Source organism: Chroicocephalus ridibundus, chromosome 2 (assembly GCF_963924245.1).
Source record: "Chroicocephalus ridibundus chromosome 2, bChrRid1.1, whole genome shotgun sequence".
Lineage (NCBI taxonomy): Eukaryota > Metazoa > Chordata > Aves > Charadriiformes > Laridae > Chroicocephalus > Chroicocephalus ridibundus.
The window spans coordinates 106,329,558-106,401,646 of record NC_086285.1 but is presented as its reverse complement, the minus strand read 5'-3'; the positions used below and the strand labels follow the sequence as shown (position 1 = coordinate 106,401,646).

Below are 72,089 nucleotides of genomic sequence, written 5' to 3'. Positions count from 1 at the left end.
AAGTTGGACCAGAGGACCTTCAGAAGGGCTTTCTAACCTCTACCATTCTGTGATTCTGTACTTACATGTTGTTATCATTTAAAATCCTAACCCAGTAGGCACATGAAGGGGGAAGGAGACACACACACACACAAAAAAAATAAGTAAAGAGACTACCCTCTTTGCACTGTATAGAGAGGAAGAGCATGCTCAGTGTTTGCAAGCTGTTTTTTGCCATTTTGTTTACACCACTGCCTTACTTAAAACAGCGGAATTAATACTGAGCTTTTCTCTCTCATGGTCTGCATGAGCTCTACCTACCCTACGTCTCCCTTTAAAGAGAGGGGAAAAAAAAAGTATTGACTTTTACCTCTCCAACAAGATGTCATAACTGATCTCTCCTGTGCTGTGCGGTAATATTAGTTACTGATGGCCACAGAAAACCTTTACAAAGTCTCAGGGAGAAGTCTCAACTATTTGTTATGACAATGACATTTTGAAAAGTGTAAAAAGGTAGTCAGAATGTAACAAGTCTCCCATAAATTAAAATTATTATTTAATTCTGTTCTTAAATCCTCAGTTCTGGCTGCTCTCCAAGAGCAGAAAACAAGCTAGCAGTTTCTCAGAGTAGGAACCAATCCGAATAATCATGGATGAATGTCACATACAGTCCCAACAAATCCATTTACCACTCAATAAATGAGAGACTAATAACTGATTCTTCCTAGAAAGGGAAAATTTGGTATTTCAGAAATCACATTAGATTTTTACTTAGTCATAGATTCATACCTACACCTGATTCCACTGACAAACAATTATGTAATCAAAGGAAAATATCAATCCATTTTATTAGGCATGAAAAGCATTTAATTTTATGCTGGATGCAAAGGCAAATGTTAACATTATGAAACAGTGGGTTCTTAAATATTTACTCTGAATAAAGAATAGTAGCAAGCCGTGAATACATAATTAAATCAAAGTAACAGTGTGCTATCCTACTAATCTGGAAATAAATTTCACTCCCATCAAACATCCATCACTCATTTAAAACACTTCCATTACATAGCATTTTTCTTGCACCTTTTTTCCTTCGTGATCTCACTGTTTTCTGTTTTAACTCAAATTGGTTTTTCATGTGACCTTAAGAAACAAAAGAATAGAAGACCAAGAACAAAGAAAATCAAGAACGTGAAAACGTATGAACTGTTTAGTGAGGTACCTGAAGGATTTTAATTGAAGGATCAACAAAGATGAGTGTCATTTTCCTAACTACTAAAAATTTTTAGAAGATTATTATGATTAATCACACAGGATTTAAGACGGCTGACACTTAGTTAAAAAAAAAAAAAAAAGACTGCAAGAGTTAATGTATTTTAAAAAAAGATGCCAGACAAAGAAAAACAATAAACTATTTTGATTTTTAAATTCATACACTCAAGTTTGGATCTGTAGTTGCAGGGAGCAGTGTGCCAATATAAATCAACTTTACCTGTTTCACCTGTGTACTTGTGGAAAGTCACTCCAAATAAAAAAATCACACACGTATCTGAAGATACGGACTACAGATAAGAGTTCGGAAAACTTGATCTTACAGAAACCTGAATTCTTAAAGCATTTTCCCATATTTACTAGAAAAGAAAGGTTTTGCAACCCCTTCAATATGGGGAAAAAAACGAAAACCAAAAGAAAAACGTGGGTTTGTGTCTAACTTTGAGAACAAGGAAAGATAAGGATGCTAATTTGATCTTGGCATGCTACAGTCAAGAAAACAAGCTCAATCTGAAGGCAAAAAAAGAGTCAGACTTATGAGATAGATTTTCAGCTCATTTGTGCCAAATGAGAATCTCAGGCACATACTTGTGCAACCCCTGTGTATAGGTGTTGCTTTACTGCCATGGTGCTACGTAAGAGTAATAAATACCTCTACTTGGAACTCTTAATTATAGGTGACAAACTATAAATCACCAGCTTGTTGCAGCATCAGAAGCTTCAAGATGTGATTCATCATGTCTACATCCCAAGAAATAAATTAATCCCTCTGTTTTGTTTAGCAGAGGGCATAGATTTATTGCATTTATTTATGAGCATGACACTATTGCAAGAAACAATTAGGGGCGTGCTTGTCTTGAATATTGCTTTCATCCATTCTTCTGCCATTGCCCATACTGTTTTGCACTGATACCATTCGATACCCATCCTACGCAAGCATAAACCAGCAATGAATGGTGCAAGGTAGTGGAGAAGCGAGTACTGTATCTTAATACAGAGTGAATCCCACGGGCTATTTGCTCACGTGAAGAGTCCTATTCATGAATTTCCATGAACTTAAAATATTTCACACTATATTCCAGTCAGATAAGATTAAATGTTCACTGAAAAGCATCAACTACTATACATTTACATGTGCGCGTGTGTGTGTGTATGCACAAATGTATTTTGCCCAAATCACTAGCCATTGTAATCTAGGCAGAAGCAGTTCTTCAGATGCTCGCTCTTAGACGTTACAAACAAGCCTGAAGAACATCTGCAAATTTAACAGCCTCAAATGAACAGGGACAATGAGAATTTGACAGGGGAAAAAAAAACAAACCAAAACTGACAGTTGAAATCAGCTTAAATCCCGAGGTACTGAATAAGGGTTTCCCACAGTTATTGTATTTCACTATTCTCTAGGCTCACCCATGTTGTTTTACCATATAACGGTAAAGGTCAGGCATGCAAGCTGGAACTTTTTAATGGAAGGAAAAATTGGCTGGGCTGTGGGGACACTCTGACAGGAAGAGCAGCAGGTGAACATATCAGTCATTTGTGTATCATAAGGTACAATATCCACAGCAGGACTAAATTAGTCTTCAGAAACAATCTTCCCTGACCATCGTTACTGCGATCACCCACACGAAGCTATATGCTGTTACTGAGGATACAAACATAGACCTTTATAGTCCAACCGAGCAGAAAAAGCCCAAATTCTAGACTGAGTCTACGCATATTAAAAAGGCAATGAAAAATGCTTTGTTTCATATAAGAAAGGCTTTTAATACAAAGAGTATTTGGGGGATGTTTTATCTCTCCTTTTTCAAAGTGTTTTAATTGCCAATTATGTGCACTGTCATTTTCAACAGCACAGAGTTGTGGGTTTATGATAGGCCATAAAACCTGCAAACAGAAGTATGGATGTATTCTGGCATGTTACCATTTTGATCAAAAAAAATCCTGCTACTTGACATAAAAAACCCCACAAGTATTACATATTCAAACAAAGTTCTCATAGCACAAGACTACTAGGAAAAGCAACCGACAATAACACAACAGCTGCTTAAAAATCAACCAACCAAAACCCCTTCAGTCTGTACCATGATGCATATTCTCACAAGAAACCCAGTATCATTATTGGTATTAGAGGACCTTCACTGAAAAGGATCAGTAATATTATGCAATTTAGGAAATTAATCCTCCATAAGGTTCCAGGAAGGGGTTGTTGTTTCTCATAGATTTTGTGAAGAAATAAGCTCCCGATTTAAGTCAGTTTATAATCATGTGCAAATTAAATTATAAACTGTAAATTAAGCCCTACTGCAACAGATTAGGTATTTCTAATACATTGCTGTCTTAAATCCAAGGCTGATGAAAAAACCAAAACCAGTTACAACAGTAATACTGCTTACCTTCCTTACCCATCTCTCAGAGAACCAGAGTCTACTGGGTAGCTCAAAGGACAAATATTGTCAGTGCTGCTTTAGCTACATCCAGTTGCGACAGATTTGCATTACCAGTTAAGGCTTGCCCCGTCCGGCGTGAGGGCAGCAGCAGACCCGCTCCCTTCATTACACACACACTCTGCCCCTTTTAAGATTAGTGCTACAGAAGACGGAAACACCTTTGTGTTGATCCTTGCAGTAAGGCAACGAAGACTTGGATGGCTACAAGGCCCAACACAATCTGCAAAAGTTGTCAATAGCTTATCCACTGCATTAAACTCTGTGTAAACAGCCAGCGTCCTAAAAGCTGCTTTAAGTTTCCTCAAACTCTCTGCACAATTGATCCATAATCATCTGAGTGCTCACTGAAGCTTAGTATCCTACTTTTTCTCCATTGATTGCAAATTGCCTGTTCAGTTCCCTAACCTGTTCCCTAAACAGTGTTTCAGCCAACATTGTGCTCAGTGGAAAAAGCTGTTTGCAGTGCCTGGCTGTTGTAGAAACAGTAATGCAATCACGCACGGTATGCTGGTTCTGCGTTTGATTCCTTTGAGAGGTATCCTTGTTGTTTTCTTTCAAGCCTTGGGGGATATATAAATGGAGAGTTTAAATTGAGCCCAAGTGATAGGTTTCCAAACATCTGTATGAGGTAGCAGGAGAGCTCAGAAACCTGTTTGAAACAAGATTGCTGAAGTCACTACAATTAAATCCTTATGTACAAGTGCTAACATCACAAAAATCATCATCAAACTTGGAAATAACTGGCAAATCAGCTGGCAAACTTGCTAAAGAAGCCATGAATGGGAAGGCCAAAGAGACAACTACCTTCTCCAAACATCGGTAAGGCCAAGGTAGAGGTGGGTCATTGTGAAGAAATATACGACTGCCACCGCCACCAATGTCTGTTTCATTAATTAGTTTCTAGGACTAATTAGTTAATTCAGTTTTTAGGACTACCAAATATTTTTCTTGAGAAGGCAAGGAAAAAAGTAGGTGCAAGCTAGCAATTCAAGTTCCAATGAAGAGCATAGCCAGGTAGAAAAAAAAAAAATGTAAGTCCTTTTAATTCATATTTAATCACAGTAAAATTGCAAGGAAAAAGCAGGGCTGTGTGATCCTGTTAGTGGTGATCTGAGAAAGAAACAATTGAGGTAAATATCACATCTTTCTGAACTAAAACACTTACTTGAAACATTTAAACCAACTGTGCTCTAAAGAGAAAAAAATAGCTCAAAGAAATATTTCTGTGAACAACAGCAAGTTTCAAGAAGTATTTTAATACCCCTTCAATTGCCATTTCTTCCCCCAAATCAGTAAGCAAGAAAGCAGCTGTGTAGCCTTTGGGGTAGGGGTTTTTATATTTGTTTTAAACAAAAAAAGGTCTAGTAACCATTAATTCCTCTCAAATTAGAGGTTTCAGGACACAGGGGCATGTGCTGTTTTCTTTATAGAGGGACCTAAACAAAGACTGGCCAGAACGCACTACGATGAATGTTGTTCTTGGAACTATCTGAACTCAAACTAGTTTAAGTAAAATTTGCATGTTAATTCAAACAAATAAACACAGCGCCCTAGCATGCCACTGATAATGAGAAAAATCAACAAAGCTTAGTCTAAAAATTTAATTCATTTAGAGGTTTTTCTTGTCAGTTGGAAAGCGCATTGGTGCCTTTTATCTGCCCTACCAATTGGCAGCGATCTGCAGTACAATGAACCCAAGTGAAAGAGGCTTCATTTATTTCTTGACTAACAAATGCACTGTTGTCTTGAACTCACACAAAATAGTTTTCAAAGGAAACCCCATTAAACTGGAACATATGTTAGTTGTTCTTATATTGTTTCTAGCGGAACGGCAACATGAAATTCTGAGTTTAATTAAGCTTAAAAACACAACACTGTCTTTAAAACAATGTACCTATACTTCTCATGCTTCCTTCCTCCATCTCTCACAGCTTGTTTTTTAAGGCTCGGAAAATCCTATGCTCAGAGAAGATAGGAAACTTGTAAATTACTGCTAACTTTTAAGTGAGGTTATCTACAACTGCTTTCAAAAGATGCTAAGTACTTTTTGGAAGGAAGATTTCCATTTCGTTGTTTAACCCTAACGATACACAGGGCCCGCATTTGGCGCTGCACAGATGCCAGATTGCGGATGTCCCTCTTTACGCCGTAACACTTCCCTGGTTCCACTCAGCAGAAAGATTTAAGCTACCATCCAACCATCCGGGAAAGAGCACGCGTGTAACTTCAGAAAATGAGTAGCACCATTAACAGACAGCCTGTGTGCTTAGACATGGGTGTGCATATGTTGTAAAATCAGATGGCTAGTTTACTACTATCATTTAAAAGTTTATAAGCATCCTCACAGGACAAAGAGAAAAACAAACACACCAACCCACTGTAGTAGTGAACATATTAATGGGACGTATTACTTAGAAAAAAAGGTGGACTTTAGTACCAAAAAAATTCATGTACCTGTTCACCCTCTTAAAGTAAAGCATTCTTGCAATTCTTTTTTTTCCAGAAACAGAATTAAGTTCAGTATCTCAACACAGGGTTCATTCTCCCTGAAAATGCACGCATAAGGTACACCTAGTATTTCAACCGTGCTCTACTTGCACATGCACAGAATTATCTCCTACAATAAAGGACGACAGAGCAGGAGCAGGATAATCTGCTGTGCTGCACGCACGACAATTTATTGCTTCGCTGTTCATTCACTGGAAAGATGCTTTTGAGCATGTTTATTGTTATCTCTTTCTTTTCATCCATTCATGTATGCACTGCTATCAGAGGAGTTACAAGAGAGGCTTTAAGTATCAGAGGAAATCAGTTTGGTGTCTTTGTCCTCAGAGAACCCTGAAAGCAGAGGTGGTGGGAACTGCTGCTTGAGCAATTACTCCCAGGTTGCACTGCAGCAACAGACTCAGAGAAATCTGCAGCGGAAAGCGCAATGACAGTAGATCCTCCACAGATACTTCTCTGACAATAGGATGCTCAATCAAATTAATAAAAACCAAATTCAGCTTTAGAAGTCCTAGAGTGAAGATGGTTAGCAGGTGGGGGAATATTCTGTCAATTAATCGTTACAGGCTTGCTCTAGCCTTCTGCTCTGCCCAAAGTTTTCTTTTAGCCACTGTCGAGGAAGAATAAAAAAGAAAAAAAACTTCTCAAAGACAGCCTGCTGAACAAGACTTGGACCGTAGTCAAACAATTTCTCCCTTGACTACCACCCTAATGTCCTTAAATTCACATCTAATTATTTTCATTTTCTTATTACCAAAAATCATGCTATTTTCTGGAATAAATACTGTGCAGGAATAGAAATTCTGCCTTTTGCTGCCACCTTCTAAGACATTTGACTTGTGCCTTAAATATCATGGCACAAGTTTACTAAGAGAGAGACCAGTAAGCTAGCTCGAAGAGTTTGCTACCACAATTTAATAGGTATTATAGCAAAATCTGAATAAACAAGTTACATTAGCACAGGGTACACAGGTACTGCATAATACAGCATTTTGATGCATGAACAAGACATTAATTATAACATCAGAAATTCTAGATCCTGGATAAAGGATTTTTTCCGTAAACTATTTAAAAAATACAAAATTCACGCTAGACTCTTTAGTTCAAGTTTACGCAAGCTGATAGAAAAAAAAGAAACAAAAAACCAAACTGATCAGGAAAGGAATAAAATCCAGAAGCAGTAATTCCATTTATGCAGGTCTGACAGAAACCAGCAGAAAATAAGTATTTATGGGTTTTAAGTGTTACAGGCTCTAAGATAAGTATTTATGGGCTGCACAATAAGTATTTACGGGCTCTAAGAGCAGGTCAGACTCAGACTAAAATTCAACGCAAAGTTTTGCAGCCAAGTTCTGCACTTCCAAAGCCAGGTTTTATTGCTGAGAGCAGCTGACAGAGCCTCACCTACAGCTTTATAACTGGCATTGCTGCAATCCTCTTCTACCTCTGAAGAAGTCCTACCACACTGTCAAACTTCAGAGCTATCTGTCTGTCTCCTTCCACATGCCTTTCACTCGCATGGTTCTCTTGCACTTGAACAGTGGTAAAGTACTCTAAACCCAGCAGAAATGCTGCCATCGCAGTGAGTACCTCACGAGGGCTGCAGGAGGTAACGATTCAGGATACGCAAGTCCATTAACTGATTATTTTATATTTAGCTCCAGTAGGCAACCTTGGCTACATGCTGAGCCACGGCAGTTACTTTCCAAGCAAACACTTTCTCAAGTGAATGCCTTGCCTTTTGTTTTAATAATCTTTTAAAAGAAAAAACCACATGTATCCTGCAGAAAATTGTTTCTTCTTTCAAAAATTACTTCCAACTGTGCAGATTTGTCAGGAATTGTAATTTCATATATATATCTCTCATATATATTCTTTCCATTCATGTTTTAAACTCTCTATTACCAGCTTCACTGTAGGTGCCTTCCACCTTACTGCTGGCTTTCCTGCTTTCTAATATTAATAACAGATTCACAAAACAAATACTTTGTGCTATGAAAAAACTTGGTCTTGCTCATAAGTCTAAGTTCACCCTTCTCTCTGCAGTTCAGTAAGGGGACATTGCAGCAGGCCAGGATTTTTGTAAGTTATTATTAGTATTATAAAAAGCATAATACTACATTCCTACACAAAAAACCTTACTAGATCAATACGGACAGCGTTCATTAAAAAAACCCACATCCTGTAGGCTATTATTTTGGCTTTCATTTTTTAAATCCAGCTTTGACAATTTTGAAAATATCTCCCCAAGAAATTGCATGACTGACCTCTCATAAGAGCTTGTGACAAATCTGCATTTTGAGACTTTGAAATTAACAAAGGATATGAATAGTACATCACCTCTACATCTCCAGCACCAAATTAGTTGTCACTCAGAATGCCTTTACTTTTAATTCACTTTACTCTGAAAAAAGCAAGACAAGCCAACAGAAACTCAACTGGTCGAGTTCACATAAGAAAAAACATATGCATGTCTAAGCAGCCAGCATATTGCTGGACATGTAGAATATTTCTAAGTTTTAGAAGTTTCAAATAAACTCTTGTAACACAGGCCTTCACCCGATACAGAAAATAACAGAATACAGACATTTCACAGAATTACTGTACTGATCAAGTTTTTCAAACAGATCTGGAAAGTTTTGCCATTTCTTAATCTTTAAAACCATGGATCTTCCAATCACTGCAGAGAAAAAAAAAATAACCAAAGTTTGCTTTTATCTCTCGTACTTTTTAATGAGAGCATGGCAAAGTAATAAATATTTAAATGGCAACTGCAGTATATTGTTTTGAACAAAACTTCATATAAAACAGAAAATCTGTAAGAAAACCTAGGCCTGATATTTTTCCCATTTAAAAAAATCAAAGTTCTTTCCATTTTTTTCTGAGTAAAGCTTAGTATTTTCTTGAGGGATCACAGTGTTTGTTTCCCAGCCCCACTTTGTTCATTAACCTTACCTCGTAATGCCGAAGGGAGCAACTGTAGCTTATATGGTATCAGCCATGACTGAACCGTGTTGTTTACAGAACCTAATTCAGCAGGAAAGTTGCAAGTATCATGGCATGGCAGAGCCTGGTTTCAGTACAATTTTTTTTTTAAATCCCACATAAGCATTATTTGTGAGATTTCACATCAGCTTTTCCATAAACTACAAAATATCCTTCACACAAGATCAAATACGTTATATTAACAACCAAGATTAAAAGCAAGCACGTGAACAAGCAGCTCTCCACATAGGAGACACTTTGAAATGTGCTATAACCACAGATTAGAAGAAGTAATGAAGACCAAATTAGGAAGGGTGAAAATCTTCTTTTCTATTCTAGTGTTTTAATTAGGGAAGGAGCTGAGGGAAGGAGGGGATATTGGGAAAGAGGAATCATTTTAACATTCAAAGTTTTAATTGAGTCTGTAGCTGAGAAACACCAGAAGTTTGCATAGTCCAGAAGTGGGTGAACACCCAAAAAGTTTACCTGAAATTTCAGGAGGTGTTTTTGTGTTGCTTCACTGAGTCACTGAGTCAATACCATGAATTAATCAGATTAAAACCCCAAATTTTCTACTTGTTCGCGAGAACAGGAAGTTTTCTTATCTTTCCCTAGGCAAGCAGGGGAATACAAGCACTAAGTCCCTTGTTTCACTGACAGTGTGCCACCCACCCTTTGCTACCCAACAACATAAATGACACCTGAGAGGTAATAATTGTACTGTATAGTCCTCAAACTCTCAATCCTTGTCAAACTGCCTCTGTACCAGAAGAAAAGAAGATTGAAATTATGCTCCAAATTTTAAAGAGTCTTCCAAGAGAGTTTCAGGAACTACAGACAAATAAACATGACATACGCCGTTCTTCAGAACAGCACTAGGGGACATATGAATCAGCATGACCCACCAAAGAAGAACTGGCATAGCTTTTGTCAAGAGGAGTTACACACCTCAGATATCTACATTTGAGGAAAGAATTGGGAAGCAGGTTGACAAAGAAGATCCAGCTGATACAGTCTACTCAGATTACCGAAGGCCCTTCAGAAGACTTTTTAAAGAAAATAAACAGCCACAGTAAGAACTTCCCATGGTTTAAAAAGCTAATAATAAATAATCAAGAAATGTTAAAAGACAGAAAAGTAGCCATTTGTCTGCCTACTCTAATACCCCAGAAAACACATTGCAGTTGCATATATTTACAAGAATCTAAGAAAAAAAGAAAAGGTACAAGAAGTGGTGCAGCAAAGTTTGCAAGCAATATTAGCTTAAATTGAGCGAGAAAAGGGAAGTGCCAATAGGAGGCAGTTCCAAAAGAACTCATGTTATTATGCAAACAAGTAGTAAAACAGCTAATACAAACTAACACAATGATGCAATCACTTCAGTCGGAAAGAATCTCTGGAGATCATCCAAGCCAACTCCATGCTCGCTAGATCAGGATGGTCAGGCACTTGCTCGGTTTAGTTTGGAGTATCTTGAAGAACTGCAATTTCACAACCACTCTGGGCAACCTGTTCCACTGTTTGACAATCCTCATTGGGGGGCGGGGGGCAGGGGGGGAACCTTATATTAAGTTTAGAATTCCTATATCTCAATTTGTGGCTGTTGTTTCCCCTCACAAGCACTGCGCACCAAGAAATGGTTCTGGCGCTGTCTTCTCTCCACCCTCCTGTTACATAGCTGAAGACAGCAAATAAGGTATCCCCCCATGAGCCTTCTCTTTTTCCAGCTGAAAAAGTCCCATTGTCTTAGCACCCTTCCTTGTAGTATCATGTGCTCCAGCCTACAGCCATCTTCATGGTCTTTGCTGGGCTTGTTTTAATAGGTCAACATCTATTTCAAAATAAAGGAACAAAAATACAATAAATCTTTCCTTTAGCTTTCACATTTCTTAAATGAAATTGCAGCGGTCCTGATGCAAATCCCTATTTGCATTCAAGAAAGCAACCAAAAAAGATAGGACAAGCTGTTATAACTCAGAGATACAAGGCTGCGGGAAACTACTATCAGGAGAGAGATGCACAGAAGGCTGAGGAAAGAGAGGGAAATCAAGCAGGGAGAAGAGCAGCAAAATTCTTCTCATTTTTCACAGGCTGGGTCTCCAGCGAACTTCCAGTCCAGCTTAAGCCTTCAAATACTTCCAGAAGTGACTGCAAAGAGGAGAATACAACACAGACAAGCAGGTGTTTGAAGTGCTCATTCTATGAACGGTGCAGATCATAGCCGTTATTTAAATCTGAAGGATAACTTAGCAGACGCAACATCAGTACCTTTGTGCAGTATATGAACTCAATAATACAGTGATCTAGCACTTCATTTTTCCGATGCACTGAGACATAAAACTTTTTTGCACTCTTCATCAGTATAATCTACATTGCCCTAAGTAATGATATATCAGCGCCACCTTATATCTTTTATATGCAAATTGTTATACTGTTAATTAGCATAATCTAAGAATTATTGATAGGAAAAGTCATGTTGCATAAATAATGAACCTGCTCAGAAATCGTAACTTCTAGAAATAGAACAGCCATTTTTGAGACTAAAATTCTGCTTTGCAGTGGAAGAATTTGAGTCCTAAACTATAACAATTCTATTTTAATTTGTTTGCCTTGTTAAGCAGGTACCTTCAAGTGGACCTTCACTTCTTGCTGATATTTAGCAAGAAGTTTTGTTTGTTGAACATCAAAGCTTCTCTCTTGGTGGTATACGTGGGCAGGGTATTATTATCAGAAATTGAAAGAACTGCAAAAAAACCCCACAACCCAGTCCCTACTAAAAATACTGAAGGAAACTCCATTTGCATATAATAGGATAACGCTGGGATGCATTTCAATATTGAGAACAAAACTCTAATTCTGCAGGAAGATTCTGCTGAAACAATTTCTGACAGAAAAGGTCAGAGAGTTAATGAAATAATAAGGCCTTAAGATAGAAATAATAAATAATACACAGATTCATGCCTTATTATGCAGTTTTGTACAACAAGGTACTTTGTAGTGTCATAATCAATCCTCCCACAAGAGAAAGTCATAAGCCATCAATCTGGCATCAAAATGACAGATTGTGATTTATTTTGAGAATATTCAGATGTCAGCTACGTAAGTGTTCTGGGAAATGTAGTACAAAACATCCCTCAGCTAAAGCATTAATGCTGAGGTGAAAGTAATGGAAGTAATTCTGAAAAGGTGAGTAATTGCCATAAAGAGGAAGAGGGTTTTCACAACAATCTTTAATCATTCCAGTTGCTTCTAATATATTTGCATTTGAAAAGGCTTCACATGAAAAACTGGACTAAAACATATAACTCTTATCAATGAGCATTTCCACAAGTTCACTCTTTCTCCTCAACTATTACGACATGAGAATGCCAAATAGGAGAATGCATCTGCTGCCTGCCTCTGTCAATGTACCACTCCTGCAATTAGTTTCTAACCCCACAAGGTATTCATCACTAAGAGAATCTACCTCAATACAAAGACTTCACTCCCCGCCTCTGCTAAAATAGTCATTTTAATTGGAAAGAAATATTGACAATGCAAATAGAGGGTAACAAATACAAGCAGTAAGAAAAGATTACATGCATTGGTGTCATGGACGTTGTACTAGATTTTTTTTTTTTTCCCCCTCCAAGTCAGACGTCTTAGAATCAGTTCATCTTACTGGGGCAGTTTTTAACAGCTGAACTTTTTGAAAGCCTTAATTAAGTTGATCTACTTATTTCATACTATTTTTCTATTCTGGCCACCCACACTTTATGGCTCTATATGCTACAGATTTTCAAAATGTCAAAAAGTACCTGCTTGCCAATGGTTTTCTTTTTTTGGATGGGTGAAGAAGCAATTATTTTAGTCATTTTATTGTAAAGCACATTGCACACAAAAAAAAAGTAGGGTTGAAAAATGTTAAATGAAACTCTAATATAAACTTGTCTTGACATTTCAGAAAAAGGTAAATTTAAGAGTTGCAACCACCAAACCACTTTACAAAGCTACCCATTTGAAAGATTTATGGTAACTCAGTGTTTTATGTGAGGTCATCAGAACATCTTGAAGGCGTCAGCATCAAAAGCACTGTAGCACAGGAAAAGTTAGCCTACAACAGAGCCTGGCCACTTGATACAGTGATCGGCTCTAAGCACTGCCATTATCAGAGCCTTGAACCAGCTTATTTCCATAACCATGCATTACTACCTTCTTAGGAGTTTACTTCAGATCAGCTTTTATGAAATGATTTCCAGTCATCTCCAGTTTCATCATTCCTCTCAAAGGGATCTTTTCCTCCCATGGGTCCCAGAACAGAGGTGGATCACAGCCAAGGGGCAAAACAGGAGATTACCTGTACTCAATGTATGAGGTGACAGCACATGTACTGCTCTCTTGGAGGTAAACATTACTAAACACAGCTATTTACAGAAATAAAGTCTTCCAAAAAGCGGATATGGGATATTATCAGTCTGAAATAAGAAGGAAGTTCCTTTTCCCCTCTCCAGTTTTTGCCAGGTGGGGAGAAGACTACAAAGGACACTGAGGATAAAGAAACACAAAGACTGCATAAGGGACTTACGTTATTAGATTATCCCCTTTATAGCAGTCATTTTGATTGACATATGATTATATTTTCATTGAGTCATCCCCCTACCTCTGATGCAACTTTTTGTTCTCCCCGAACTGCAAATGCACCTTTTCCCTGTTGGCCAAAGACAGTCTGCTTTGTGCTACAATTTTATCTTTATTCTCATGTGCTACAATGCCTGACAATGGGATTCTGAGACAATAATGTTAAAAACGTTCCACATAGTGCAGATAATTGTGAGTTTGCATGAGTCTGCATTGTCCGTACCTATCTATTTATTCAAATACATACTAAAACCTGTAGAGCGCACTAAAGAGATCCAACTGAGTCTACAATGAGAATGTTGTTCTGCCTCCCCTAGAAGGAGCATCTACTGCTGTGAACAATTCAAAGTCTTTAAATGCCATCAGCATGTAAGAAAATGGAAAATTACATGTTAGTGTACACCACAGGCTAAAGTGCATTTTCCAGCTGCTAAAATAAATTACTCTCACACGCACGACAGAACATTTGAAACAACTCACATCATGCAAACGACCAATTAAACCATCTCCATTGAGTGTAGTGTACAGCATGCAACAAGTCCCTAACACTACAATATCAAATGTGTCATTTTGGTGGGAAGGATTGTGGCCAAAGCATTACCAAAATTTCCTAATAACAATACTAGAAGTTTATAAGCTGTTCAGCAACCACAGCATTTTCTGCAGCACCATAACGAATTATCCCATTTCCATCTTATTAGAAGTTTGCTATTACAATGCACATCTTGTTTCTTCTCCCAGAAAAGTATGTATTTCTTGCTTATCTGCTAGAATCATCTTTCAGCCATCACTCTGGCATTGCATACTACTTAAGGTCAATTTACTTACTGCAAACAACATCCACCTGCCATATTATTGGGCTTCAACACAAGCCGAACTATCCTTGTCCATCAGGTATTAGAAATATTGTACAGTTGTGTAACATTACAGTTGTGTCCCATTTAACCTCATCACATACATAATAGACTGGTTCTTGGCTACCTTCAGATGCTGCACATCAATTTCAGAAGCAGTGTAGCCTGTAGATTTTTTTTTTTTTTTTTTTTTTAATCAGGAGGATGACTGTCTTAACTGAAAACGCTTGCAGTTTTTCAGCCTTGGGGCTGCTTTTATTTTTTTTTTATTTTTTTTTTTAAATCAAATCATTCAACGTTTTCTCGCATGTGGTGCAGAAGAATTCAGAAAGATACCCAAGCTAACACTATGCTTCCAGTTCCAGAACTGTATCAACGCAGTTGTGTTGCCATAGCTATACTATTCTTTAAACCCGCACAAGGACCTACAAACGTCCTTGAGCGGAGGAGTTTCATTATCTATCTCAGAGCCATCTTTTGCATCCTGGCAGCAGTAGTGCATTGCACAGTGCTAACACATCTTAAGTCAGATGTCTTTCTCCACCACACTGTTACAACACAAAAACAGTCAATAAAGAGTACACCTATGGTGAAAGACACAGAACAGTTATTCATATTAAACATCTAAATATAGTTTCCTAAGATTTTTACATTTTTGCACAAGCAGGAAACAGAACAACTGCATAAACAGAAGTACTTACCTTGGACTCTGGCATTCCTTCGGATACTGTTCCATCTTGCAAAGACCTTTCTGGGGTATTTTGGTTTCTTTTACTAACTGCCGGTTAAATAAATGCAGTCAAGTGAGAACACATTGAATTGTTTTTTCAGTTTCTAAAGCCTGGCACTTCAGAAGCTTCTACTCATTACTTCATCATAAGTAGTAAGAAATGGTGGTAAATTTTTCTAAGATGCTGCCATTTGTACTAGCAGCCTTCTGACTCTCAATAGGTAACAGAAATTCCAGGTCAACATTTAGGTACAAAAGAAAAAATGTCATTGCTTCCATACAAAATGACTCTCCAACAGTGATGGTATAGTATTTCAGTAAGGTACAACAGAGTTTGGAAATTACCTGGGAAAAACGTAAAACAGAACAAAAATGCAACAGCCACTTTCAAATGGGGTCATACATCTGTTTTAACAGCACTGACAGTAGTGAGATTTATGAGTTAGTTATGTTCATCACACTTAACAAAAGATAAGCAGTCCAAAGTCTCCTCAAATATATACTGTCACTTCTCCTTTCCATGTGAGAGCTTAGGATATGGGGGATAGTGTTACTTGTCTGGTGGGTGGTAGTTGGTGACCCATTTCCTACTTAAGTTCCAAATAAATTTTTACCACCCACGAACAGGCAATTCAGCATAAACCACTAGCTCAATATAACAGGTCTCAATAATGTATCTCACTAGCTCAATATAACAGGTCTTCAATAATAGATTTCAGACACTTCTTAATTTTCCTGTGATTTTCAAGTCTTCAAGATTCATACTCCCATGCCTGCTTTCGCCACTGTAGTCAGACACCTGGGCGGGGGGGAAGAGTAAGGAATCGCATTGTCAAAGGTTGCACTGCCAAAAGCATAACACAAATTAGCAGATCTTCCAAACCCTATAATAAAAATAATGCTTAGGATTACTCCCTAAAAATTTTGGGTTTTGAAGTTTTTAGGTAAAACAGAGTATTTTCTTAATCTATCCAACTTCATGCTGTGCAGAAAACTGAGCAGTTCTAAGGAAACACTAGACAAAAGACATTGTTATATCAAAAGCAAATATAGAAGACATTTGCAGAGCTTGGGCAGTGAGAAGTTTTAAAATCTATACAAGCTGTTGATTCTTGGTTCATTGATCAAAGATCTGCTGGTATAAAAAACACTTCAAAGCAATCTCTTGCTTCAGCTTAGACGAACAATTATGTTTCAACCATACTAATTAACTAAGAGGAAGTGAAATATAACCCATTTTTTATGCAAACCTTAGCAGCAAAGTCCAACTTTGACCCCCTTGCACATTTTACAGTGGAACCATCCTGACTCTTCAGCCCAAAGAAAGCAACTTGTTACATATTATAGAAATGACTGTAGCAGAAACACTGGGATTGACCCAGGCATAATGAAAACAGGGAGCCTGGAACAGAATTCATTGAGGAGACAGGAACTGCTGGATGGCAGCTAGAATGCTACTGAGAAGACGCCGTTCAAGACAAAATGTGCAGAAGCCCAAAGGTCACAATGAGCACAACCTAGGACTGCACGCTCAGTAACTAGCTGTTCAATGAGTGACTCTAGGGCAGTGATAAACAGGCACATACAATCAAATGAAGCCTAACCTACAAAGTAAAGATTGCTCATCAGTGTAACCACGTGGGGAGAGAAGTTACTAAGAAAGGATATTTGCGTGACTATCCCTAGATTAACTGCCACGGTTTCAAGATACGCTGGCTGGAAGCGGGAGAAAGGAAAGGACATGAACCTCATTTTTCTCAGCCCAGCAAAACTGGCCCCAACTACTTTTAGAATTCTTTTCAAGCATCCATTTCCGATTGTCAACGTTCACTTCTCAGAAAAAAATAGGGGTTTTTCACAGAGACCTTACAAAATTATCTTTCTCTCAGTAACCTTATTAGAAACATTACAGGAGATGCATTTTACCATTCTGTATTTACCATGACTGCAGGTGCTGCAACACAAGAACAGTGCCTCCTATGTAATGCTGGAAAGACAGAGAAAAGAGATTTTCCAATAAGAACAGAAATAAACCTTCTCAAAGGCAATGAGGGGAATGTGAATACAAAAAGCAAATTATGTATTGACAGAACTTTACACTTTTCAAATGTACACTCACATATTTAAGTACACTTATCGCATAAATCCTGCTGGGATCAAATCCTTTCCCACAGATATGCTTCTGTCGATATTCTCACTGAAAAACATCTGGGACTATAGGAGAAACAGGTGGTGATTTTATTCCCAAAAAGCCAAACTATATGTACGCACAGATACTCAAAGAGAGATTTTGTAGTAGATAGTACCTTTCAAGTCACTGATTAAAATCCAGTCAAAAAATTCAACATAGCCTTCTTTCATTATCAGATAAGATATGCTTCCTTACAGTTACTTCAAGGCAGCAGGATAAGATCAGCCACATAAATGATAAGCAGGTAACAGAGATATAAACTGCTTGCATGTTAAAACCTGTTTCTTCCCACAGTTATCTAAAGATTGTAACCAAACTGCAGGTTTATGCTACTGCAGGGTAGAATTTCTCTATGATGATGATGCTAACTTGCTGCATCACGCTTAGTATCTCCAGAAGTAGTGAAGCTGAAAGGACATGACTGCTGAGCTACTTGTGTATGTCCGGAGGTGACACTCCCAGGGTGAAGTTCTGATGAACTTTAATGCCACCCATGCCGCACCATTCTTGAACTACTTAGAACACCTCTGCCTGAAGGAAGCACTTTACATAGCCTTAAATTCACTTAAAATGCAAACTAGGAAAAGCATCACCAGTAATGTCAACAGGAGTTTTTTTAAACCCAGTGAATAAGATTAACCAACATCAGTGCAAATTACAGAATTCCTTTCAGTTTAACCTAACTCATTAAACTTCCTTACGTGTTAACTTTCTTAAGGCTAAATGATTAGAATGCAATTTCTTCTACAGAATCTGTAAGTTGCAACAGAAGTTAAGCTAAACATTTTCACAAAAGACCCTTTCTTTCCCCCACTCCCTATTTTACAGCCTGAAAATTCTACCAGCTGAGCCAAATCTCACATGTCTGTGTGACTTCTCTTGCTGTCTGTCACAAAGTTGTAGGAGTGTAATGTGAAAATAAGCATTAGTGAAGGTGGCAGGGAAAAGTGCTGTTTATGATTTATGTCCCTACAGAATAGAAGGCTAGAAAGTTCACTAAGTCCCTGTTGCCAGATTGCAGCTACCATACATATTTAATTCATGCTTCAGTTCACATTTTCCTTACTAATGGCTGAAACCCATTCTATAAACTGTCCAACTCTGCCAGTAGTAAGCAGATGCTACCAGTGTGACATGTTCTGTATGAACTTTGCTGTTTTACAAGTTTACATTGTACTGGAATCTTCTGTCTCTCAGTTGCTTTAATCCACTGGGCAGCTACTGTTGTTTTCATCAAGGACATCAGGAATCGCCTTGCAGCTTTATAAGATATTCAGTTCCATACTCGCGGGAAGACATCAAACAAAATTTCTTGTAGTCACGATGTGGCCAGACCATTTTTCTGATACTGATGAATCTAAAAAAGGTCCTGGCAGCTCCCAGCAGTAAACCCACCAAATATTCAGCAGATAAATGAACAAGGGACATCTCCCTGATCCCCTCTATGGATACCACTTGGATTAAGATAAGACAGAAGCAGTATCTAATGTAAAAAAGCGTGGGTGGGAAGAAACAGGTAAAAAAGGAAAAGCAATAGGAAAAAAATAAGAAAAAGAGGTAGAGGTTGAAGTCAGAGTACAGAACTTTCTTCCACCTTCAGCTGCAACCCTTGTATGTGTTGTTACATACAGTGACATTTTTTTTTGCAGTCTCCTGTTGTAGTTTCTAAGGAGGAGCTGTAAATATTACCATTTGTTGGCTACATTTGTTGTACCAGCCTTACATCGCATTTCCTGAACCCTCAAGAGGGGCCCATAGCACAGGAGACTGGTATTGTCAGTAACACAATTAAATCACAGAAGGCCTAGTCCAAAACTCAAGTAAACTACTGCTCAGTAAATCTCCCAGCTCACGGGCAAACTTTGCATTTTGAGACATGTCCTGGAAATAAAAGAAATTCATGTCTCTGTAAGGATTACAACAAACCAATGGGTTCCATGGGCCATACGCATCTTTCTGCTTCCACCCAACCTCCATCTCTTTTTTGGGACTCATCTCATGACAAGCTCTTATCTCTTCCTTGGTGCAAGAAAGTTTGTGGACTCAAAGGCCTTAGATTTAACTGTCTCTATGCACCTTAGTGAGTTACCTAGGGTAGGAACCCTGTTACTACAGTCTTTCACTACCTTCACGGGAAAGAAAGGGGTACACGGGGGAAGCTGAGGGAGGAAGTATTCATTTTCCTCTAAGACAGCAGAACTTGGTGCTGCTCTCCAGCTCAAGTCTTTGTCTGCTACATAGGAAATGCTGGTAGTGACCAGTGCCTGAAAGTTATCGGTTGTTGCCTATCCTATACCCTCTTAGTAGTAAAGAGGTTCTTTGCTTCCTCATATAAACACCTCTACAAGAAATACATACAGCAGGAGAGGGAAGGAGAGAGTGGGTAAGCATATACAAGACAGGATCATTCAATGAAAATAGATTACAAGGACAGCCAGATTACAAGCTATTTTGGTGCCTTGAGAAGAAGCACCCTAACAGTATAAAAGATGAACGCTTAACTGCAGGTGACCTTGCACAGATGCCAGCTGCTACCCATGTGAAAAACAGCGTGAACTGTCATAGGCCATTCTCTATCAACAAGACTTTGTGTGCAAGTTAGTGTGTGTTATTTTATATATCACATTGAAACAAGAAAAGGAAATGAAAGGAATGAGATTGCCCTACATAGAGGCTGCCTGGAATGCCAAATGCACAACAAGGTTAGTCAAAGGCCGTGGGTGCTTCCAGAGGGCTGGGGGCGGGAAGCAGTAAAAGGAGTAAAATGAGAAAGTGCCCTGTCTGAAATTTGCTGCGATGATGTGGCATAGGCCTCTAGAGAGAAAAAAAAAAAGGGGGGGGGGGGGGGGGGGGAAGGGAAGGGGGAGAGGCGCAAGGTGGCAAAAGATCCAGTGTCTTAAGATCGTCTTTGGGTCTTGAAAAACAACTTTCCAAAAACTCAGTCCTTGGAAAAAGATTCAAATTGCAAATTTAAAGGAGGTAGCAAATTATTCACAGCTAGAAAATGTATTATGGTTACCTGGAATTATAAATAAGTTTTCACACACAGATACACACATACTCTCTACCTAGGTAAGTATGTCTACACCATAAGAACCTAAATGTAATGAAAACTCCTCAGCAAAAATTACTAATGCCGGACAAAAGGGGGTAAATCAACTTCCATTATTCTTATATCTAACAGAGATGAAATTACTTTTTCAGAGAAGAATCTTAGAGGAACAAGGAGCTGCTAGAACAGTCAAATGCGTGCATTATTTTCAGTTGGATCAAGCAGTCGTAAATTTGGAGCTTCTATAAAACTTCTGACAAAAAAAGCGAGAATCAAGACTGGGTTTATGCTAATACCCAAGTATTAGTTGGAAACAGGTAATTTGCTTAAATCAGATTTTTAATAGTCAAGGTGAAACTATCAACACAAATCAGAAAATGTAAATCATCTTCCTCTTACTGAATGTAATTCTGCTCAGTTTCACTGCTAGATAATTTATTTCAGCTCTCATAGAGATATGAGATTATAAAGGACATCTACACTGGAAATCCTTACTGCTGAATTAGTAGGAATAAACAGAGAGCTGAACTAAAGCACCAACTGAAATTCCAATTTTAATAAATCCTGGAATAAATGTCCCATGTAACACAAATATGGATGTGCAGATGGGCCTCTCTTCGGACTTTAAAATTTGCAGACATCTTCCTCTTTGCACCGAAGTATTACTGTACACAATTTGCACAGAGTTACTGCAGGTGTCAAATGAGAGACCAAGGCACAGCAGAAGAGTCTAAGAGCATGCCCTGCGACAGTAAATTAAAATTCCACATATAAGCATATCTAGTAACTTAACTGGAAGGCCCCTAGTACATTAGAGATTACACTGTACTTGCAAACACTCATTGCAGGGAGATGCCATGAAAAAAGCCTCATGTCTCTCAGAAGTGATAAACTTTGTGGCACTGGGTTTTTTCCACTCTTGTTTGCTGGTTAATGAGAATAAGGCACTGTATGAATGTACTCATCAGTAACAGATAAATTTTTGAATTCATGTTTTTGAGAGAAGCCACTGTTGCAGCCTGGCTTTTAATGGAATAGAACTGCATAAAACAACGCAAACTTTCTGATATACAGTTCAACAACAGACAGGTTAACTACCACTTCAATTCCAACGAGAATCCTAAACCAACGCACATGTAGAGGTCTCCAGCTGCATAAAACTGGAGTCCAATACTTGAGTTTTGATCCCTCAGGAATACTGAGTAAATTGGGGCAAGAGTTCTTGTGCTCCACAAACTCCTAGACAGATAAAGAAATTAGTGAAAACTGAAGGCCAAAATAACTGCCTTCTGCTCACACTTTGTACATATCAAAGTCTGTTTACATAAATTTATCTGTGGGAAACTAACTACTACTATGTCACTCATCCCCAGTTCCACACCTTTCTAGATTTGTTATAGTATCCTGGCTTCGAGCTTCACTTCTAGCAGTTTCAGAATGGTCACATGCGTCATTTCCAATTAGCTGAACCAATCATTTCACATCAGATGAATTTTTATTCAGTAACGTTGCAAATCTTTGATTGGGTTTGGGACTTTGAAAATATGCATATAATTGACTTCTTCAGGATACCATGGAGGAAGAAGTGAAGCAGAAAATGGACTGTTAACACTAGAATATCACCTGTTTAACACACAACAGAAGGTAGGATTCAGACATAAATCTGCTGGTCCCAGAGCAAAACACAGATCACGTACCGTAACTTAATGGCTTTTCCATGCAAGCACATTTGTACCATCATTTTTTCTAAAGAATGTATAAAAGCTGTAAAATGCTTAGCTGAAATGCTAAGATTTTAAAAAAAAAAAAAAAAAAAAAAAGGAGCAGGACGTCAATTACTTCTACTACTTGCTAAAGACAGTGTATTTCCAACTTAGTCTTCACCATGTGTCCTACAACACGTGAAAGCAGATGCAAAACTTGAAATAAAAACATTCCCAAGTAATTGTATTATTCCATTATTTATTCATTAAATGTCTTTTCAGGATAGCATAACACTAGTGTTCCCAAGTTCATGCTTTCCGCATGCACAAATATTCCACTCTTGCAAATCTACTCTACAACAGAATTAAAACTGAAATTTTAAGATCCTTATAGACGTGTGTAAAAATTAGAACAAAACATGTGGTATAATTACTATGACGGGGGTGTCTTTTCTCAAAAACATTCTTTTACTTACCATATCATACAGGTAGCAAACTTGGAATAGAATGATTTAGTTTCAGAGTATCTTACCTCTCTTTTAAGGATTTTGTTAAACGTTTTCACTACACACACACGGACACCTCTTTGCATATTTCTAATGGAAAAAAATAAGGGAAAGTTGTAAATCAAGGCATTATAAAACCAATGAGATAATCAACAAAGAACCACTGATAATCATTAGTAAGAATAATGACTTTATTTGTTATTCCCAGATTTTTCCAAGTACTGAAAGTTTTCAGTATATTTCTAAACATATATTTTTTTATCTTTACTCATTATTTCCAGATTTTTCTGAACATCAAGAGGGGTTTTTTTCAGCATATTTGTAAAAAAATTGTTTTTAATCTTTGGTAAGGAGGAAATATTGATGATACTGAACTCTGATAAGCTAAGCATTTGCCTTAGTTTGAGGGGTTTGGTGGTGGTGGTTTTTTGTTTAATCGTAAATGCCTTCTAATCCCTGCAGACTAAGCTGATTTCTGGCATTTCAGTGAATAAACAGGACATTACTTAGCCATTACAGAGTCTTCCCTACCTTGCATTTTTTTGGATAAGATTTCATCAAGACAGCTGAATTTAACTTTTTGCATGACGGATTCAGGAGAGAAAAAAATATTAACATGCATTCCAAGGGGTCCATGTGCAGAACAAAAGTAATCCTACCTACTAATATATGATCAGTATGACTCAAACGCATTTTGCTCCAAAAGGTTCATCTCTCTTCAAAATGAGATAAACAACTTAAACCCAGAAAGAATAACTCACATTTCAGTTTTCTTTGGTGTGTTTAAAAGCCTTACAGTTTTCAACTTTTATAATAAACACTTCTACAACTGAAATAGCATTAATACATAGCAATATTAGTCCTTTCCGATGGACATTTCAAAAGAGGCACAGCATGAGAAAGACTCCTAGATGGTTTAAAATTTGAAATAAGAATAGCATAAGCAATGCTTTGATATTCAGTACAATTCATTTTTCCTCACCACACACAACTCACTAGTTATCCTCGTTGCCACCATTTCCCATCCTGATTTAAGGTAGAAGCAGGAGACAGGAAACAATGACAGAATTTAACTTTTTATATTAATGTCCTTCTAACCCACTACACACAAGCAGAAATTAAAACCCATCACTTGTTCTTATTTTAATTTCTCAAAACACTGTTTTATCTGTGCAGTTTCTAATAAGGTTATATTTGAACTCAGATTTGGTTATCACAACTTAGTGAGTCGCTGCATATCTGATGAGCTGTAGTAATATGCCAGACAGGCAGAGCAAATGCTTTTACCTAAATCTCCTCCTAATCATTTCAATGTGTTGGAACACCTGGTAAATACATGGTAGACTACTACATGACTGTTGCTAGACAGTAACTCATTAAGATATACTAAAGATATATAACTTGATCACTTGTCTAGATTCTGAAACAGTATTAACGCATTTCAGCTCATGGTATCCTCATGTCGCGGTTTACGCTGGACTGGCCACTAAACAATCGACAGATGCTCTCTTTAACCTCTCTCTCCCTTCCCAGGAGAGAAGGGAGAGAGACTCGTGGGTTGAAAAGAAAACTAAAACTACTTTAATGAAAGATTAATAATAAAAGAAAAGATAATCACATCAATAATAAAATAATGAAATATATAAGAGATATACATATAAAACCAGTATCAAGCTCCTAGGATGAGAATCATGTCACCATCAGGCACTGGTAAAGTCCTAGATGGACTCAGCAATGAACAGGAACTGGATCCAGGAACACACAGATCGAAGTCAAAAGGCAGAAGAACAGACAGAGTCCTCCTCGGATGCCAGCCACTGAAGACGACAGCTAACCCCTTTAACGCCTCAGCTTTTATGCTGAGCACAATGAAGATGGGATGGAACAGCCTGTTGGTCAGTTTTGGGTCACCTGTCCTGTCTGCTCCTCCCCGCAGGTGCGACCACTTTACACTCTTCTGCCTCCAGCCCTCCAGTGGGGCACACAACAAACAGCTGACCTTGGTTGTTACAGCAAAAAGCACAAGCAAGAGCCTCTCTGCATACCGGTACTTGGCATTAACTACAAACATCAGGCCTTATCACTGCCAGAAGCAGACACTGTCTGAAAAATACGCCACTAATTTCAAAAAGTACAGTTAGTTAGAAGAGACTTAACTGAAAAGTAAAATTACTGAAAAGAAAATTGGTTCTGTTCTATCTCAAACCAGGACACCTTATTATACTGTAAATATATTTTTGCTAAGTACTCAATCACTAACATCAGATAGCCATATAGCTGAGTACATGATGGGGGGGAGGAAAGGGTGGAAAGGACGGTGCTTGTCTCAAAAGCCAAGCATATGACAGTGAGAACAGTTTCAACAATATCAAGACCATACCTAAATATGTAATGGATGAATGCAAATCAAAACATGCCTACTAAATAGGGAGATGGAGACCAGGCAGAGAAAAAAAAAAATATCTGTGATGAGGCTATCCACCATACAACTGCTTTCTGTATTCAATCACACGTATCAAAAGCACATTGGAATAGAAATGCATTATGAAAGCAGAGACTGTTCTCTAATAGCAATTGCAAAAAGATAGGAAGAAAACCCAAAACAACTGAAAGGACAGTCTGATTACTACCTTACGCTAAAAAGACTTCAGAAATACATAGCTGCTATTAGTTCCCCACTAAAGGAAGCCAACTGTAGTAAAGAGCAATGATTGCAGAGTGGCAGCATTAAAATTAAGGACAATTCTTCAGATGATATAAACCAACGCAGTTCTAGCTTGTATCAATGGAAGATCACATTAAGTGCCCAAGAATATTAACGAATGGTTCATGGAAGACATCTTCCATTTACAAGTACCCCTCTCTCAAAAAAAAAATAAAAAAAAAAAATCAAGAACACAGAACATGGAAGCATTTAGGTACACAGCAGACATCTGGCAAAACAATGACAAATGGCAGGATTAACATTTAGATGTAGTTCTATTAAAAAGACAACTCCTCCACTGTTGGAATAATCTCATAAAAGCCCTTTCATTAAATCACTCTTTTATACTAACTGATTCCTTTTCAATGCAATTTAAACTCATTATGTTAAATGAGCACTATTATATTTGCAATAAAATAAACATAAGTACTGTTTTTATGCTTGCCTACCAGGTAAATCACGCTTTTAAAAATATTACAGTTCTATCTGTTGCAGAGTACTTAAACATACACATTTAGAAGCTGGTGGTTGTTACTCTCTTTTTAGTTGGATGAGTTGGTCCCTGAACAGCACACAAATACAAGTAAAATCTTTAGCTTTTTGATGCTTATACTTTCTCTCACAGAAATTGTCCTACTACTTGGATAAATGATGCAATTACAACAAAGACATTGTCCTGTCTTCAGCATGGAACACTAACAAAATCATTAAAAGCTGCTGCAAGAATCCTGAGGCATTAAGGGAAAAAAAGAGATACAAGGTTTAGTGTCATGACCAGCTGTGTGCTTTGAGGATCAGATTTCAACTGGTGCCTCCATTTTTCATGTTTGTTCTAACAATTGTCTTTTATAGAGCAAGAATCTTTTATCGCGACTTATATCTGCGACTCATCCTACCACCTTTTGCACCAGGTATATAAAAAAGGACTTAGCAGAAGATTAGCCAAAGATTTTATAAAAACATGCAGGTTTTTGGAACAGATTATATTTTCCTTCATGAAAAGAGCCAGTGCAGTTACCTAATGTCATCCTATTTCTTTGTGGAGGTTCAGTGTGTGTCCTCACCTATACAAAGAAAGGAAGATGGGAGCCGAAGAAATGGAAGTTTGAGTGAAGCCACATGTAACTTTCCAGGTTTGATCATACAGGTGGTAACTACGGAATTTGCTTCTGCTCTGCAAGTTAAAAGCAACTGTTAGCTGAAATTAAAGTAGTGTGCACATGGCATACTACTACAGCAGGTTTAGTTCCATGTCAGGCCTATCTGAAGAGGTAAAAATGGATTCTTAGTCTTCATATCTTCAGAAAGGACAAGATTATTGTCCTGTAACTTCAGTGAAGATGCACAAGAACAGCTCTGCAACAGTTATGTCCATTTTTGAAGATCTCAGAACCACCATTTGCTTGGGTCTGCTGCATGTACACATTCTTGTTTATGACCAGCAGAAATAAGTTAGCAATAAGTAGGCTGAGGAAACTCTGCTATGCCTTATACGACTTTTTAGGTTGACAGTTAATTCACTTAGTAAACTTTCAGGCTACTAGAGTACTGGGGGAAGGGACAGCATACTCTCTTGGTTCGTTTCCAATAGTGACACCATACTTAAAACATTCGATTGTACAAAACAGTCAAATGCTTTAGAAATTGATTGCTCTTTAAAGAAAATTAAGTACTTTTTAAAAAAAAAAAAACAAAACACAAACACAAATATTGAAAATGCAACAAAAATTCAACTAGAATGAGCAGTGACGGAATTCTTGCCATTTTATGGCTGCTGAGTGCCCACTGACTTTGGTAGCTTCACAGCAGGTCAGAGAACAGACTTGCACATCTCAAAGGATCAACGTAGCCAGAATAATTCTACATCTTCGTTTACAGGCTTAGCAGTGAAGCCAATAACCAGGATGACTTTGGGACTGAGCTATCATTTCCTTACTAAAGATAGTGTCTCAAAGTCTAACTTCAGGCAAAAGAAAATCTTGACTGGACACTTGTCTGTGAAGCATGAATTTCAGTATGTTGTTCTGGCATTCATCACACCCAGTCCACTTGTTAAAATATTTATATTACTTCAAGGGACCACAGTCACCATCAGCAGTCAATAAGAAAAGAGACAGAACTGATCATGCTTGTTACGCTGGCAAACAACCAAACACAGAAATGTTTCTTCCTTAGGCAAGGTTATACAAGTCATACTAGAACTCAATCAGCCTTAACTTTATTATCTTTAAAAGTTACATTAAGAAACAACCCTATTGCTGTAGTGTAGATCTCCTACTGTCTCTGTAATATAGAGCACAAATGCTTATACATAAACATTGCTTGCATGAACCAGTTAATGTACTTAAAAATAATTTCTCTCTTTTCTTTATTTGTTTAAGGAAATCGCTACTATAATAAAGTCACAGATGTAAACAGACATTGTGTTTCTTTCTTAATGGAGTACTGTGAAACTGCACAAATTTGCTGTGGTTTGTAACACGCTATGTAATGGCACTAGAGTCCCAGTACCGTGTCATTTTATTTTTTTTATGCAAGGAGTAGATTTGGTCCTAAAGTTACTTCAAGGAACCTGAAAGATCAGGCACATACATTTAATTTTTATATGAATACTTATTGCTAGATAAACGGTACCAGATATGCATCGTTTCCAAAACAACTGAATGTTACGTGCATTCAGTAAGAGCAGACATCGGCTCAGCTGTGCTGATAATTGGGACACTTATTCATCAGGCAAGATATGACATGAGTATCTAGGCTCAAATCAGAAGGCTAGAACATGGGAAAACAGAACAAAGAGGAATTTAAAAAATTTCATAGTAGATATTGTATGTGATTTTCTTAACAAATGCCTTAACTGGCATACTGTTCATATCTGTGACTTCCTACTATCTGTTACCTACTAGAATACATTTAAGTGAAGTATTTTCTGAAAAAAAGTATTTATGCATTTAACAAAACCTAACAAAACCTGTTATTTACCAACAACACTAATGAATCTGAAGGGAACAGCACACATGCTGTTTTACTACTAGGCATAAAAGTCAATATTCTCAAAAACAGTGTAGCTTACATAAGGTAAGGCATCTTCACAGTATGTCTCTCACAAGAACCAATGTCTTAACCATAGTAACAATTATCTATAAAGAAAAATATTCCTAAAAATAATTTCAATATACCAAGTATCAGAAACAGACTATCAACAGAGAAGAAAAACATTCATTTATATCAACGTGTCTCTTCAATCCCTCCAATACCAATTAAACAAATTATGCAATTGCACTTGTTACTGAAAAATTTACGGGAACAGATGTGCTCATTGGTATGAATTTTAAGCATCAGAAGTTTAATGTGTTTTCTGTTGGGTTTTTTTTGTTGTTGGTTTTGTGGGTTTTTTTTAAAGCAATGAAATTAGTGACCGAATTAAGTCAGTAATTTGTTCCATACCAGTTATTTACCTTTCTGGTGCTTATATAAAGCACCAAGTTGACTATAAAATACTCCTTGGTTTCTTCCAACCATACCAACTCAACACAGACTTTACCCTCTGAATCTGCATAGTCTGTGGTATAGATATGACCCATGTAGTCATAAAAGCTAGATGCCTTGGAAGATAGTTCCATGTAGACTGGGGCACTGAAACACCAGAATGGTTTTCCAGCTTCATCCAAGAGAGTAACATCCATCACACAGCAGTCCTACAAACACAAGCAGAAGACATTATTTCCCTATGCTGTGGCACAGTAAGTAGATCTGTCCATGATTTTAGGAGAAATATCAAGGGTTCAAAGAGCAATTTTTGGTATGAAGGCTAAAAATTTAAAATATAATTGACAGTGCTCCACTGACTGTTGCAAAGCAACAAATACTTATTTAGAGGTTTCCTGCAGAAATCAAGATTGCAATCTACAGACATCAAAAACTGCGCTACAGAAGGTAGCACTGCCAACCTAAATCAGACATTATTTCTTGAACATTTTTTAAGCCTTTAACATCTGTGTTTCATTCAAATAATGATAAGTCCTTTCAATATGAGAAATAAACCTAAGTTTAAATTCAGGTGCTAAACTTGCATGAATGCGGCAATGTTTGCAAAAGGTACTCAAGGAGACCACTCCCAAGTCAGTGTACACATATGACAATTACCTTTACATGCCAGCTATAAATGAAAGGTAAACATCATTTTTTGAATGGCTGCAAGCTTCAGATGCCAAAAAGTTAAGATTAATATATCTTTCCACCTTCCAAATAATTCTTCCTTTTAAAAATTCTTGAAAATATTTCTTCACAACACTACACAACTATACCATTTTATAATGCTAAAGTCAGGATGACAATTCTTCAGCACTTGCAAACTGATGGTTTTACGCGTGCCTTAAAAGCATATGGGTTGTGTGTCATTGTTAATATCAGCTGTTACCTATTCTCATGAGTTCTGAATCACTAAATGAATCAGATTATCTTAATTATGCTGTATATCTGCATTAATTCCAAGAGTATCATATGCTCCAAGAACATAAACAAACCAACATCACATACTCCATGCCAAAAAATTAATTTGGAATGCTTTATTTCACTGTACTACATAGTTGTGCTTCCATTGCTTTAACGTTTTTTTTTCACTATTACTGTACTTCAATCAAACAATACAGAGCAGATGGCACATACATAAGAGTTAATGTGAAACATAGTTTTCTTAAGTTTGTTACTGTAGACTATGCTGAAACTACAAAATTCAAACCAAATCTGATGATCATTTAATAACTTATATGAAGTACAAATTTACTTGAAACAAGAAAGAATTAGTATTTCCTGGTCTGACATCTTGCATATCAAGTACCAGTTATGAAGACTAAAGCAGGGTGGCCTTGAGTGTTGGGGTTTTTTTCTTCCCATGTATTTCCAACTATCTGTACTTCAGCAATTTTTTTTTTTTTTTTTTTTTTTTTTTTTTACAAAAAATACCCAGAAGTGCCTAAAAAAGCTTTTTTTTTTTTCTTAGATTATTGTAAAAAATTCAAATTAAAAGAAAAAAAAAATTCCAATAAAATAAAGGCAGTGGCATGTTCTGCTGCCATGGCTGATTTGATTTGGCCTTCACATGTTTTAAGAGTTTGAGATTTATGTTAAAAGCAAAATTGAATTCTACCTACAGCTATATATTGACATGCACAATCTCTCACCACAAAAAGACGGGTTTAAAAAAAAAAAAGTTTGTTGTTTTTTTTTTTTTCCTAGAAACAAATATTCAGTATGACTTATGCTGTAAGCACAAAGGACAGAGCTAAAGTGAAGACTACAGCCATAGCTCTCTGTTTCCTCTGACAGTTAATTTCCCAGATTTTTATGTGCTACTCATGATTATTTTCATGGAAGAAAAAATTCTGCCAAGCAGCCGTAAATCATATAGAATCATAGAATGATTTGGGTTGGAAGGGACCTTTAAAGATCATCTAGTCCAACCCCCCTGCCATGGACAGGGACATCTTCTTCTAGACCACGTTGCTCAAAGCCCCCTCCCACCTGACCTTGAACATTTCCAGGGATGGGACATCCACAACTTCCTTGGGCAACATAGTCCAGTGCCTCACCACCCTCATCATAAAAAAAAAATTCTTCCTAATGTCCAATTCAAATTTACCCTCTTTCCGTTAGAAACCATTGTCCCTTGACTTGTCACTACAGGACTTGGTAAAAAAAAAAAAATAAATTAAAATAAACTAATTCGAGCCTGCACTATGGTTCTTAATGAACATTTATGGCAATTAAAGAAAGACAGCAAACAATTGCCATAGAAGTGTTTTCTTGTTAGCTTGAATTTCTTGTAATTACCAACATACAATATTTTTATTAACACACATAGGGGAAGGATTTATTGTTCTTTTGAAAACAAACACCCAACTCAAAAAAGTTTAGTACAAACTGAGAAAAAAATGCAAGTGAACACACTTGTTACTATGCAAACAAGGAATATGAGGGGAAAAAAAATTGCTATGAGCAATTAGAGAGGGAGAACTGAATGGAAACTGTAATCTAAGGTCAACTGTAGTTGATGTTCCCAACAGATACTAGCAGATTACTAATTTTGAAGATAAATTTTATAGTCCTTATTCCATAGGAAAGCTGGCTGACAGTATAAACTATAAACAAGTATGTGACTGTCTATGAGCAACATATTAGGTTATCAAACACAGTTATGCAGGATTAACAGAAATGACAGTTTTATTAATTTTTACTTTTTTCAAAGTACATGCCAAAATTGAAGTCAAGTATTGAACCATATCATTTTTCAGTAGTGCTTATGTTACATTTATCAGAATTTTTGTTACTTCTGAAACATTCACGAAGCTGAGATACGTTAAAAATATGTGCCTTCACCACTAATTGAGAATCTCAAGTAATCTCAAGTAATCACTACTTGAGAACTCATCTCAAACTTTATTTAAAATAACTATTTTAGGAATTTTATACAGGAGAATAAGTGAAAATTCCTCTAAAATACAAACAGTTAATCCAGCTGACCCATGTACGTGACTCAAGAGCTAGGTGCTGACTGCATGAATGTGGACTGTCGTTTCTGCCTGTATCCGTCCGAATCGACTCTTCAACAGTTTATAACTTTCATTGCACATACATGCTATAACAGAACTGCAGAGCATTTCCCCGGGAGTTCAAGACTTAATGTCGGGGTGGGGAGGGGGGGAAGGGAAAACAACAAACCAAACAAAAACCCCCACAAAAGGCACATCTGCAGTACACTTTTTTATCCATCAGTTCCAAGCAGTGTTGGTCAGTCACAGCATCTTTGCTGAGCGGAAAGCACCGGAGTCATCACACATGCATACTGAGTCTATCATGCAATCTAGACTATAAAACAGAAAGGATAAAACTTTTCCCCCCCCTCAAAATTCACATCATTTTTGCAATATTTGAATTGAGACTTTTCACTAGTTACAGACACCTCCCACAAATAAAAACTTTTTTTTTTTAAACTGGCATATTTAGGATGTATAAACATAATTCTGTTTTGAGATAAGCATTTACAAAAACAAAAAATATTTCTGACTGACCTTTACATTGCCTTTAAACGCCTCTGTTTCCCAGGATAAGCCAAGTGTCCCAATAAGAGGCAAGTGCTTTGTATTATCCTTTAAGCTTACAACTGTGAGCCTCAAATATCCATTTGCAATGTCACCTGAAAATATTAACAATATATAACATTATACTACTACAAATCAAACTAAGCCCAAGTACACTGTAAATGTTCCTTCTGCTTTTCTCCATGTATTTAATTTCCTCCCACTCACCAATAAGGAACCCTGACATACAACAATATCTAGATATCAAGTACATTATAGGGAATTTAAGTTGCAGTTCAGGGCTTTAGTTCTGTGATACATAGTAGAAGCAGCAGCTAAAAATATTTGGTATATTTGAGTATAAATATCCGAATGCCACCTAAATGATTTATGCAAGATGCAAGCAGCAAATTCCATGTTCTGTATTTTAAATTTCATGCCACCAGTGCCTTCGTCAGTGCCCACTCCCCAAGAGACAAGCTCAACACATAACATATGAAATAAAATACGAGATACCTACCCCCCTTTCTTTTTTTTAAGTCTCTCTGCTCTGTCTGGTAACTCAAATAACCCTATACAACAGGGTATAAGGATAACTATCAGTCCTCCCTGGAAAGGATATTGCATCATTTAAACTGACAAGCAGTATGCCTATATCAAGGTTTTAAATTATGGATTTGTTCATTTTTTAAATAGCTTTCCAAAGGCCCACTTTCATTTTTTGACAGAATTATTAAGATTTTTTTGTGGCTTTTTTTTTTTTATTATTTTATTACTACACATAACCATATTTCTTTGGTATGTCTTCCTCTCCCCCCAGAAGAGATCAACTTTTTTAAATTGTTCTTTTTTCCCTTGCTATTGTAGGAGGAAAGTTAACCAAGGAGTCCAACAGTCTAATTATAATTTGGGGTACATCATAACAAGCAAGATCTCTGACTAGAAAAAAAAAAAAAGGCATCACATTGTGACACAAGCAGACTTCTTAGTAGGATATTCCTTAAACAAATTTCCTTGAACAAGAGATAGTCTCTTAAAAGAGTAAGTGAAAGCCCTAGAGACCTCAAAGAAAAAAAAAATTAAAAAAAAAGAAAGGAATGGAGCTAAGTATCTAGCACTTGCAAGAGACAGAGAGGAAGAGAGAGAAGGAATACCCAGGAAAATACTGCTTGCCAGGATCCAGCAGCAGGCCCTGGATGGTAAGATGATAACTGAAGGGGCTTGTAGAGGTTTTAGACGCAAGTGGCAAAAGTGAAAAAAGAGAGAAGTGTTTTGCTTGTGCTTCTCCTTCAATCAAGCCCAAGTATCAGCATGAGGCTGAAGACAGAAGCAGCAATATCAGAAAGGCTGGCTTTGAGTTAAAAAGCTGAATCCTGTGTGCAGGAGCAGCAAAAGCCTTTGCCTGGTGGCTGCTGAAGGCAGACAGCTGGAGGCGCAGTGACAGAGAAAGAGAGCCTGCAGTTTACCATAGAAGCCAGAAAACTTCTCTGAATTGGTACTGCAGGGCCAAGCAACTCCCAAGAGATGCTTGGCCACAAACCAACGCTGGGAAGACATCACTCACAAGCAGGGAGTTCAAAGAATACTTACTGTGTGGAGGAAGCAGCCCAATGCATGACAGAGGACAGAAGCGGCAGGTTTCAGGACAGACACTGTCTGGAACAGGAGTGTGAATACAGTGAAACCAACACGGCTTTGCTCAGGAATTTTTTTGTATGGTTGAAGGAAAATGTGTCACTCCAGACAGTGATACCCACTGTCCTTGCAGTGAAGTCCCAGAGAACTCAGTGAAGAAAACGTAAGCAGAATTCACTTTCAGGATCCAGCTCAAAGTGCAAAAAAGGCTATTAGGTTGATACCTACCCAAATGGTTCAGTTCCAAACCTCAGTAAATCAAATCCAATGACAAGATTTCATTCAAGATAAAAATATTTCAGATAAATAGTCAAGCTTTACTGAGTTAACATTGAAAGCCCTCATTTAAAGTTGAGCTTTTATACAAGACACTTTAAACAACACCAGTCAACAACCACTTTTTCCAAAGGACTATTCAGTTACCTGCAATTCACGTTTGAATGGAAGCAGCTATTGCTCTCACTCATTCAAAACAAATGGAAGTTTTATTGGAATAAAACCAGATTAAAAAACCCATACTACTAACAAATTAATGAAGCCTAAACTATCACTACTATTGCATGGCATTAATAACACAAACTGCTGCATTGCTAGATAGGTCACCTGGCTCAGGTGCAAGTTATAAATCCCCTGTTGCAGTTACATCTTAACTTTAAGCCAGAATGGAAATAAGAGACACAGGTCAGGAACCTGAAGGCTAATTATTCATGCATTAGTTAATCCAGTCTTTATATTATTTTTTTAAAATATAAAAGATCCATTGCAGTCCTTATATCCAGAAGAAAGAAAAAGTATGCCTAGAAATCAGCAAGAACCTGAAGTGCTAAGTACTGAAATCCCCCCTTCCTCATCCCAGCCAGATGATAGAAGGAAATTAAAAGCAGAGCAAGCTATGTTAAACATACCAAGGGAAACACAGAGGAAACAAATTGGACAGAGCTTTCTTCAGCCTAATCTAGAATTTGTTTCTTTGCCCCCTTGTAATATCTATAGTCCAGAGTTTATGCAAGACATGTATAACAGCAAAGAAGCCCTTTAATCACTGTAGGTTATAGCGAACAAATATTTCCAAATAAAGGGAATACCAATATAGAGAACATACATCATGTAGACAAACCTCAGAGGAAAGAAACAAATAGCCCTGCAATTCAAAGGCACTTATTTTAGCTAAAAGGCAAGCGAGTTTGTTTTGCTAACCAAGCCGTTGTTGCAAGTTGTAATTTGATCATTATTTTCACAGGAAGGCTGTGTTTAACGCTAGTTCTGGTGGCAATAACCCCCCTCATCATGCTGAAATGGTCATTTAAACTACAAATCAACCTTCAAGGTCAAGCAAAAACATTTCAAATACATGATGTGATATTTTACAAACAAATCTTAAGAGCTCTCTAAACACACAAAAATCACCCCATTACGTTTTGCAGGCAGAACACATTTACTTACATCAACACAGACTAACTCTGAAAAGCCAAGCTTAGACTACCATATGGCTACAAAGCTATGCTTAAAAAGTGGAAAACCTAGGTAAATACATTTCAAGAAAGTTTATTAAAAAGCTAGATGGAGTATTCATGGCTTCTATGAGTCATATGAAAAGCCTGTCACAGCTTCTTGAAAACAAGAAAAGTTTTCTAGTACCTTCAATTCAATTTGAAAGTATTTAGCATATTCACCCTAGAGTATCTGTCAACAAGACCATATTACCAATTCTTTTTAAATGGAAGGAGCATAAAATAAAATGCTAAAAGACAGACAAAACACAGTGGCAAAACAGCTAGTTACTGCACTGCAAGTATTAACAACAGAAAAAAAAAAAAAGATCTGAAGCCATATATTCTCCATCCACTTGGTTCAATGAAGTGTGATATAACTTTTTTAATTTAATGTTAAGAATTTTGCAGAAAGAATTGAAAATAGAGCAATAAAATGAAGAACAACATTAATGAACACTAACAAAAAGCAGACAAATACAAAACTAAATGTTAACAAATCAGTTATTCTGCAGAATAAGAAATGGACATTCCCTGGTAACCCAGGAGTGTCTACCACTTCCTAATGGAAACAAATAAATAAGTAAAACCCCAGTATAATAGCTGACAACTGATCTGTGTCTCAGGTTGTGGAAACTGCCATTGGCATGTCACATCAATGATTTAAAATAATTCTGGATTGAGTAGAAAATCTTAAGAAATAGAAAGCCTTCTCATGATGTTGGAGAACTCCATGCTTCAGCGCGCTCCCAGAAAATGGGACAAAGAGTGCCATTAGAATGGAGTCTAAACAAAAAACTGCAAACCATCAAATACAACCAGCCTGGACAAACCTATACTCCTGGCCACATTCAGGAACACCATGTTTACCAGAAAGACCAAAGTGAACAACAAATTACCGTGAAGATATGTAACAGCAGACAGCCATAAACTGCCTCACTATATCATTTTTGAACACACATTATGGAGGAAAGCAAGCATTTTCCAAAAGGAATTACTGTGCAAGTACGTGGAAGGGAGTAATGAGAAATGAGCTTATTGCCTGCAGAACCACAGCTTCAGCTGGCTAGTGTCCTGTGAGGGAAGAATCAGGCGGCTGTCACACAGCTAAAGGACACAAAGCTGAAGCAGTTCAGAAAACAATCGTGATCATAAAACAGATTCTCTAACTAGCAAAGTGAGATGGCATCACAACTGTAGCTCCTGGACATTTGCTAAAATTTGCATAAACATCAGCTTAATCTTTAACAGAAGTAGCTTCTAAGCGTCAAAAAAGTGATACCAACAAAGAAAGCATGCTACATACTGCTTTCTCTTGTACAACTGTATTGCTAGGAGCATAAAATTTTCATTTTAGAAAACAAAACATGACATTCACCTAGAAAAAGAAAAACAAACCCTAAACCAAAAAGCCAACCCTCTGGTCAATTTACAGAAGAATATTTTGTGGGGTTTTTGAGGGTATAAAGAAGACTCCTGTATTGAACAGCACCTCAGGAGAGATTTCTATTGCTACATGGATAGAATTTCACTGAAGTTTTACCCTTTTAAGTATTCCTTTATTTCAAGCTTACAGCTTTTTGGGAATCTGAAAACATGTATGTTTCAAATTCAAAGGATTACAACACTCCACACTGTGCACAAGGCTACAGTCTAAATGACAGTCCTTGGAGTCATCAAATACACATTTAAAAAAAAAAAAAAAAAAAAAAAAAGTCATGAGGAAGTTTGTTCTAACACCGTAAAAGCACTCAAGCCTGATAACAGTGCCCTCTACTGTCTGCATTAAAAACAGTATTTTCTCAAATCGACAGAAGGCTCATTAGTACTGTTATCAGATAAATACTGGGGAGCAAGAATTAATTTACAGTGTTTAATTTTTTAATTTTAAGTTTAATATTTTAATCTGTCTCTACTGACGAAAAGTCAGGTGTGTAGCTGCAGGCAGGGTTGTGTTGAAGTCCACCCAATATATTTTGCAAAACCCTACTGGAATTATTAAGTTGGGCTGTACTGGAACAACAAGAATAGCCAATCATGTATCATTAAAAGAAATTCTAATAATTGAAAAAAAGCACAGTCAAAAACAATCACTGAAATTGTTTATTACACAATGAAAGGATGTCAGAATAGGCAACCTTAAGCTGACCTAAACAAAAGCTATAAATTGTAAAGTTCACACTATCTTCTACAAATATATTTAAATATTCAATCTGTCAATGCACTTTAAGTATACTTGAGAAGAATTCTACGGAAACAGGTCTACAAAGTGTATGGGGATAAACTCACTCTCCCTTATAGTATACAAGTGGAAGGAACATCAGCCTGCACCAAAAGCTGTGCCACTGCATTATTAACTCATCACCGAACCAAATGAAAATATCCTGACAATCTGCAGAACTTGTATCTCGGGCCTGTCACTATGTCAATGTAACAGCAGGCAGACTTCATATAGAGCAAACTTACACCACCACACAATGCAACATGCAAATATAAAGAAATCACACAATAAACAAAAAGATAGCTTACTCTTAAATATCCATTTCAATTTCTCCCCTTAAAACAGAGATATTGGATATAAGAGGGAAAACATAACAGCAGAGATCATTTTAAAATCAGACATTACTGTGCTGTCAACTCTACCTTTTCTGCAGAAGAGGCTCTTGAATGTACCACACAGGTAGGTGCAGCTTCCACCGTGGATATCAAGATGTAGACTGTAATCATGCAGTCCATATTCTGGGTCAACATCATCCAACATGGGTTTATTAGGTGGAAGTGCATATTGACTTTAAAAATAATAATAGAATTAAGCAAAGGGGGAATGACTTAATAGAAAGAGATCTAGTAAATAGCCCTACACTCTCCTATCATCTTAGGAGAGGTTATAAGAGGGGAAAAAAAATTATTAGAAGATACAACTTTTCTTCTTTATTAATGCTTTTGATAACCAAGCATCTCTAGTTCATCATACTTCTTTTAAGCTGTCTAATACTTCTAATTAGCTGTCCAGCCTAGCCAAAGGTACTTTAAAAGGTACATTCATTAAACTCCAAAATACAGACTTGTTTACGCATGCTAAAAAGAAAAAAAAAAAAAGCCAACTAGCTACAGGTTTCTCTGGAAGAGCAGTTATTGAATAATTTTGTGTGTACTAACCTAAAAGAGAAGCTACTGTACATAAATGACAAGAAGAGCCCAAATCCCAGAGGCAACTGAGCAGCTCCTAGATAGGATCCTATTTGGTAGTAAGGGAGACAGTGTTAAATTTTACATTCTGTGTGAAAAGAGCCACGCTACGTTACAGCGGACACATGAGATTACCAGTAGATACAACAGTATCGGAGCAGAGAGCTGAGGGGGTACATTGAGGAGAAAACAAATACCCAAAAATCATCCTCTAAAGCTAAAAACCTCCATCTTTTTAAACGGTTTACAGTGTATAAACAGATACTATATTATACACTGCAATATACACATATACACAAATACTTCATAGGAAATCCAGCTATTTTTTCCAACAGGACTGTATGATAAATGCAGGCACCTTACCAGTTTACTAGAATTTTTTCTTCCCTCTTACACAGATAAAGATTATTTTCCTACTTCCTAAAACATCTCCCTCTTTTCTAGGTCTTTCAGATAGGAAGAGGGAATAAAAAGACTGCTTACGAAAAGGGAGAAAATATGGGCAGTGTATTTCTAACTTTGTCAATACAGCAAGCACCAGTACACTTGTATGACTAAATTATCTCCTTAATAGCATAACAATAGCAACATTTTAATATGAAAATACTTACACAGCTTTGTATATAGTTACCATAACTGTTGTTTATATTAAGCAAGAATAATTACTGCCTACATATAAACCTCTTACCAGCAGCCAATTTTAACTGTAAAACTCAAAGCTTTATTCAAAAGGTTATCTTTATTACCCACAAAGGAGAAACCAAAACTTACACAGTAGCAGAACCCAAAGTGCTTCTCTCAAGAAGTTGATGATAATGAAGACTCGCCATAACAAAAGCAATTTCATTTTTCTCCTGAAAAGTTAATTAAAGTAAATTTATTTTCATATGGAAATACTTTTTTTCACAAGGTCTTCCTGAGCATTAAAATTCATAGATAAATGCTGCTGCTTATTACTCTGCCAGTTACTGTAATAACGTTGATAATGACTTGCTTTAACACGTGGACTCCTCTAACTACTACTGTATTTTCACAATAATACAGAATATATGTAAAAGATCGCAGCATTTCTGTATTATGGGGGAAGGGCAAAAGTTATCAACAGCATTCCATGAATTGTACTTCTCTAGCTTCTACTCACCACTTTAAAAATGGACACCTAAAAAGAGTCCAACAGGCCTTACACCCAGCTACTAAATACCTAAGCATCAAGCTTATTTTCATATGTAAGGAACTATTGGCAAAGAGGGAATCATCACTGAGGAATACAGAGCTATTCAATAGAAATATTGACTTTCAAATAAAACCCCAGATGTCTTCACCAGATGACATACCCTTGAGAAAAGACATACCTTGTACAGGCCCTCTATAGCTCAAAGAAAACTTCAGAGCTCAATGTGACAACTAAACAGAGCCAAAGGTATCTATCTACTTCAAGAACACAGAATACTAGGATTTCAACTCTTTTTTTTTTTTTTTAAAGAAAAATGCATTTCTAAGTCCTACATTCGCAAACACACAAGTCAATAGCAAAATTATTCACAGCCAGCAGCCTATTACTGTCCTGAAAAGTGGGCAGCTATTGTTTTCATCTCTGGGTTACCAAACAGAAAATGACATGCCCTACTTAAACTTTTTTTTTTTTTAGATACTCCTGCAATAGATACAATGCAAAATTACAGCTAAAAAAAGATATGACAGAGATTTATCACGCACATAGAATCTCTCAGTCTTTCTCTGTCCAAATACCAGAAAGCCCACATAACCTGTCCTTAGCTGTCGAAACTACTAGCATCATCAATTTCTGTTACACAGCTAAGCTAAGACATGTGGCATTTAAAATTATTACACCCATCTACAGTTAACTGCCTAATGCTACTCTGCCCACATAGGGAATAATAACAGCTGTTCAGAAAAGTAAGCAGGAAAAATACACTAGAGTGAGGCACTCCATGCTTAACAACTTTGTGGAACTTAGTTATGGTTGAACCATTTCCAGGTGCTGAAAGGGTTCTCTTTCCAAGCACGGGAAGGGGTAACATGCTAGCAAGACCACAGGGACAACACCACAGGGACACCAAACTGCTAAACTTCTGAAGATACAAAAGAAACGTCTGTTCGCTTATTGGAGTTTTTCATAGAGACAACCTGTAATAGGCTCAGGCATGTCAGCCAGCCTCAGGTTTTCTAAGAAATGGACGCCTCTAAGGAAGAGTGAAACAAATATTCCTTCTGCAGTTTTAAACAATTCCTCTGGTGATTGTGCGCATTTGAGGTAGCAAGAGTTTTCAGCTGGAAATGAGACACAACTTAGAGCAACTGTTCACAGGCTCCCTGAGGCAAGTTCTTTGCCAGTGCCAAATACTGTAAGTCTAACTCATTAACATGGCTCGGGGAGGGCTGCCACCTCGGAATTCAGTCCAAGAGCAGAACACCTGAGACAGACTTCCATACCACCCAACCGTACACAGCTTCAGGCAGACACCTGGGTGCCAGCGCATTCAGTGCAAAGATGCAGATTCCTTTAGAGAAGTCCACTTCAGATGTTTTGTACTGCCTTCTAAAGACATCCATCTCCACACACAGCCTACAGAGACTAACCCTTTAACTTAGACACTTAAAACCAAAAACTGAATATTCCCAAAAGGGCACGATTTACAGTGTTCCTCCTGCTAGAGCACGATACAACTACCTGGTGATGTAGATTAAAGGAAACAACTAGCAAAGTTGCCTTGTGGGAATTCATCACTTTGAGTGATGGGGACAGGGCAAGGCATAAGTCAGGGGAAGAAGCACATCTCTCCTCAAAACGTTCTATTTAAAATGTCTTTAGGATATCAAACTTTGGCGTGTGAAGACTGCAAAATAAATACAATAAAACACAGAAATAAGATCAGTACAGTATCTAATACACTACGATACATAACTGTTCTCTTAATTAGAAGTGGATTTTTTTTGAAAATTAGATACTTCTGCAACAGCTCTTTAGAATACAATAAATCATTGACTAGCTGTCCCTACTTTTATTTTCTTGTTGTTTATTTAGACAAGATCTTTCAAAATCCAAAGAAAAAAAAAGGAAGACAAAAAAAAAAGAGAAACCCCCAAAACTCCCAAAATCCCAAACTACAAGGCAAAATAATCTGTTTCTTCAAGTCATAATAAAACATTGAAACAAAATGTTATCTTACCTTCCAAAGTCCTACTAAAAGTCCTGGATTGAGACCGAAGAGCTGGACGAGTTTATCGGCACCAAGTGCTACACTGCTTTCAGTCAGGTTAGCAAGATGGTATTCAGCAATTAAGGAACGTCGACGAGGTCTTTGAAAAGAACACACACAATGTAGCAACAAGACTGTGTCTCCTTATTTGTGTAAAAGTTCAGCCTAATTCCACTTTTAACTCTGAAGTCTGACCAACAGCACAGGATGAAAACGGTTTTAAAAGCATTCAGCACGCATAGCCATAAACTTCTGAACAACTACAGCATACTAGCAGGATCTCAAAACCCAACAAGAAATGAAACAAAAGCCACCATAGGATGGCTATAGGATACTACTTAAAAAAGAAGAACATGTATGTTTACCCAATATTTCAAAACAGCTACAGAATTACTTTATAATTTGTTTTTAATACTATGTTGGTACTAGATGGAACATTTTTCAGTATGAAGCAAGCTACTAAAAAGCTAAATTCTTCTTCCACGGAAACAAAATTCCAAGAAAAAGATCAAACTGTACATATAATAAGTTAAAAGCTTCTGTTAAAGGAAGCTTTCCCTTTTTAGAAAATAATTTCTAGATTTTGCCTGTAATTGAAGCAATTTAGCTCCATGATACCCTTTAACTAAAGTTCATACTTCGTAAGCGTTCTTATTGGCTAACAATGCATAAAAAAGAGCAGAAAGCGGAGTCTGTGTTGCCTATTCAGAATGGAGAAATAACTCTTTCTAAAACCCTTCATAGACTTAGGCTCTTATTATATTCAAAGTTGTTCCTAGATTTGCCAATAGCATCACAGTAGTATCACCTACCACCGCACACTGCTAGGGAGGCAGCAACTGCCAAGAACTTCGTCACATTACCTTCAACTGTAAGATTTGGGGCAGGGATGGGACATCAACCCTCTCCCTCTAAGTCAGTCAGGCTGGTATAAATACAGAGACTTTCCTAAAGTCCCTGGCACTAGGTCCTTATATTCTTAACATTCTGAGTAACATACTGATATTTGTGAAATCATTACCTTCACGTATATTCACAAGCTCTAACAACTTATGATTCTGTGAAATAAATACACTAACTGCCTGCAAATTTTTACTATTTTCTACATATGAGTCATCATCTTGGTGAAACAACTACATTTCCCACACAATTTGACTGCAAGATTGTTTAGCTGACTTTACACAAAAGGCTTCTCTTTATTATTTTTTTTTTAGGTGAGTACTTTGCTTCTGCTTGAGGAACCATGTTTTTTGTAGGTGAACAATTCTCTCTTTTTCAGAGCTCTACTGCTAGGGGTTTTGTGTAAGAGGGATACAGATTATACTGCATATAGTAAAACAACACATAAGAGAGACATGTGGAAAACTCCTTGACAGCAACCAAATACATACATACCTCAAATACACACATTTAATTTAAACATCTTTTCTGAGAATATAATGCCAGAAAAATATTGTACACGCTTAAGTTACAAAATAACAGCTATCCCACATTGTGCTGTAGACTACTTTTTTTATATGAATGTACTTATACTGTACTTGCTGCCAAACCCCAAGTTCCCTAAATTCACATACACATCTAACAAACAGAAAAAAAAAGTAAAATGTTAATAACACAGATTACCTGATTGTAGCTACGTAAACATATATCAACTGTTCCAATCCAAATGTCTCTCATTAAATTTTGCTAGATTTGCATGCTTGTTGCATGGTCATTTCTATCTATGCCTTAGTTCAGCTTTCCAAGGCAGGACCTACCAGTCTGTATCTTGCATGCCAGTAGCTACATTAACCTATGAATTAATGCCATAGCTTGCTGGATTATATCCGTTCCTTGCTAAAAAGCTCTACCAGTGAAAAGAAGGACATAGGCTTTGAAAAAGATACTACAGAGAGGCTTTCTAAGAAAGAATTAACAAGTTAAGTCAAACCAAGGTCAGATTACTCCTACAGACACATTATCAACCAGCTACACCAGAAACCCCTCAAAAATCCTATGTTAAAACTCACCCATTCTTGCTGGGATCTCTGCTTTGGTCAGGAAGCAATGGCGTAACTCCAAATAGTTTTAAGGCTGACAGGATGTCTAAGCATGGCCAATTTGTACTATACCATAGTATAGTAACAGATGTGTCCTTAAATGACAGGTTTGCCTTCTCCATTATATGCTCCTTTCCATTTTTGTCCTTTAGAACAATTATCCAACTCAAGCCAGAGGCTCTGTTATTTAGGAATTGAGAGGGAAGAGGGGTGTTAAAAAAAATAGATTCCCAAAGTGACAAAACCTAAACTATGCTTCCAACAGAATTCTTAAATTTCTACTAACCGCTACTTATGTTTCTCAGGCTAGGTCATTTAGAGGCCATCATTGTATCTTTCCATTATAATATATATTTTGTAGCTCCATTTCCATATCCCCCCAGCATTTCCAAAGCCATTAATATTCCTTACATTGTTCTCAAGTAAACATTTTTTTGTGACAAGGCATTGCTTACTTGATAGCTTCTTTGTTTTTACATGGAAGACCTGTATAAGGATCTACAGGTTTAACAAGTCGCATTACTCTAGTTTTGACAGCAGCTATTTGTTTGAAGATGTATTCTTTCTTCCAGTACCCAGGCTTTCTATCATGTAGAGCAGCACAGTCCAAGGAAACAGTCTCTGTTTGTTCAGACGTCATTTTCCAAATTGTCCTTTTTGGTCGAAAACAACTGGAATAGATTCTCAGCCAGATTCCACTGAAAACAAGAACAGAATAAATAGGAAAACCACATGAATTTCAAGAATAATTACTTAATTATTCTTATACGCATGTCTCAGCTACCACTGAGCATAATGTTAGCAGAAAAACATAAAGTCCTAGATTATCATCAAACTGGGTTTAATCTAAATCTAATTTTACAGAAGACCAGAAACTGTAGCCTCCTACATACTAGTCAAGAAAATTCAAAGGCACAGTTTTACACCTTTCCCCCATTTTGATCTTCCAACAACTCACGTGAGGTCAGTTGCCCTGGTGCAAACACGAAGGCTCAGGAACCAAAAGATGCTAGATGTCAGCATTTGTCACGGGCTTACTAGGTTATCTCAAGGAATATGGAATCTCTGAACACATTTCTTGTTCTGGATTACATATACCAAAAGAGATCTACTTACAACTTTCTGCTCTACTACAGGGGGAAAAAAAAGGCGGGGGGGGGAGTTATTCAGTTAATTCTTACAATATGACAGTAAGGTTGATAAACATCTCAACTACATATACACAAAATGGTTGACTAGTGCTCTAGAAAGTAGGATCATCAGATATTGGGAACCTCATGCTGTTTTACGCCTCTCAAGAGCACACTAGAGTATGTGTTTTTTAAAGGCCTCCCTTCCCTTTATGCTGCTACTTCTTTCACAGATTTTAAAATCTGAAGCAGATTTAAAAAAAAAAAATACAAAACAAAACCCAACAACAAAACAAAACAGTACATATCTCAGAGAAAGCTACCAGGAGGAAACAAAGAGAAGGTAAGTCTTGTCTGTCTGCCTGAAAATATAGGATCCAGGATGAAGCTCAGAGACAGCATAGCCATACTCACCGACTTAAATGAAAACTGATTAAGGTTAAGCAGTTACTTCTGAAGATTCCACCCCAAAAACAATGACGAATCCTCCTCACACAAAATCAGCTAGTGGAAAAAGTGTTTTAATACCTCTTACTCAGCAAAGACAATCTGGACCTCTCAAGTTTCTCACACAGATCCAGCTGAAAGTGGGGTGGAAGAGGACAATTAGAATCACCTACGTTTGGTGGTAGTACCACTGTCATATCAATCCCTTCTGCACTATCTTTTGAAAAGCTCAGAGAAGACATGTCTTTTTGAAGAGATCAAAGAAACATGAAACAGGAGTGATGGGTTCATCTCTTTCCTGTTAGGAAAAATATGAGGTCACATTTCCACCCCCAACACCACAGTATCTCTAGGACAGTTCAGGGAATATTGAGTACAAGAAGTTACAAGAATACAAGCAACAAATTGTGAATAAAGGTTTCCAATAAGTTTTCTAATTTTAAAGTGCTAGCCAGACAGTCTACACAACTGCACTAAAGAAAATTAATAGCAACAGAAACAAATTCTCAAGAGAAAGTCTCTACCATTTATCAGCAAGATTACCGTTACCACTCCTCACTTATCCCCAGGCAAACTTACACTAACGTGCTTTGTAATGCATTTTTTACCTCCTTAAAGCACTAAAGTATTCAAGGACTGAATCCATCCCACGCTGCCTTCTACCCATGAAAACCACTCTCACTTCATCACCTGCTGAGAATAAGTCCCCACACGCCCGGAGCCAGGCTCTTTGTTACTGATGCAAACATACTCAGGAATTTTGCACAAACCATCCAGCCTGCTGCTCTGCAGATATATGTACAATTTCCCACAGCCATTTTTTGACTCAAAGCTGTTAAAAACACACAGACCCATAAGCTTCTATGACTGGTTAAAGGGGGGTTCACAGTCAACATGAGCTTCCAACTTTCCTTTCACAAAAATGGGATGGGGGTAGGGGGAGGCACAACAGGAAGAACAATCCCATAAGTAAAACAAAAATTTAAGATTTAATTTTGAGACCATAAAAGACAAGACAACCCAGTTATCAGATAGTATAAAACATTTCTGATGGTGGGAGGAAATTCTTATTTAACTCCAAAGCAGCTCAGAGTTGTGGGATGATGAAAACAGAGGAGAGATGTCCTTGACACACCATCATTGGGGGAAATTGAGCCATGTATCATCCAACTGATCTTAATCAACCGAAAAAGTCCAGTAAGATATCTTCCTATAACCCTCTCCTGATAGTTAAAAACCCCTTCCCAAGACAGACATCTTTTCTTTTATGGGGAGAGATAGTCAGCATCTGGTTGCACAATGCTGAAAAGACAGGGGTAGTAGTAGGCATTTCCTGCATTCCGAAGGTACAGTCTCAGGCAATGTAAGTTGAATGAAGACAGTCTTGCCACCAACACCTACCGCCCTTTCTCCTCAGTTACTATTGCTTCTTCCTTTCCCAAAGCAGCATTGTGCAAGCAGATAAGAAATCAGTTCAAAAAGGTCAAAAATTCAGTCAGTGCAGGGAGGAGGAGGAGAGAAAAAGGGGGACTTGGAATCACAAGCTTTTACGCAAGTATCACTGTCCCTTCATCTTCAACTTAAGAATTCAGGGTAGACAAATCAAAAAGGCATCCAACAGAGAAGTATGAATTCGTCTCTTTCACAGCAGAATACGTGCCACTTTTGCCTCAAAGTATTAAGTATAATATTCATCTTAAGGCCTCTTATTGGATGTTGTTACAAGCCAACCCAACCTCTTACTGCTAACTCAAATGCCAGAATCAGACACGCGCCATTGTCAGTCATCACTTCACCACAATAGCAAAAAGATCTCAGCAAGGCAAAAAGATCTTCCCCTGTGCTTTTGCTTCTCACTTCCTCTCATAAAAGCACTTTCTGCTGGTGATCAAAACCCTCAGGCTTTCAGCCAGACCATCTATACAAGCTTCTCACACTGCATGACAGGAAGGCTGGAATAATGCCACATGCTGGGGTGGAGGAGGTACAGAAAGGAGGGTCAGAAACATTTTCCTGCCTTCAGCAGTTACATTGAAGACATCAGTGTCAAGGAACTGTTAAAGCGCAGACATTATCTGAAGAGCCCAAAGACAAAGCACAGCATTAGGCAGCACAGATATATCATAATGAAAGACTGATGGTTCTGTTGCACCAAGGACAGCATCCTGTACAACTGGGACAGCAGAAATATCCTCAAAAAAACACTCTGCCTAAAAACCAAGATCAGATTTGTCACAGAGATATGCAGGGACTTCAATTAAAACTTATGTTAATTCACCAAAAGATTCAGGGACTCAAGAAGGTGCATTAAAATCCAGTGGGAAGAAGTGACCTAGTCCCATTGAACCAGTCAGTCTCCTACATAAGGGGAAAGTAACTCCTCCTCGAATCCCATTTGTATGCCCATAGTAATCTCTGTCAAGATTAGAAAATGGAAAGACACATTGTTGAGATGAAGACAGATGAATCAGCTTCCCTTGAAGAGTCACAATGATTCTATCCTACCTTACTATCCTGAAGTGGAAAATGCATATTAAGATATATAACTTGTGCCAACTACGCAATTTTTATCTACACACACCTGCTGACAGCCTCAAAAATAAATCTGGATTATGGCCTTCCCTTTAAATTCATTAGTTCTAAAGGTGTCAATGCCAATGTTAACTAATTCACTGCACAAGTTTTGGCAAATAAGTGAGAAATCTATGAATACCAGATGCAGCAACTTCCAATATAGGAAGAAACTTTCTCATTTAAACAACACTAATGCAGCAGAATCCTAGAAAAAAAATGATACCCAGACATCCTATTTATCATGTACCAACTACAGCTTCTCCCCTTGATCCTTGCACAAAATTATCGTGATACTGGTAGAAGCAATTCGTGAACTCTGTATAAGCAACCACTTACAAAAAATGTGTCAATATTTATCTTTGCCCCTTTTGTTTTTATTCAGAAGGCACCAAAATTTGACAGAAAGAGTAACAGATAAAACCCACTAATGAATCACTTGACTAAATCAAGCCCTCTGCAAAAACCTCATGAAAGAGCTAAATAAGTAGAACTTCAAAACTATGAAAGCTATGACAATTCTACAAAGCTACTGGCTACACATCACTAAGGATTCCCTGAACCAAAAAGCCTGTGCAGGTGCATGTGAATATAAACAAATACATGCAACTTTTACAACAAAATAAATGCTAATAGCAACATTTCAAAACAATGTATTTCACTTTCACCTCATAACTTCCATTAAACTTAACAGGGCTTGCACAGCTAGAATTCCATACAACACGTTGTACTGTGAGCTATGCAGTACATTTTCAGCAGAGTAATTGCCAGTAGGTACATGCATCAGTGCTCTGGCATCAGTGAAACTAAATCAGAAAGACTCATAACTCAGATAAACTCAACTGCTGCACAATTAAGACTAGCACTTATGCTTCCCTCTTCCTTACTTGTCATTGGCCAGATGATAGAAGTGCTTATTCACACAACCAACACACAGTAGGGACACAGCATCCAAATAGGAAAATATCTTCATCAGCATTTCTGATGGCATGCTGGAAAACAAAAGAAAGAGAAATACCGTTAGACTTGCCTGCAAACTCCAGAAATGACAATGCAAAGAATTTTAATCCCAAGCCAGAGCAAAACAAAAGATGGAAACTACAAGCTTGTAAATACACAAATCAAAACTCACCTGAAGAGTTAATGTGCAGTTTGAGTTCTCATTTGTCTCTCTGATTGAAAACATTTGCTTAAAACAATTCACCACAACCTATTCAAGTGGCACTACACAATTACCTGAAAAGTTACAGGTTTATATTTTCAGTAGTTATCTTTAACCCTGTTTGACATAGAAGTACCTCATTCGACTTCAGTTTTTCGCTGCTTATACCATGATTTTAACACTTAGTCCATAACCACCAGCAACTGCCAGAACTGCGAATACTTGCTCTACTCCTGACTGTACGTGCTGTCAGGTCTCAGGATGTACCATGACAGAAATGTCCGAGTGAAACAGTGAGATCATGCTCTACCTCTGCAAATCTTCAAACCATGTGTGCTCAGGGGTCTCATACAGTTTTAATTTATGTCAACAGAAAGATGTGAACTTCAAAATAAGGCTGAGTGGCATCTTGAGAACATTAATGTTCGTGTGCATCTGTAAGGCTGTCTGAAATGCAGGTGTCAGCCTAAGTACAACAAGCACAACATAACGTGGAGATGAGCCACCATGATTTTTGTATTAAAAGACAGAAACCTCATACCCTTCAAGTAGCATCTGGAACTGCGCAGAGGTTTTTTTTTAAAGATGTATTTTATACTCTAATTTTTTGGAGCATGATAGTATGGTAACATCAAAATCACCACTGAAAATACAAGCTGCTCTGAAAGTCAACACCTCAGCTGTGTCTCTTGTCGATATACTACAGTGTCATTTACAACACTTGCTGATTTATAACACTTGATTCCAGAGGCGTACAGCTTTCAAGCACAGAATGATAATAATGCCAATTCTCCAAGTTTTGCATTAAAACTCAGAATCTTAGTTGCACTAACAGAGGCAACCATGACAAAACTTGCAGTTATTATGGGAACTAACTCACAGTTTAAGCCAAAAGCAGTTAGTGTATTTATTCCAGAGAGAATTTAGAAAAGGTCCTTTAAGAAGCTGCAAATCAGCTAAAATAATATGCTTGATCTAGAATTCTCAACAGTAGTTTTTACAGTCATATTATTTTTTCTTTGAAGGAAGCTGATAGAAATTAATTGGTTTTTTTTTTTTTTCTTTTTTCTCTTGTCTTTCACACCAAACTAACAGCATATGGGACTGAACTGGCCATACAATGAAAAACAAAGAAATGACTACACAGGAAGTTACAAAATGTATAAAAATAAACCCTAATTAATCTTTCATGTAACATGTTCTTAGATGTGTTTTGTAGAAACAAAACAGATTTTGCAAAAAGAAAACAACTCACAGTTATATTGAAAGGGCCCTTTCATTGTCAAACATGGAGGGAAACATTCACCTTGCAACAAATACGCAGCAGTGACTTTATTCCTTCCCCGTCATCCCACTCCCACCATCCTAAACCTCTCTGTACAAAGCAATAAGCATCAAGAGAAACATCATAAATTTAATTCCAAACTGGCTTTTTTTGAAGTAACAGAGTAGCAATTTTTATTCTCAAGGAACATCACAGACCGTGATTTGCAAAGGAGTTGCTGAACACTTTATATTATTTGGAAAACCTACACACTTCACATGAACTTCAAAAAGGAGGTGAGGGAAAACCATGCTTGAAAACATTAGAAGGTCAACATAGGACCACAAAGTAGGCCAGGAAAGGAAAATTTTCAACTCAGAACACCTGACATGGAAATCTCCAAGGTATGAACATAATAACTGTAAACAGTAAAAAGATGGCTTACAGTGTGCACTCTTACTCCTAAACTGAAGACATACTCACCTCTCAATACACAATCTAGGCTTTGGTTTCATGGAAGGCGTCAAACACAGACTTTTAATTCCAGCATTTACAGCTTCAGAACATTCCCCAGGCCTGGCAGCAAAGCTCCTTGACCTATTCCTAAAAAGGAAAAGTTGTTAGGAGTCACATCATCACAAAATGAAGAAATATGCATATTGTGCACAACTAGACACCACGTCTCAACTGAGACAGGATTCAGGGAATATATCACATGGTAACTCATTATTATCAGTTCACAAATCTGAACAATTATTGTCAAGTTAAAATACCTGACATCAGGAAGAATACCAGATTTAAACTCACAGCTGTCTCTCCTACGATTAATTTCTCACAATAGTCAGAAGGAATATAGTGCCACACCACCAAATCAGTTTCAATCCAGTAGAGATCTATTAATATTAGACAGCTGCATCATTTTGGCCACCATAATCAAGCACCAGATAGGCTCCTGTAGTAAGTCAAACTCACTGATTAATCTTCTGTTTTGCAACATTACTCCAGAGGCATTTTTGAGCCATCCAACTTTGCTAAGCTATTAAAAAATAGCAAATAAAACAATACCTTGCAGTTTTAAGGTCAAAAACTGACAAGGCTCAAAAAGAATTCCCTTGACTATGCAACAAAATCATATTTGAAACAAACTTGGAGTCTCATTTCAGATTTTCCCCTGATAAAATACTAGCAACTCTGCAGATCAGTGTTAGTTCAACAGGCAAGATGGGTATGAATGTTTTTATTGCTCATTAACATGTAACAATTTGGACACAAATTACTTTCTCTTCCTAAAAAAAGCAATTTTGCATATTTCTAACTCAAATTCTTCCAATCCAACTGGCCACACATTTTTTTTTCGAAGTTTCCTCATAGTAAGAGCTTTGTAAGTTGTAATTACAAATACTATCATAAAACCACATAGAAATATTCAGATGGAATTTCAGTCTTAATCAAAACCTTACACTTCATACCCACTGATGCCACAGAGCAGGCAGAGCTCCCCATACACTCTGTTAGTGATGGTTTGTATTGCCAGCTGACTTCCTAACACCTTTTCAATCCAACTCTGGGTTTCTAAGCAACCAATCGATGTTGGGGAAAAAAAAATAACATCTGATTTCAAAGTACACGGGTAGGCCATACACTTAATGCACGCTGTTCTTGATTAAGATTGGTTTACGCTCAAAGAAAACTAAAAGTCAGAAGAAAAGAACAACTCTGCCCTACATTGTCAACTGTGTTACGTGGAAAAAAAAAAAATCCTGTAAGTAACTGGAAATTGTTAAAACCATAACACAAAAAGACACGCAGGATAGACTAACAAAATTAACAACTACAAAAAAGTAACTGTGTATCGAATACGCCCCGAAGGTCAAGCAAATGTTTTACTCGTGTATTATTATCAAGTAGTACACTTAGATGAGGAGATGAGCCTGTAATAAACTGCATTTTTCAAAAGCCATTAAAGGGACTTAGAGATACAAGTCCCGTTCAACAGCAGCAGAACTACCACTTCTGTACCTTTGTGGGAAGCATGTACCAGGCTATTACGCCCTCTATCTATGCCAAAAGCACACAAAGATACCTAGTTTGGGCATACCTACACGGGCTCCAGGTACAGGAGTAATTCAGATCAGGAGCTGGATCCTGGATTTTGCAACACACTTTACCTGGTACAAGCATAACCTGCATTGCCTGTGTTCAGTCCTTCTTGCTCTCTTTTTAACCACTCCTTGCACCCCCCTCTTCTTCACTCCAGGAAGGAATTTCTGAAGAAAAATGTTGCCTACACATGCCTTGAAAACTTTGACATAGTATCTACCACTTTTGTAAGCTTCACTTCAAAAACAGTATTGGATTTTTGCATCTTCCAAAACAAAAACATTCTCAAGGTATGAAGAAACAACACTAAATCTATTGCAAAAACTATTTTTCAAGTATTGTGTGTGCTAAGATTTGAAATTAGTATTAACAAAGTGCTTTTACACCACATTGACAAAGCTTGCCTGCCCAAGTTAAAAATTGATGACAGCTGTTACTCTTCCTCTTTAGAGACTCCTAGTCTGAGATGCACTGGCTTAGAGGCACAACAACCTCAATTGCTATTTCATTAGCTTTCAATTTGTGAGAGTCATTTTTTTACCGGTATTTTCACTTTCATACCCTGTAGTACTTGCAACGCGACTATTGGTTTTTTGCTGGTCAGGGAACAAATCTATTTCAAAGGACGTATAGAAAGTTGTAAGTAATGACAAAACCTGTCTGCTTCTCCAAATGTTAAAGTGCATCTGGGGATAAACAGAAATGACAGTATTGTTTTCACATCTGTTTTTTTTTTTCCTTAGCTAACAATTCCAAAGTCTTTTAAAAAGGTATTATCCATTCCATTTAGAGGCTAAAAAAAAAGGGGGAAAATGAAAACCTATGAAACCCAGGGTTGTACAAATGGGGTAGCAGAAAAAAACCCTGCTTTCTCAACTTTGCTTCTAAGATTGGTGCTTTACATTTTTGGAAGCTGAACCTGTACTGTAAGAATTAAGCTAATCACACCCTCCACAATGAAATCGTCCCATTTATTACAAAGGCCTAGCTACCCTGATCATGTATACATATATATATACACATTAGCCACTAAGCTAACTAGTACTTTGTAGACAGCCTACTGCTTAATAGACCTTATGACCTCCTCTAAGCTCAAGCACATACCCAAGTTCAAGTCCCACTACTCAGACTGTAACCAGCGCATTAAACCTAGGCCTTCCGTACACCTGGAAGCACCTGTGTTTCCTATCGCAAGGCACATCACCTCTACAAAGCCATTCTCCTCCACAAGGCCAGGGGAGGGAGAGGAGCGCCATGGCCATGATGGAGAAGGGCCCAGCTAGAAACCAGACCCATGAGGCAGGTGGAAGGGGTTTCCTAGAGGAGCAATGGGAGTGAAGGAAAAAGAACAAAGCACCCCACACGGACAAGGTGGAAAAGACGAGCAGGCCGCTCCGGGGCGGCACAGCCCCGCTCCCCACTCGACGTCCCCCCCGGCAGCCTCTCCTCAGGCCACGCAGGGAGACCCGTTACCTTGGCCCGCCGGCCCGAGGGGCGGCGACGGCTGCAGCAGCGGGGGTAAAAGGCCCGACCTCGGCGGCAGCGGAGGGAGCCGCCACCTCGGCTGCCGGGGCCTGGCGGTTGCCGTACAACCGCAGGGCCCGGCCGCGGCCCGTCGCCATGGCCAGCTCCGCGGCGGGACACCGACTTCGCGCCCGGAGCGGGGAGGGAGGAAGGAAGGAAGGAAGGAGGCAGCGCCACCTCCCACCTGGCGCGGCAGCGCCCAGCCCGGGAGGGGCTGGTGTCTGGGAGCGCTGCCCAGGGGGAGCCTGCGGGTGCCCGCCTCCCCGCAAGAATTGGTGTTCGCCCCTAAGATGAAGTTTATTTTTAACTGGAGAGAAGGGACCCCGCCTCCCCTCAGCGGCTGCAACAGCCGCCGGAGCAAGCGCCGAACGCACCGGCGGAGCGAACCCGGGTTGGGACGGCCGTGACCGGTTGCCCGCGGGGGAAGGATGAGCGCCGCACTTCGCCCTGCCCGCCGCGGCGCGGCGCCGGCTTCCCGAGAGCTCCGGTGCGGGGGGCACGCAGAGCGTTAATACACCGGGGGACGGCGGCGACTCCCGCCGTGAGCCGCTGTCGGGAGCTGCGACAAGGCGTCCCGCCAGCCTCCCGCTCCGCAACGGAGCGCGGTCTTCTCAGTTGAAAAAAAAAGAAAAAATGGAAAAAAATAAAAAACAGCTTAAAAAAAAAAAAGAGTGACCGGGATGGCAGTCGCACGGTGCCACGGGCAGCCCCCCCGTTTCCCCGCTGCCGTTTAACGGCCTGCAGGCTCCCGCCCTGTGAGGGCGGGTGGCGGCGCTCGGCATGGCGGTCGCTGTAGTGATCTTGCCGGGAGCCGTTCCCAGCGGCGGGCGCAAGAGGGAGCCTGCTCAAACTACCGCTCCCAGGGCCCGTCGCTGCCGCCACCGCCTCTTTCCCTCCCCTCCGCCGCCGAGAGTTCCGCCGGGGCGACGGCGAGGGGCGGCCGTCGGCGGGCAAAGGGTAATGGGGGACCCTGACCTGGAGCGCCGGCCGCGGAGTCGCGCTCGGCTGCCCTGACTCTTCCCCGAGGGGTCCGAACTTTGCGTGTATCTCGGCTGAGCTCCGCCGTAGCTCGGCGAGGGCGCTGGGGAGCCGTGCCCCGGCATGCAGGGCGGCGGGCGGCTGCGGGCCTCCTTGGGGAGGTGGCTACTCGCCACCCCCGGCTGGGCCCTGTTGGGGCCGGGGCCCTGCCTGAGGTGGCGGCCCCAGCCCGCCCCGCCGCTCCGCTCCGCCCGGCAGAGTATCGGGACACAAGGCGGGGGGCTGAGGGGTGAAAAACCTGGCGATAATAGCAAATACGTGTCGGTGCAAAGGGGTCGGAAAGAAGAAACCGTGCTGTCGGCGGCTCAGAAAGGTAAGGCGGGCTGCGGTCCCTCCTGAGGGGGAACACCGGGCGCTGCTCAAAGGGGCTGGCACGGGGAAAATTACTGCTGTGAGATTTTTAGATCTCCAATACTCTACATTTAAAAAAAAAAAAAGAAAAGAACCCCAACCCACAATTCTCAGAAAAACCACAACCCCTTTTCTTTTCCCATGGTGTTTGCAGCAATCGATGCGTTTCAGTGTATGTATTGCACAAGCAGAACAAAGTTATGTGGCTTCTTGCAGACAGCTCGTTGAGCTAGCGTTTAGGTCACATCAGGGGTAAGATGTAGGAAGATGTAGTAGTTCCTCATTTCCGTTTCCAAAAGGAAAACCCATCACACGCAGCCTGCCTCGATGCTGTTAAAACAAGTTTACTTCCCGCAAAATTGTCAAAGCTCTGCACGTGGTACTAGTTTCGCCATAGGATGGCTGTCGCTTCGGTTGCTCTCATTCATTTCAGTGAACAGTAATTAGCCTCAGAAATTCTAAGTGCTTTGAAAAGGTTTATGAAAAACATCCTTGCCGATTAGAAGGCGGCAGGAAAAGTGGTTATTGACGTTTCCTTGGTAACTTGTACTTCACGGAAAGGCACGCTTTATCAGTGAAACAAGTCAGTAGTCTCTTCGCAGGTTCTCAAAAATATTTTGCAACAGAGAATCTCATATGACTTTTTTTTTGCAGTATGTGCTGACGCTTTTACTAGTACATTAGGTCAAAACTAATAGATAAAACCTAATCAGATAAACTGCAGTTGGTGGGCTCAATAAATCAAGTACATACTTTGGTCTAATGTCCCTCCTTTTTATTGTTCGTTTGATTGAGAATAAATAAAATCAGTCATTTTCCCTGTGTGCAATTTATAAGCTTACGCTTTTTTATTTTTACTTTTTCTTTCTTTGCATGAGAATTGCAATGATAGCGTTTATATGGTAGCTCGAATACTGCAGTGCTAAATACCTCATTATTTCTTAAAGAAACTAGCTCTCATGCTACATGAAAAGTAATAATTGGTGCTCTTCTGGGTCTTGAAAATACCTAGTAGGAAAATAGAAAGTAATAAGGCTTACTAGAGATATAAATATGCCCCGCACAACATAAAAGACATTCTGTGGTCTCTTTCTTTTAGTGATGAGGCATTATGGAAGCTGTTTTTGGAATTTTTTCTTCTGCCAAAATGCTACTTGAGCTGTAGACTAATATAAGAGCATTAATATAAGCTATGCAAGTCTTAACTATCCAAGGTTGTAACTTCTGCATTGTTTTCTGTCTATTTCAGTGAAAGAAGCTGGAAGAGACTTTACCTACTTTATTGTGGTGCTTGTTGGAATTGGTGTTACAGGTTATTTTTGAAAATTGTATTCTTTATCAGAAGGCGCTTTTCATTAATTCCATCTGGTTTGATTAGTTGTCATTCCATTTGCTGTTGTTTCTGTTACAGGTGGTTTGTTCTATGTGATTTTTAAAGAGCTATTCTCTTCTTCTAGTCCAAGTAAGATCTATGGAGATGCCTTGGAGAAATGCAGATCTCACCCTGAGGTTGGTTTTTGAACCTTAGTCATGAGTTTGTTTCCCAGTGGTTCCTGTCTCTCTTTGACTCAAAAGTTTGCACAAGGAATCTCACAAGCAAAGCTACAGAAGGAAGCACATGGTGCTCAGCAGGCAAACACCAGCAGATCTGCTGATGCTTTTAGCTGGTCAGAGGTGGGTCAGCTCCAATTTGGAGCCTAAATTAGGACAAGTTAATGCAAGCACTGAGCCTGAGTAAATTAGCCTGCTAAAAACCAAGTTAAAGGAGTGTATCACAGCACAACTGATGCAAATAGAGTGTCTGCCCCTTCGGAGCATAAAGAAAGTCTTATAGACATACCTGAGTGGCTACTAAGTGTAGTACTTAGAGTTCTGCAGTCCAGGGAGACAACTGGTCTCACTTAAGTTTTGTAGGTCTAGCCTGGCTGCCTTTACTCAGTTCTTCTGTCGAGGTTCTGTCATTCTGCGAAGCACTGCATAAGTATTCAGGAATTTAAACTCTTCCTTTGAAACACGATTAGCATTTCTGTGGCTGACGGGGAAAAGAGAAAGAGAACAGTCATGTGATCACACAGTCGCATGAGATAGCTAGATGTAAACAACAATCCATCTAAAACTAAATTCTAAAAACTACTTCTTCAGGCAAAACACGAAGTGCATGGAATAGCTTTCAAACAAGATTGCCACAGATGCCACTGAGGATAACCTAGAAATGAAGTGACAAGTGCTTTGGAGCAAATTTGTGGAATTAAAACAACTGTCCAGTATTTACACAGTTTAAAACTAGGTTAATTTGGTCTGGCATTACAGATCTGAAAAAAAAAAAACCCAAACAGAAAAATAATTGAGTTTCTTAAGTGGTAGTGGTTTTTAGATAACATGAAGGGGAACGCATTTGCATTTTAAACTTTGGAACATATTCTCTTGGAGGAGATATGAGCAAGTATTTAATGCTTTTTTCCCTTTTTACACAAAATGTCAGTAAAGTATAAAATAGACAGTAAGAAGGGAGATTAAAATGTCATAATCTCAGAGGACGGTACAAATGGAAGATACTAGTAGGATTTATTTCAGACATTTAATATGTGACAGTAAAAAAAGCACTGGAAAACAGAGGAATTTTCCTTACACTATCTTCTTTCATAAACTCTTCTATTCTTGACACATCAGACTTACAAGGGGCATTTTGTTGAAAGAAAACACATTCACAGCAGGGGTGTGAGCTGATACTGGAATATCTGTTTGAATGTGATACCTTCTGACAACTCAAACCTCTTCTCTCTTGTAGATAATTGGTGTTTTTGGTGAATCTATTAAAGGTTATGGGGAGGCAACAAGAAGAGGAAGACGACAGCTTGTCAGGTACCCTTTGGTGTTTGCCCCGTACAGACAGTAGTTTTTTCACAGCAAAAACATTTTGGGTCACATCAAAGCAAGTTAGGTCTAGATTAATGAACTGTATGTGATGTACTGTCACTTTTGAGTGCAAATGAAAGCAGGTTTTTGTAGAACCTCTTGCATGGCACATACCACTAAATACAGTGCATATGCAATATAAAACAGCAATTCTGAGTGCCTCAAAACAAGCAAAGGTCAGCACAGAAAGCATAGAGCTGATCTCTCCAAAAAAATAGGATGAGTCTGAAGAGAGTAGTACAGTGGCGTAGGCGTGCATCTGTGGAGCAGGGATCTGACTGAAGTGTGCAGTCTGAAACCCTCAAATAGAGTGAAATTTTTCTGTGAAAAATTGGTTTTTTGAGAGTTTTTCTCCTTTCAAAGCAGTAATCCTTATCAGGCCAGAAAGAGCAGGTCTGACTGTACAGGTTGTAGTCACTGCAGTGATTATATTATGCCGAGCTGATCTGCAGTATTTGCGTCCTATTTATTATATTGCTTTTTGGTACTTGAGGCCACATCTCTACCATGTATTTAACAGAACATCTCTCACCTGAACCATTCATGAGCATGTCTGTTATTCTTCTTTTGAGGAAAGCAACAGAACTGATTATTACAAAATGTAAATCCTCCCTGCACTATAACCCAATAGGGGCTTTGTCTTTATTGGGTTCTTTGACTTGAGTTTATTCAAGGAGGTTTCGTGTAGGATGACACATAAGCCCAGGTACAGAACTTGAACCATGAAATTGAAATTTATTTTTTTTTCTCGAGGAAGGTGAATTTTACTGGTGGAAGTTTATCTTTTGACTAGACTCTGTGAAAAAGTGTTTAGAGTGGAGCTGCTAAACAAAAAGGATATGCACAAATGTTCTAAATATCTGTCTGTAAAATAAACTAGGTAAATAAGTGAATGCACTGTCAGCTTTCCTACTGTTTCATTTCTGTTATTTTGAAAGTCTAGTATTTCAAATAAATTGTTGAGCTGAGGATTTTGTAAGATTATAGCGTTTGTGTCTGCGGTGTAAGGATGACCTTAAATGTCTCAAAAATGTACAGATATTATGTGTATGAACACTGAATGTGAATGTACTGCAGTAAGGCTCTTCATTCATCTTTGTTCTGTGTAACCCATCATGTCATTTTAAACTATATTAGAAGTTTAATTCACACAGTGTGTATCTGGGCATGATTGATGGAAATAAGAGCTTGGTAGTATGCAGCAGTTAGTAATTTCAGTAGGAAACAGGAATTGGCACCAGAACTCTAGTTTGACCGTTAGTTTCTGAAAGTGGTCGCCTCAAAAATGATGTGACCTTTCTGTTTATCTAATATTTGAGCACAACCTAACTCCAGACTAAATATCAGCATTTCGGTTGGAGATATACCAGTGCCAAAGTTATGCAACTTCAGTAGAACAAAATTATTGCCAAAATAAGTAAAGCATATAGTAAACTGTTTTGATGTGATTTAACCAACCTGATAATTAAGTTGATAAAGCATTCTGTCTGGTTTGGCTTGGTAACTTAGTTTTAAGTGCCTAAGAAAACGCCTTGGAGTCTTGGTGATATGGGTGTTCCTTTCTAGGCTCTGAATCTGGGGGTTCTTCAGAATAAATACAAGGAAATTACAGAATCTTCAGGCATTGGATTGCTGTTGATTTTTGAGGGGAGGACTAGAGTGAGGATGTTTAAGAACTTCATCTGTTAATCCTCAGCTTCTGACTAGTTCCTCTAACTGCACTAGTCCTTACATGTTCACTGTAAAGCTTGGGAAGAGCAGTAGAGAAGGAACCCATGGTAGCATAAGGACTGCATCGGAACACACTTTCTCAAAAAATAGTTACGCAGCTTCTCTAAATAAGAAGTTTAAATTTGAAGTTTAACTAGTATATAATATGTATCCTTGCTGTGTGGGTTGGGTTTTTGTTTTGTTTTGCTGTTTTTAGTCACATTGAATACGTAAAGGATGGACTGAAATATATGCGTTTGAAGTTCTATATTGAGGGCTTTGAATCAGGGAAGCGGGGAACAGTCCATGTGGAAGTCAAAGAGGTATGTATAATTGCTTGATATAGCTGATAAGCTTAATCCTGAATTTAAACTACCAAAGAGGAAAAAAAACAACCAAGCCTTAAATTGTTTTCCTTGCAGAATCCTGAGAAAGGAAGATTTGAGGTCCGCTACATATTTGTGGATGTTGACACCTATCCTAGAAGAACCATTGTCGTAGAAGACAACAGATAGCCAACAATCAAAGTTGCTGCCTCATCTCATTGAGTACTGGATGATACTGGTGTAGCCAGTCTACACGTGAATTGTTCGGTGTTCTCAATTGTATCTTGCAGCTTTGGGGCTGTGTTACAGGACATAGCCTCTCAGGGCCTCCATTAAGGTCTTTTGTAAGAACCGATACAGGATTTGAAGTGAAGCCAATGAAAAATAGTAGAGCCAAGCCATCACTTACGGCAAATACTTTTGACATAGGAAAATAATGGCTCATAATAAACAGTTTAATGCTGGATAATACTTCTTCACACCCAAAAACTGAGTCTTCCTAGATTTTAGGTTTGGATGGGGAGCTTTTTGTCTTCCTTTGCTTGGATTTCCTACTAGCACTGCAATAAAGAAAGTGATATTGTAAGTGTAGACAAACTCACTGTTTTCATTCTGAATATCTTTGTGTAGATAAGAAGGTAAAATAAGAATGTTAGTGATGCAAAGGGGATCTGTCCCAAAGACTGTAAGAATATGGACTGCGGAGACACAGATTCTTGGCAAATGGCTGAAGATAAAGACTTCAATATTGGTATCTTCTAAATAGATTAACAGCACACAGAACAGCAGTACTGTCTGCTCCTTCCAATGTTTCCCATGCTGCTCTGCTAACTAATGACAGTATTGTAACTGCTCAGCACTGCCCACAGTTTTTCCATTAACTTAACTAATCTAAATCTCCTGAGATTCAGATTCATATAGGTTTACCCAAACCAAAAAGCTTAACTTATGAGCAAATACCTCACCTGGGTTTCTTCCTTAGTGTGATGTGGCAGATGATAGCAGGCATGACCCTGTGTATTAATAATCAGACTCAGTTGTGCCTATTTGTCAAGCAGCACCAACCAAAAAATTTCAAGCTCTAGCTTCTCACATTTAACCACTTCCTTAAACACCAACTAATGCATTTTTCTGTAGCTACCTATCATATGTTACGAGCTTTTTAGTTCACTATTGAATTATCCTGCCATTAAGCATACACTGATGTTCAGTTATCAGTCCTTATTCCAAGTTCCTTTAATGGTACATTTGGACTGTTCTAAAGTTCATACAATGTTCCCTCATAGAGTGTAAAGTGCCACAAATATCATATATAGACCTTTGGTAATACTTTACTGGATTTTAGCCATCCTGTCCATCTGTCTCCCAGTAATCTCATTTGCATAATCGTAACAACTAAACATAATACTTCATTGAACCTGGACAACTTTGCTTTATATTAAGCCCTACAACCTCGACTTCGGTCAGATCCTCGTATTGTTTGAAAGTATTCAATGAAGAGGAATCATGCGTTCATCCCAGTTTGTGAGCAGGGCAGCCACCAATGTCCATCCGTGTTAAACTGCAAGGCATTTTGGAGTTTCTACACTGTATACAGTATAACCGACTTTTACACTGTGCAGGCCAAAGGGATTCTTATAAAATTTCGAACATCAGTTGAGACTGACAAAAGTGATACCGTATCCATTAGTTTCAGCAGAGTTATAAATTTGTGTGCTTCCTTTCATCCCTCAGTGGATGCTTATCAAGACTGACATCCCACAATTTTACACATAGTCAAAAGCTATGGAAGTCTGTGTTGGTGGCTGCCTATTGTAAGTGTGAGAAATTGTGGTGCTTGATATGTCGCCATCAAGTAAACTTTAATTTTTACCTACAGTTATCGACATCATTAATGGCCATCTGGAAAGGCCATAAAATAATGAAAGCAATTGACTCCCATTGTTCTTCATGTTATTTTCTTGAAAGCAGTAGAGTCATAGAATCATAGAATGATTTGGGTTGGAAGGGACCTTGAAGATCCCCTGCTCTGGGCAGGGACACCTCCCACTAGACCGGGTTGTTTAAAGCCTCATCCAGCCTGTCCTTGAAAACCTCCAGGGATGGGGCATCCACAGCTTCAGTAGCACCTTTTGACTTAGGACTTCCTAATTCTTAGCATTACGCTTGCCAAAACTTCTGTTCCAGAAGAAATTTTCAAACCAACCTAATTAATTGATTTATAATCCATTAAAAGGAAAATATCTGAGGCTCTCATTGTTTCATTGCAACCCGCTGCCGTACAGACTGAGAGCATTTACATGTGACATTTACCTGCCGTGGGTTATGTCCAGTAGCTATGTGTCGTACCACGGTGGTTACCGAAAACCACCTCTGCAAGAGTTTTGTCGTGAATGCGAGATGGGGCAGGTTTGTCAGAGCACGTCAGAAATAGTGCAAGCTATATAAGTTTATAATCTGTTACTAAGATTACTAGCCTTAAGGCCATACTATACCTTGATAAAAATGTTATCATTCTTCATCTTTTACAAAGCAAGACTATATAAAAATACACAGTTTAAACTAGAAAATGTAATACTATTTTTGCCCTTCCTTTATGAGTTTCTACCATATCAAGCTGCCTGAAAGCCATTGTAAACCTCCACATCAACGACAGAACTGACAGGCTATGTTTTTCCCTCTAAGTCTGCGTCCCAGCTTTGCTTTTTTATTAATCCAGCTGTGGCTTGTTTTCAGTGGGCTTCACTGCTGGAGAAAGGACTGCTTCCTAAAGCAAGATGTAAAAAGCATTATTTATAGTAAATGGTACAGTTATAGCAAACATAGGCCAGCCGATAGGTTTTCTTTTGTCTTGTTTTAGAGCCTTGTTTGCACTGAAGAAACTGTCAGGACCAGAGACTTTCTGGGAAGGAAAAGATGCTGGCCTCATATAATGATGTTTTTCCAACAGTGCAGGTAGGTGAAATTCTACATCAGGCTTGTGGTAAAACAGCAAGAATTGGCCATTGTGGTTAATGTGCGTGTTTGGCTTCAGCTTGAGAAAACAGAATAAGAATTCGATTATTTGAGATGAGATTTATTTGTAGGTAGCAAGGACTTCCTGGCATCCATAGAAATATAATGTACTTCAAGGATTGTGTGAAAGAACTGTCTATTTGGAAATCGGATCCCTGGTTCTTTGGTCCCTTTGAGACATCAGAACAGAAGTTCTTAAAGTTGTCTGTAAAGCTGTCAGTACTGTAGTTCTTGCACTAAGGGCCCTTGTCATTTCCCATTTCCCTAGCTGGGAATAAATGCTACAGTTACTGGTGTTAGAAGAAGTCTTGGCAAAGTCAACATAATGATTCTGTCTGGCCCTTTGGCAACCAGTCCCGACCTGTGTGAGAAAAATGGAGACAGACCAGAACTAGTAATAAGGAAGAGACAGGAGTATAATTTAAAAGGCACAGGTGGATGTGGGGTTGTCCACAGTGCAAGGGACCTTCGCGATTTTTCCATGCAGCTCTGAGTGTCTGAATGCAAAGTATGAACCTCTGGTTTATTCACTGCATTTCAAGAAACTGGAGAATCCAGAGAAACAAGTCAGGGGATTACTTTCAAGTTTATTTTTGGTTAGGGTAGGCCCAATATGACAGGGTCATAAATAAAATTTTTCTAATCCTATACTTACATGGAATGCGCCGTTGTCGTTTTCACAATTCATCTTTCTCCTGTGGAGTTGCGAGGCAGCAGGTGGGTGAGCACACTGGCTCAAAGCGGCAGCATACACGGCCGTAGTGGCACCCTCCGTACCCTTCATAAGAAACAAAACTTCTCACAGGCTGGGAAGAAGCTGCAGTGGAAGTATACACCATGTATGAATCATCTTTGTATATCATCCGGCTACGTAAATAGCGGAATACTAGAGAGGCAGGACAATATTTTGCTTCTAAAAAGGGGGAAAATAAAATTGCCATTATAAATGTAAAGTTGTAATTATCTCCAGGAACTGCGAATAGCTCTTTTCTAACTAAGGCTTAACCCGGTTTTATTTTGTTGGAGTGCAAGGAACATAGCAATTCAGTCAGCGTGCCCCTGTTGGGATGGGGTACAGAGCCCTTTCAGGGTGCCTTCAGTCGTCCTCTCTGATGAAGGTGCATTACACACCCTGTCATGGTTAGGTCTAAAGGTTATTCACAGGCTAGGGGAGCTATAGCACTCACAGCCCCATGTCTGACAATCTCCTTTCCTCTTGGCTGCCTCCCTCAACATCATCACCCCCACAGAGAGAAAGGAGAAAGATCTCGGTATCTGTAATTAGGTTCTGTCATTCACATATTTATAATCGGTGGCACGGGTTGTGCCCCTGCATGAATTGTGTAACACAGGTGGTCTTTTTACCACCCAGTCCTAATTACTCTCCTGTTGGCCACGTTAATGGAGGGATTTTTAGCTCTAGAAATGTTCTCCTGTAATTTCAGGAGAACATTTGGTATTTTCATTCAAGCCGCCTTTTCTATGGAATAACCAAATTTTCTATGGAAAGCCCAATAAGTAGTGTACTGCATCAGTATATACTTGCTTTCAAGTTACCAAAATGCTAGCTAAATGCAGCAGTAAGAGGCATGAGCATACACCTACAAAATGTTGAGGAAGGCAAATGGCAGTGAGATCTTCACTGGTGTGTCTTTAAGAAAACTAGCCTTAAATATGATTACCTTCACAGTGTTCTGAAAAACACAATATTCCATTTAAACTTCTCTCCTTCCTGTCTTGTCCATGTCTAGAAGTAGTATTTATCAGGATGTGTCCCCAGTTCATAAAGTGCTCCTCATGATTTTTTTTTTACTGCCTGCATCACCTCACTAGCTAAATAGATAGATATACAAGAGTATGCTTCTTTATCTGTTTCGCATAGGGGGACACAACTCTAAAGGAGATAACTTTTGCTGCTTTGTGAAAAAGCTGGCACTGTGCTTGATAAAATGAAGACAAAATAAAAGAAGCAGCAGAAGAAAGCCACCTTTACCTGGACTTAGATATAGTAGTCTTCTTAATTTGGAGAAATGACAAATACAAAGCTCAAGTGCTTTCCAATCTCAGTGGAGGAAAGCTTTTGGGAATCCTTTTTCTAATCAAATCTCTTCAGTGAAGAAAAAAAAATAGGAACTTCATAGCTTGATTTATCATCCTCCTCCTAGCCAGATGCTTATCACCAGCCAGATTATTTAAGCCCCATGAGATTTCAAGGCTATTAGTTTTATGTGTAAGTAGTTTGGCTGCAGAAAAAGAAGTTAAATGGCTCTTGCTAACATAAAAGCCTTGTGGGAACTAGTTACTTCTTTCCATATTCCTCATGAGGCTGAGGTTCCGTTTGTCCCTATGGACCAAGCTGGAATCCATGTTTAAAAAATTATTTTCTCAAATCCTGTTTAAAGCAAGCAAATATATGGGGACGCCATCAAAATTAGATGAAGAAGGTTAGTCCAGCAAGACATGTCTTTTAGAGAACATCGATCTCTTCTGCAGTACTGCTTTACCCGGTGGTAGTTTTGCACTGTAGGAGAACAGCTGCGTTCACGGAGTTTAACCGTAGTGTTTTAGAATGCCCAGTTGTAATTGTGAAGGCTGTTAGCCTAGATTGTTCCTTAAAAAGTTGTCCCTGCTTCACCAGATGATTGTGCTTTCAGTAAGCCGTGCAGAGCTCCTTCTGCATGGCAAGCAGCGCAGAGTGCTCCGTCCTCTCACCGGAGGGTGCTCGTCTGGGGAGAAAACAAAGTCGCTGGGATTCACTTTTTGGTAAATACAAGCAATAAATATTTTAGTGTTTCCTTTTTCAAGCTGCTTTCTCTTTTTTTCTCTGGGAAAGCACAAAATTATAGCGTATGCTCTACTTTCCGATGTAAAACTGTCATGTTATTTTTACTAAACCCGTGGAAAAAAATAACCGCCAGGGAGTCAGAGCTAAAACAATGACATTTTCCTGGAAATTAAACACATTTTCCAGAGTTAAGTCTTGATCATTGAAGAATTAATCAATATATATATATACACACATATATATATAAAACCCCATCTCCTTTAGGAAATGAAAATACGTCAGTCACCAGTGAAATGCTGTTTTTTCCAGAAACATTGTATGGCAGGCTACTCAAAATGTACTTGAGGTAGGTGTGCAACTTGGTCTTAACTTTCCCATCTCTGCCTTAATTTTTGTGGATGCCAAAACTTGTGTTTATACTATAGGCAGCCAGCATCCTTTGAGCTGGTTTGTGGGAATAATAATGTTGCTCTGTCATCTACAAGACCTCTATTTCATCTGTAAGACCTCTATTTGAGTCTAGGTCCTGTGTATGCTTGCTGCATCGTGACAAAAAGAAATATACCTTCAGGAAATTAATTTTGTGAAAACTTTAAAATATCAAAAAATGATGACTCTTTTACTAAGCTTCAGTAAACAGAAGGTCATGCAAAGAAAATAGGATTTTAGACTGGAAAAGAAAAATGTTGTCGTGCATGACCGATTGAGTTTAAAAATGACCTTGATCCATCAATAATTCCAGTATGGAAATCAAGTTGCAGCAACCACCAACTTAGGCAATGGAGTCATGATCTTGGGAATAGTTGCAAATAAATGCATGTCTGGTACAAGAAACTTCAACAAACTCACTTAGCAAGCAGAGAAGACAGGAATGTCAACAAGGCAATTATTGTATCACATGCCAACTGCAGAAATGAAAAGACAAAGGAGATGTGCTGGGGGTTTCCATAACTAGTTTCAATTCGTTTTGTACTCAGCCTCATCTTACTGTCACAAGGGATGACATCCATCCTGATACTCGTCGGATTATTCCAATGTGTAAATTATCAGCAACCTAACCTAAGATTAAGTCCAAAAAACATTTGGGGCACATTTGGAGTCAAAGCCCACTTTTAGGATTCATTATAGCCTGCAAACTGATGGAAATACATAAGGAAAGCACAAAGTTTTTAAAAAAAAATATATAGAAAATTTAAAGGATAAAATATTTTGAGGAGCAAGTTTAAAGATGACAGTAAAGGCTCAAAATCGGCCTCTATATATGGGGTTATGAAGTCTGCTTGAAGATCTAGAGTACAGTTGGCAGTGGAAAAACAGAGAAATTTGAAAACAAAAAGTTCCTCTCTATTTTTTGGGGTGAGAAAAAAAGGCTTAGTCTCCAGAGAGATGTTCACTTGCTCAGAATAGAGAATAATAAAACTACAGTGCACATTCTCCTTAGGCAGCTGGGAATATATATCATTATGATATACTATACCAAAGATTATGAAACAATGATTCCAAACTCTACTGTAAATAATTGAACAGCAGAAGTATTTGATAGTTTTTCTTAGTAAATTCTCAGGTTTTTGTTCTATGTAAAATAATCTATGCAAATTATAGAAGAATGTGAATTAATACCATCCTGTATTCAAATTCAGTATATTTAGATGTTCTTAATAATGATATATAGTTAAAAGTTAAAAATCTAGCAAAAATATTTTGCAAGTAAAGGAAAGAAAAAGAAATTTGAAAAGCTTGTTTCTAAGCCTTTTGGTTGTCCTAGGAGGAATACATTTGATTCCTTTCATCTCACATGGGTCGTCAAGGGACATTTTTAACTCAACAAATAAAAGAAATGAGCACAGGCACCTGTTTCAGCAAAGCAGTTCAGTTTGGGAAGCCTCTGTTTTCCTCTCAATGTTCAGAATCAAACTACTGCATTTCATTTTAAATATCCACATAAAAAATAATACCAGTTATGGAAAAAAACTAGTAAGTAAGCTTATAATTATCTACATAAAGGAGATGACACAGGACATCTAAAAGAAAGTATCAGGGATTTTAAATTAATAGAAAATGTCAGGTTTAGTTGTCATATATGGCAAGTACAAATATTTACCTATCTATATAAAAGTTTGCTGTATATGCTTTGGTACAAGCGTTTGCCTGAGGTGGCGGCGTGGGGAGAGCACACGTACCCTTGTCCCTCTGGCTGGGGGTGGGATGCCCTCACTTTCTCCATCCCAGAGCTGTACTGCAGCAGCTTAGCCTTGGCCAGCACCCAAGCTCCCACCCAGCTGCTCCCCGCCACAGCAGGGAAAATGGGGAACAGCAGGAATGAGAAATCTTGGGGTTTGGGATGCAGACAGGGAGATCACTTGCCAATTACAGTTGCGGGCAAAATAGGCTTCAAAATTAACTCAATTTATTGCCTGTTGTTGTTGCCCGTGTTGCCACATGGCATGGCAGCGTGGACAACCTTCCATAATGGTGGAGCACCCAGGGGATCTAGCGGCGGTGCCGTCTCGACTTCCAGATCATGTACACGCGTCTGCCTCCACATCTTAAAACCTCCCGGTACTGTGCTGGGAAACCTTTCCATGATAATCTCGTTTATCCAACCTCCATTTAATTACACTTCCCCTTTATCTGAATCACAGTTATGTTCACTAGCATGAGTTGCCTTCTTGTATTATTCCCCGTGATTAACTCTATTAACCTTCGTTTATCCAAGCGCATTTGCACTTTTTATAGGAACAGGGTTGTTTTGCAATTTCAATCCCAATTCTTTTTTTCCCACTAAAAACATAACAGTCTCAGCCATAACTATGTCTTATTACAGCTGGTTTATACACATACTAAATACATGTCTATGTTTCCCAAGATCTGATTTGCTTCATTAGCGCTACAACACCTGTAGAGGAGCTGGAAGTGAATTGCTATTTTGTATGCCCTCTGGGGCCATGAGTTACCCTGTGTTTAATAACACGAAGCCCAATCCCAATGACAGAGCGCAGATTTGCAGAATGCCACCAGTTACTTTTTGGCGTGATACCTGGTGAGGTCCAGGCACCCTCTCCTCCTCTGTGTGGCTGCAAAGTCACCGTGTTCAGGTGCGTGACACTGATAAGGATAAAAGTGGTGGAGAAAAATAGCTGAGACATCTCCAGATTTAAAACAGAAAGAAGCTTTCTATCAACTGTCTTGAGCATAAAAGCCTCATAATAAGCCACAACTATTTTTCCCTGAAAACATTCATGAAAGATGCCCTACTTTACTAATTTTTTGTATTCTCCCCACTTCTTTTCCCTGAATTTCTCTTTTAACACTTTTTTTGGGAGTCCTGCCAGCCTCTACGTATATTTCTTTTTTCTTTCAAAATATTATGCCTAACTTCCATATCTGCATTTCTCTTCTTTACCTATATTTAATTTAGCAGAATGAAAGCTGAGGAAGAAATATTACACCTTCAGTTTCCAAGGTTTCTAGAGCTGGCAGCTTTTCTCCCATGGCTTTCTCCAACTTTTCCATCATGCTGACTCACTTAAAAGGTGGTATGAAGTCAATGTCTACAGCCTATAATTCAGCATCATCTGGATGATAAGTAATCCTATAGCTACCAAACATTTTGCCATATGTTAAGGTAAATAGAGTGAAATTATTTCAGGGAAATCCTTTTAATTTTATTGAGTGCCTGATCTCTACATGAAACAGCGGCAGTATAACATTCAATGTATTGCCTATGAAAATCTAGAGGTATGATTAGATCGATATACCGTATGATACACGGTGATTTATATCCAAAGGAAAAGTGAAGGAATTCATCCCTGGCCCATCAAGAACTGAACAATTAACCCCAAAGCACAATGTCATCCAAACCAGCCCTCTGCTACGTTCTGCAACTATTTGCATTTTAATGCGGGACCATGTCTGTACTTAAATACATATATATGCATATACATATAAACATATATAAATATATAATGTAGAGTGTATATGTTATATAATGTATATTATGTATATGTAATAGAAATACCTGCCTACTTCCTACCTACCCACATATATGTACGTATATATGTTCTTCACCTCACCTTGGTAAGCTTTTCATGTAACATCAAAGTAAACCAGTTTCTGAGGCCACTCAAAACCAGACACCTACCATTACTGACCAAGTCATATCGAAGAGCAGGTCTCCAGTGATGTCCCTGAGATCCCTGTGATCGCGTAAGCCACGCACAACTCAAGTGGTAAATTCTGGATGGTGGGTCAGATCGACCCCTTCATTTTTTAACTGATGTCCAGCACCCTGTCCAGACCGTCAACGACTCACATCTACAAAAGCTCCAGACATCTCTCAGCGGTAAATACTTCAAGAGGACTTAAAAAGAAGAAATCAGATAAGCACAAGGATGTGAATTGTGCCACCATTAGAGCCAGTCAACTCTAATCTCTCCTGCACTGACTGAATCATGGTGGCAGTTTCTCCTTGATAATCCCTTACTCCATCCTGCTTTGTAATGGTAAAGGCTGGACAAATAGTGCTGCATTTGCTGGTGGTTGTCAGCCTTTGGGACGGAATACCAAAATGAAAGTATATGGATTTGGTTTTTGTGGATTTGTAAAGACATCCATTTTTCATGTTGTAAGTATTAATTCTAAACCAGCTGCCGATGTCACAGTCAGCCCCATTTACGCACGGGCTAGCCATCGTGCTGCACCACCCACACGAGGGATGTGACACAGTGACTTCCCTTTCATGGAGGACTGGCCCTGTGCTTCCTAAGCGAAGTGTTCTCACGTGACATCTCCAAAATAGTTATCAAACACAACGTAAATGTCAACACATACATGCACAGATCAAAGAAAAAGTAACATTCTAAAAAATGAGACCATGATCATGTCAAGAAAATGCGTGTGTATGCCACGGAGTGAAGGCTGTGTTTTTAGATTTAACACACTTCTTGAAACATTGTCAGGGAATGCTATAATCAGTGTGCAATCTTGCTGTATGAGATATACTTTTGCTGTATGCTCAATCTGATGCAGTTTCATTGTTGTACCTTGCGATAGAGTTCAGGAGCAACCAGCACCATACGCATACCCATGATGAGGTCAGTCTGATGGCTTATAAAGGGTTTTGCTGCTGTGCCCACTGTTGTCATACTCATGGGAGTCTCCGTCTTTCAAATGGCTGACATTCGATGGCTTTCTAAAAACTATATTCTGTTCAGTCTTGGAGCCCCGGGGAAGTTTCCTTTCTCTAATTCAAGGGTCATTCATCTCTTCCTTGGGAATAAGAGGTGGTTTGCTGGAGGCCAGCTGCAGGCCCGTCTTTCAGACCTCTGCGTACCATGCACATTCTTCAGGTCACGCTTTCTGCAGTGACTCCGTGCAGATCTCACTGGGATTTTAAAGACAAGAAATACTGTGGATATTTCTGGAACTGCCTATACATCACTGCCGCAACGTACAGGATTACATGAGAAGCACAGTTTCACACAGAAATAATTTACTTGGTAGAAACAAGGACTTGTCAGTAATGATACAGGTATTTTCTGCAGGAAATACTG

The 72,089-nt window shown here is 38.5% G+C and overlaps 2 protein-coding genes across 2 annotated transcripts; one reads left to right on the top strand and one right to left on the bottom strand.

Moving 5' to 3' along the window:
- Positions 1–27,802: 27,802 nt before the first annotated feature.
- On the bottom strand, positions 27,803–54,469 carry FBXO15 (F-box protein 15). Its single transcript, XM_063323981.1, has 11 exons — positions 54,346–54,469; positions 51,256–51,375; positions 49,234–49,338; positions 44,654–44,896; positions 44,169–44,378; positions 42,130–42,259; positions 39,710–39,792; positions 38,393–38,538; positions 34,215–34,280; positions 32,616–32,740; positions 27,803–29,243 (listed from the first exon to the last, which is right to left on the bottom strand). Exons 2-11 carry the CDS (start codon positions 51,285–51,287, stop codon positions 28,974–28,976), a joined length of 1,410 nt encoding a protein of 469 aa, XP_063180051.1. The 5' UTR covers positions 51,288–51,375; positions 54,346–54,469; the 3' UTR covers positions 27,803–28,973.
- Positions 54,470–55,280: 811 nt separating this feature from the next.
- On the top strand, positions 55,281–62,986 carry TIMM21 (translocase of inner mitochondrial membrane 21). Its single transcript, XM_063326431.1, has 6 exons — positions 55,281–55,747; positions 57,035–57,097; positions 57,197–57,294; positions 58,574–58,647; positions 60,629–60,734; positions 60,834–62,986. Exons 1-6 carry the CDS (start codon positions 55,498–55,500, stop codon positions 60,924–60,926), a joined length of 684 nt encoding a protein of 227 aa, XP_063182501.1. The 5' UTR covers positions 55,281–55,497; the 3' UTR covers positions 60,927–62,986.
- Positions 62,987–72,089: the final 9,103 nt, after the last annotated feature.

Bases quoted from the DNA above. Each gene is read 5' to 3' on its own strand.
- FBXO15 (XM_063323981.1), bottom strand. From the start codon at position 51,287: ATGAAACCAAAGCCTAGATTGTGTATTGAGAG. The intron at 42,260-44,168 runs GTGAGTTTTAAC...TTCTTTTCAAAG, and splicing joins AGAGATCCCAGCAAGAATGG to ACCTCGTCGACGTTCCTTAA. The intron at 29,244-32,615 runs GTCAGTCAGAAA...TTGTGTTTGTAG, and splicing joins CGTTTAAAGGCAATGTAAAG to GACTGCTGTGTGATGGATGT.
- TIMM21 (XM_063326431.1), top strand. From the start codon at position 55,498: ATGCAGGGCGGCGGGCGGCTGCGGGCCTCCTTGGGGAGGTGGCTACTC. The intron at 57,098-57,196 runs GTTATTTTTGAA...TTTCTGTTACAG, and splicing joins TGTTGGAATTGGTGTTACAG to GTGGTTTGTTCTATGTGATT. The intron at 60,735-60,833 runs GTATGTATAATT...TTTTCCTTGCAG, and splicing joins TCCATGTGGAAGTCAAAGAG to AATCCTGAGAAAGGAAGATT.